Below are 72,089 nucleotides of genomic sequence, written 5' to 3'. Positions count from 1 at the left end.
CTGAGGAGGGGGGCAACACAGCCCCCTCCTAAAGAATTTTAAAAAAAGGCCATGACCCGGGGGTTGGGGTTCCCGGGGCCGATTAAGGCCTTGGGAGGGCCAAATTAATTTTTTTAAACAAAAAATATTAGGGTGCAGGCCTTGGGGGATGGGGTCCCCAGGGCCAGTAAATTAGAAAAAGAAGGGGGGGCACACAGCCCTCCTTGCAGCACTCTGCAAACGCGCCCCCTGGCGAGTTGTAAGTTGGGGAATTAACTCCCCTTCACTACTGAGGGTCCCTGAGGGCCAACTAGCCCAACAGGTATCTCCAGTATGCGTTGCAGACAGGTGTTCTGAGGCCACGCCCCTTTTTACACCTCAATGCAATGCAGCTCTGCAGCTCTGTGGCGCTTACTGGAGGTACCTAGTGGACTATTTTGCCCCTAGGGATCCTCAGGATTCAAGGGGACTTAATCTCCCAACTTAAAAAACGGCCACAGGGTGTGTTTATACAGTGGTGAAGGGAGGGGACGGGGCCTGAGGTGACGTGTTCAAACACGCCCTGTGGCGCGTTTTAAGTTGGGGAAATAATTCCCTTTCAATTCTGAGGGACCCTGGGGGCCAACTAGCCAACCAGGTGCTTCCAGTAAGTACCACTGCTCTGCGTTGCAGAGAGGTGGTGCAGGCCGTGCCCCTTTTTACACCTCTCTGCAATGGCGCTTACTGGACGTACCTAGTGGGCTATTTTGCCCCTAGGGATCCTCAGGATTCAAGGGGACTTAATCTCCCAACTTAAAAAATGGCCACAGGGTGTGTTTACACAGTGGGGAAGGGAGGGGACGGGGCCTGAGGTGACGTGTGCAAACACGCCCTATGGCGCGTTTTAAGTTGGGGAAATAACTAGTGTTCCCTAGTGTATGTAGGTGTTTTCACTGTATTCTGAGTGTCTTTTAACATAGCACTGGCTCTAGGACTGGTTAGTCAGACTCAGTTACCACCATTATCCGTTTGAAAAAGTTGAGGGTACAGGATGATTTTGCAACAAGGCTTCTTTCTGCTCTTCTGTTTTTTCTTTCTGCACGTTATCCTTCTTCCTGCACTTTTCTTTGTCTTTGAGGACTTCTGTTGCTTCTTTCTGCATTTCTTTCTGTGCATTTTCTCTTCTTTCTGCACATGTCCTATCTCCGTAGGCATAGTTAGAAATTAGCATTTAAAAAACCTTTGAAATTCACTGAAAAAACCATAGGTTTCAGGCACGTTATAGTTAGGAATTAGCGTTTAAAAAACCTTAGAAATTCACTGGAAAAAACCATAGGTTTCAGGGGCGTTATAGTTAGCTGGACTTTTTACTTGTACAAAGCCATTGAAATTCCCCCGTTATAGTTAGTTCAGCTAACTATAACTCACGGGCACGCAATGCACTGCTGATGACGTCACATATTACATCACTCATGATATGGTCAGTGACATCACTCATGACATCACTGATGACATCTCAAATGACATCACTGATGACATCATCCTTGTGATAGAGTGGCAGACCTCCTCTCCCCCTAATATAACCTTTGATACACACATTCAAAAATAGAAACTAAAATTTTCAAAACAATGGACATACCAATATCAGTTACAACAACCTATTCAGTAATTCTAAGATCCACATACACATCCACTCATTCAACAACAGTCCTATACAGTCACTCATACATGTACTCACTCATCATATGTACTCATACACCATTACATCCTGTTACACAACGCCACTCATCCATAGAGTTACTCACACACAAAGTCACTCATGCTAATAAAGAATCAAACATCCATTTACTTGCATATACAGTTATACACACACCACCACACTTACTTCTACAGAAACTTCCACATACTTAGTCTTTTAAACAATCACTTATAGAAACACATACTTATTCATACAGGAACAGTTTCAATCTCTCACTCTCACATATACTCACTTATATACACCAATAGTCACATATACTAGTTTAAAACATATGTAGTTACTCATAAAGACACTATTGAGACAGTCATTCACTCACTAACACACCCATGCACACACTCATCCACCTATACAGTCCTGCACACATGCTGTCTTCAACACATACAAACAGTGAGTCACTCATTCATGCACCTATGCACTACGTAATACCCCCCACCGAACCATACAGACACTCAGACACTCATACTGATACTCAAAACACCAACTAATAACCTATATAGACACTCATGTAGCTACTCACCAACCCATGCAGCCACTTATACACAAAGTGAGAGACTGATACAGATATTTACATATTTAAACATTACTCACTAAGCCATGTATTCACTAAGATACACTTAATCAGTCAGTTATACAATCAATTTTTGAAAAACAAATCATCCATTTAGACACTTATATACCCATTTATTCTTCCATCGACCTTGAGATATACATATATAAAACATCTGTAATTTTCAGAAAAACACACATTCACTGGATGATGTCATCAGTGATGTCATCAGTGATGTCATTTAAGATGTCATCAGTGATGTCATCAGTGATGTCACTGACCATGTCATGAGTGATGTAATATGTGACATCATCAGCAGTGCATTGCGGGCGCGCGAGTTATAGTTAGCTGAACTAACTATAACGGGGGAATTTCAATGGTTTTGTACAAGTGAAAAGTCCAGCTAACTATAACGCCCCTGAAACCTATGGTTTTTTCAGTGAATATATATATATATATATATATATATATATATATATATATATATACACATATATATATATTCACTTAAAAAACCATAGATTTCACACATGTTATAGTTAGGTGGATATTTCACTCGTAAAAAACCAATGAAATTCCCCCGTTATCGTTAGTTCAGATAACTATAACTCGCGCGCCCGCAATCCACTGCTGATGACATCACATATTACATCACTCATGACATGGTCAGTGACATCACTGATGACATCACTGATGACATCATCCTTGTGATAGAGCGGCGGTCGCGCGAGTTATAGTTATCTGAACTAACTATAACGGGGGAATTTCATTGGTTTTTTACGAGTGAAATATCCACCTAACTATAACATGTGTGAAACCTATGTTTTTTTAAGTGAATTTGCAAGGTTTTTTAAATGCTAATTCCTAACTATAACGTGTATGAAACCTATGGTTTTTTCAGTGAATTTGTACGTTTTTTTAAATGCTAAGTTATGTATGTATTATTTGTTTTTTAATATATTTATTTTTCAATAAACTACGTATTAAATTTTTTTATTTTTTGTTATTTTATTTTCTTTGGTTTTTCACCGTGTGTGCACGGTGCGCGCACCCCCACGATTTTTTTTTAAAAAAAGTATTTTTTTTTTCTGCCTTCGGGGTCCTTCAGGGACCCCCTGACAAAGGCTAGGGGGTCAGGAACTCTCTACCCTGCCCCCTTTTCACGTTCGCCACCTTCCTTTTTCACTCTCGCACTGAAAACAAACAAAATGGCGGCCAACACTTCCTGATTTCGACCAATTTGAACGTTGACTAACATGTATCCACCAATCAGAATTACGCTCGCGCGCGTTAGGGTGCTTGCACGGTGCACGCACGGTGCGCGCACGGTGCGCGCACGGTACATGCTTATAGATATTTATATGCTTTTAAATGCTATTTTCTCAGGAACTACGGAACAGATTGACACCAGACCTGCAAAAGGCACTTCCATGACCTGAGGACTACCTCTCTGCCAAATTTCAAATAATTGTGTTCAGCCGTTCGGGCTGTACCTTCGACTAAAGGTCCTATGGGAAAATGCATGGAGAAAATGTGTTTTGGTACCCCCTTTTTTCTCAGCCCCCACTTGACAAATCGCCCCGAGACTCTCAGGGTAGGAGCTGAGCGGAGCGCCCCATTAGTTTTGGAAATTTCGCGAGGATTCGTTAACCGGTGCCAAAGTTATTCAAAATAGAATTTTCAGATTTCCTATGGAAACACGGTCCTAACTATAACTATCTACTGGCGACCGCCAGTAGATAATATATATATAGATATATATCTCAATGAGCACTAATCTATTTAACGCCATAACCTTCTGTTGGTTTTTAGGCCATTTAGGAGCAAACAGTAGTTGAGTGTAGCAGCAGATTGTATAATGTAGTGTGACTATGGTGTCTAATATAGGACCAGCCAGATGTACTCATTTTGTGTGTATGGGAAATGTGTTACTATACATAGGCATTGGTTTTTTCATGTGACAATATATCGATTAGAAATAAATCATGATGTATTTATATGTGTGTGTGTGCATGGGTGAATGTGTGTGTGTATATATATATAGTCACTTAAGAAGCCAAAGGTTACAGCAGGGACATTATAGTTAGGAAATAACATTTAAAAACCATAGAAATTCACTAAAAAAACAAAGGATACTGGGACATTAGAGTTAGGAAAGAGAATTAAAAAAACCTTAGCAATTTGCTGAAAAAAACAAACATTACAGGGACGTTGTAGATAGGCTCAGGTAGCCAGTCATACATGGATAAACACAGTCACACAGCCACTCACATAATGTATGATAGAGGTAGAATCACTCATTAGTCCTTTGTAGTAGCCTAGTATGTATCTTTAAGTGTCAGAAAAGTTTACAAAACACTAACACTCACTGGATGATGTCATCAGTCATGTCATTTGAGATGTCATCAGTGATGTCACTGACCATGTCATGAGTGCTGTAATATGTGAGGTCATAAGCAGGGCATTTAGCTCAGGTAAATATAAATGCTGAATTTCAAGGATTTGTATGAGGGGAATTTGAGCCTAATTCTAATGTCCCTGTAACCTTTGTTTTTTTCTGTGACTTTTCTAAGGTTTTTTAATTCTACTTTCTATCTATAATGTCCCTGCAACCTTTGTTTTTTCAGTGAATTTCTATGAATTTTTTATGCTATGTTCTATCTATAACATCCCTTGTAACCTTTGTTTTTAAGTGAATTTCTAAAACTGTTTACATTTCTTATCCTAATGGTAACCTGTAACCTTTGAGAGTGAGTGTCTGAGTGAGTGCATAAGTGTCTCAGTGAGTGTGTGAGTGAGTGTGAGAGTGTCTGATTAGGTCTGTAAGTGGCCGTGTGAATGTCAGAGTGGGTCTGGGAGTGGTTGCACCAGTGTCTCACTGGGTATGTGAGTAGGTATGTGTGTCTCACTGGGTCTGTGAGTGGGTGTGTGAGTGTCTCACTGGGTGTTTCAGTTGGTGTGCAAGTGTCTGAGTAAGTCTTTGACTGGGTGGCAGAGTGTCTGAGTGGGTTTGTGAGTGACTCTAAAACTGTGTGAGTCAGTCTGTGAGTGGGTGCATGAGTCCCTGTGTGGGTCTGTGAGTAAATGTGTGAATGTCTGAGTGGGTCTATAAGTAGGTGTATGAGTCTCTGAGTCTGTCTGTGAGTGAGTACACAAGCATGAGTGGGTCTGTCAGTAAGTGAATGAGACTATGATTGGGTCTGTGAGTGGGTGCGTGAGTTTCTGAGTGGGACTGCAAGTGGGTGCATGAGTGTCTCAGTGGGTCAGTGATTGGGTGTGTAAATGTCTGAGTGGTCTGTGAGTGGGTGAGTGAGTCTCTGAGTGGGTCTGTGAATGGGTGCGTGAGTTTCTGAGTGGGACTGTGAGTGGGTGCATGAGTGTCTCAGTGGGACTGTGAGTGGGCGCATTATTCTCTGAGTGGGTCTGTGAGTGGGTGTGTGAGTGTCTGAGTTACATCTGTTTTGCCCTCTTCTGCTCTGTTTACCTTTTCTGCTCTTTTTACTGCCCTCAGTTTTGCCTTTGTATGTGTGTGTGTGTATACAATATATATATATAGACACACACAAACATATATATATCTAACCAGAGAATTAGCTGAGCTAACTATAACTTATGTCCCCGTAATGCACTGCTTATGACCTCACATAGTACATCACTCATGACATGGTCAGTGACATCACTGATCACATCCCCTGCATTCAAGTTTAATGTATGCCCCAGGGAGGTGTTGGTATATGGGGCTGTGGCGGGTCCATGCAGCCACCTGCATTAGTCGTAAAGCCCCAGGGAGGTGGAGGCACCCAGGCTGCGGGGGGATCGGCATGGCCCTCTGCATTATTTTCTGAATAAGCCCTGGGGAAATGGCGGTCCCCTTGGCTGGGGGTCCGAGACGCCCCCCATTGAGAAAAATAAGCAAGTCTCGGAAGATGGTGGTCCCTGTGGCAGCGGGGGAGGCCATATGAACTTCCCCCACATTTTTTTGTAATCAAGTCCCAAGGAGGTGGTAGTCCCCAGTGCATCAATGAGCCCCAGGATGGAGGGGCCGTGCACCCCCATCTTATATTATAATGCCCTCGGGACCTGGCCCACCTAGGGGCCGATTAGAACTCACAGATTCCAATGCAACTGAATAAAAATGATTTTTTGGCCCTTTCGGGTCCCTGTGGGACCCCCCCAAAAGACCTAGTGGACCTATGGGAATTAACATAGTGAAAACACGGTTTGGGAACCCCCCTTTTTTCTCCACCCCCCACTTGACGGATCACCCCATAGCTTTCCATTTACCGGGCAATTTTGGGGGGAAATTTCATCAAGATTCATCAAGCGGCACCAAAGACATAGGCACCTGAAAATGACTTCTTACTATGGAAAGTAGGTCCTAACTAACACTGCATATTGGCGACATGCAGTAGGTGATATATCTATATCTATGTATGTCATATTAAGTCTATGATATCAATTGGGAGGAAGATTACATCTTGATGACTCGGAATGTCTATTCCATCCACACAAGCATCTCCCATTCTGATGGAATAAGAGTGGTAGAATATTTTTTGAGCTCCTGGTCATTGACGTTATTCAAACATACTGAAATGCTTCTCAGTATGATTCAATGGTGTCTCCATAACAATATATATCTTTTCGGGTCGCGTCATTAGCGGCAGCTTAGAGGAACAGCCATGGGCAGCTGCTTCGCCCCCAGTTATGCAAATCTGCATCTGGGCTGGTGGCAGGAGCAGGACTAACACTTGATTTTGCCCAAGAAATGATGGAGAACGTAATCCTATGGTCACGCTATATTGATGATATTTTCTTCATATGGCGTGGCACTATGTAATCAGCAGAAAGATTTGTAGAGAGGTTAAGCATAAATGAACTGAACCTACACTTCACATCCCAAATCAGTAAAAATTAGGTGCAATTTCTGGACTTAATGGTATATGTTGAAGATGGAAGTGTACATACAAAGTTGTATTGAAAAACACAGCGGCAAATACTGTATTACATTCCCATAAGGTTCACCCCAAGAAACTGAAAAACGGAATTCCATATTCAGAGAATATCCACATGCGGAGAAACTGTAGCAATGAAGATCAACTCCATATAGCACAAAAACAACTTAGGGACAGATTTGCTATATGTGGCTACAGCCAACAAGTACTGGATGGTGCAAAGATAAAAGGGAAAAATAAATCTAGAGAACAATTGTTGTTCCCAGATAGGAAAAATAGCACAGGCAAACAGCAGGAACAGGAATTCCACTTTATTACAGTTTACAACACGCAACATCAAACAATAAGAGAAATTTTCCAGAAACATTGGCATCAACTTCGGAGTGATCCAGTGATTGCTTCGAAATTACATAGTACACCACTCATTGCATTCCGTAAGGCAAGATCAATGAGAGAAGACCCTGTACTAAGAAATCCAGAAGCACAACTACAGGAGACATGGCGTAGTGGGAGTGGAGGATTCAGAAAATACCACAAGTGCAAAGCTTTTAATTATGGAGTGAATACCACAGAAGTCCCTTTACCTGTTTTGGATAGGGTGTGGAAAATTAGGAAACCACTTAATTGTAGGAATGATTTTGCCATTTATGTCTTGAGGTGCACTTGCCTGAAGCTCTACATAGGAAGTACCATCTTGAGAGCACATCAGCGTATTTTGCAACATGTTAGAGCCATTAAGAACAAAGATAAAACCTATTTGGTGAATAGACACTTTGAAGCAAAACATGCAAGTAAAGTAAAAGACTTTAAATACTTTGTATTGGATCAAGTGCCTAACAGAATGAGGGCTGGAAAGAGGGAGAAATGTTTCAGACAACTCGAATCCAAACACATCCTCAGGTTCAATTCTCAGGTACTGAAGGGTTTAAATATAGAAGAAGATCTTCATGTCCATCTATAGAGTGTGATAATCCATTTTCATCTAATAGAGTTAATTCAGACAGCCATTTCACGTAATATAGATTTTTTTAACTATAATGGGTTTAGTGTAGGCATTTGTAGTCACTTTATGTTAGAGACTTATCATCTGATTGATACATGCAGGTGCGTGTTGATTTGAGAAATGTTAAGTCAGATATTTTATATGAACCACGAGGAGTGTGCAATGTGATGTACATGTATACATGTTTACATTTTCATTGCTTGATTTGCACAACTTGAGGAATAGCGAGGATAACGATCAATGTGTTAGGGGCACTTGCCCATAATTCCTGAATAGATACATGATGGGAGCAAAATATTCCCATTGCTGCTGGTCCCAAAAAAATCAGGAGAAATTGTGAAAATCATTGAAGTATTGATTTTTTCTATAATTTTAGATTGGTGTTGTTTTCAATCCTCAATTAATTGAATATTTTTGTACAGTTTTTTTTGCTATAGATTTCACATCCTATGAAACTTGGTCTATGAAAAAATAGCACCTTTGTGCACTATTCACTTTCATAGTGGTTATTGTAGTTTATTTCTGTGTTGCCAGAAGGGACATGCAAATTTGGGTAATAATTAAGACTCGTGGAGTCTACTCTGGCAGCCCAGATTGTTTACAAAATACTCAGATGTATTATTAATTATTTGATATGGGTTGTATGCATTGTGATATTAGCCATGTAGTACAAATGGGAGGTTTCAGACGGGTATTTTGTATTGCACTGTTTTGCTTTAACCCCTTCCCTGTGGGGGTAATTCCCCGCCGTGCGGGGGGGCCGCGGCGCTGCTGTGCTTGTGACGAGCTCAGCTCGTCATCACTCACAGTGGAGCTGTGCTCATGACGAGCTGAGCTCGTCATGAGCACGCGACGGGTTAAAGTTAGGAATGCACTGTCACTATAAATTTTTGGAACCCCAATGTGTGAATAAAATAAGTCAAAATGGCAACTTTTAATGGTTTTGAGAAAGACCGCAGAGGCATTTGAAACGCGTCACCTATAGCGACAATAAAGTTCTCATACTGAAATGAGTCAGAGTGTGCTGGAGCCTGTTTTGATGTCAAAGCGGGCAAGTTGTATATATATATTCACTGAAAAAGCCATAGGTTTCAGGGGCATTATACTTAGTTGAACATTTCACTCGTATAAAACCAGTGAAATTCGGCTGTCAAAGTTAGTTCAGCTAACTATAACTCGCGCCCCCGTAATGCACTGCTAATGACGTCACATATTACATCATTCATGACATGGTCAGTGACATCACTGATGACATCACTGATGACATCTCAAATTACACCCAGTAAGCGCCACACACCTGGATTGCTGAGAGTAGTCCGAGGCCACGACCCCTTTTTACACCACTCTACAAACGCATCTCCTGGAGCACTGCTGCTCGGGGGATGAAGTCCACTTGTGTCCTGAGGCCCTTCCCAGGGCCACTTTTGGCCTGGGGACCCCATCCCCGGTGCATGGCCTCTTTTAAAAAAAAAATATTTATAGGGAACGGAGCCGTGTGGCTTCCCTTCCCTGAACCACTATTTGCCCTGGGGACCCCATCCCCCAGGGCTTGACCATTTTATATATTTTTTTAAGGAGGGGGGCCACCCTACCCAGCCTGATTTTGGCCTCGGGGACCGAATCCCCCAGGGCCAGGCCATTTATCAATTTGAAAAAAAAGGGATGGGGCTGTGTGGTCCTCATCGCGGGCCACTTCTGGCCACGGGACACCATCCCCTGGGGCCGGCCCTCAGTTTTGGGGGCTGTTGGGGGAGCCCCAATGCCCCCACAGTACCTGCTGGCTCCCTGCCTCCTGCGGGAGTCAGCATTGCTTTTGGGCAAGGGGAGCTGCTAACATGCAGTGCCCCTTGCCCAAAAGCAATTCTGCTCTCGCTTCAATGAAGCAAAGCAGTGTTTGCTATGGCAGGGCGGGAGCCGTGCTTCCTCCCTGCCATAGCAAACAAAAATGTCCCGGGGTGGGCACCCAGACTATGCAGGAGCTGGCCCTGAGGCGTGGCTGTCTCCAGGGCCATCGATGGGTCCAGGAGGGGGGATTAGTTTATGGTCCGGGGAAGTGGTGGCCCCCGGGGAAGTGTGGGGGGGTCAGGAGCCCCACACACTTTTTTAGATTTAATTTAAGCCCTGGGAGATGGTGGTCCCTGGGGCTTGGGGCGACCGCGAGGCCCCCCACCGATAATAATAAATGCCCCTGGGAGGTGGCGGTCCCTGGGGCTGTGTGGAGGGCGTAGGAGCTCCCCCAAGCATTATTTTACAAGACCCAGGTAGGTGGTAGTCCCCAGGGCTGCAGGGGCGCTGTGTGCCCCCGCACATTATACATAAAGCCCCAGGGAGGTGGTGGTCCCCGGGGCTGCAGGGGCCCCCGCTGGTCTCCGCTATATAATCTCACATTGCCCCCTGGGGGCCGGGACCTGGCTCACCCAGGGGCTTAAGGAAAACAAAGCGAGGAAGCCTGCGCTTTGTATTTTTTTAAATTTTCTTGGCCGAATTTGCGCACCCAGCGTGAAGTTGGACGATTCTTTTTTTTTAAATGCTTTTTTGGGCCCTGGGTGTCCTTGTGGGACCCCCTAAGCAGGCCTAGGGGCTCAGGGTGTTTCTACCCTACCCCCTTTTCTTGTTTTTCATATTTTTTTACTCTTTTCTTGTGGCTCCGTTACCGAGTCACAAGATGGCTCTGAACACTTCCTGGTTTGGAGTGTTGGCAGCAAATCAGAATGAAGCTCATGCTCGGGAGGGTTCGCAAACCCTCCTCGGTGCTCAGATATCTATATATTTATTTTTAGAATTTCTCAGGTATTGTCACCATTTGAAAAAAAAGTCCCTTTCTGAACCAAGAGCTACCCTTTTGCCAAATTTGGTGTTATTTCGTTCAGCAGTTCGGGCTGTATCCTGCTCCAAAATTCCTGTGGAAATGGACATGGGGAAAACGCGTTTTGGGACCCTCCTTTTTTCTTAGCCCCCGCTTGACGAATCACTCTGAAACTTTCAGGACAGGGGCTGACCTGAGTGAACCATTCGTTTTGGAAATGTTACAAAGATTCGTCAAACGGCGCCAAAGATATTGCCAAAAGAAAAAACTCTTTTTGAATGGAAACAAGGTCCTAACTATAACTACCTACTGGTGACTGCCAGAAGGTAATATATATATATATATACCCACACACAAACATACATACATATCTACATATCTTATATATCTATCTATATATATATAGATATTTATGTGTGTGTGTGTGTATATACATATATATATTTAGTCAACTTTAAAATGAAATTTTGGGCTTTTTCATATATATATATATTTTTTATATGGCAGAGGATTTATCCCAACGCAGCCACTTTTACTCAAACATTCCATACACTACTGGATCCTTGCATAGAATCAATATACAACATATACACAAAATTCATGTTTATGTATGTTGTTTTAAATTTTAGGCATTTACGCATCCATTTTTGACAACATTTGCAATGTATGTATACATGTGAACAACTTAATTTGTCGATTGGGACTCCAACTGCATTTATGTCTATGATTGTGAACTTGCCAATCGGTTGGCAAGTAACCAGCGCTAAATGAAGGTGTTGTCTATGTCTATTATCACGTGACAGAATAGTAAAAAAATGCACTCACACAAAAAAAGCTATTTGGGTATAAAAACTGTTGGCGGACTGCACTTCCGCATGTGAACAAGGATACTCTGTTATCCGAAACGCGTCGTAAGCTGTAACTGAATAATGACCTGATTTTGCCACAAAGAAAACGGGTGTCCGTGACTCTCTCTTCGCTGTCTTGCCGGATGGGAAGCGGGAAGAGCTGGGAAAAGTGTTTTGGATTTAATAGCGGAAGTTGGCTGATTCCGCCAACGGACCCCCTCCCAGGACGAGGTAGACGCCCACAGCCACACTCGTATTTGGATCTTGTAAGGATTTTTTGGCGGCAACCCCCGATAGCAGCAATCGGACCGAAAACCGGCAGAGGTGAAGTTTGAGGCGGGGTCGGAGGACCCTTCAGCGACGCACGTACTACGGTGAGTGTCCGGTGATCCTGCATTCGGTTGGGAGGTGTGGCCAGGCAACGCCAACTCCACGAACGGAGTTGGACGTATACAACAGCTAAACATGTCAGCGGAAGCTGTTCGAATTCGGGAGGCAGCAGCAGAGGAATTATTTAATCAAGCACCCAATATCACAGTATTGGGTAACAACACGCAAAATACTAATAGTACCAAAACGGATGATACTGCAAAGACATTGTTGAAACGTCTGGAAAAGTGTATGAGATCAGAGATTACAAAATGGTGGGAGAACAAGTCACTCGCAAAATATGAAGAAGCAGGGCGGGTACCTCGGGGGCTCAGAATACTTTTGGCTCCCAGCTATGAAAGCCCGGACCCAGCAATGTTGAAGCAATGGGGCAAAAGCAATCTTGAGGCCTCAATGAATTTGGTCCGCATTCTTATTAAATATGCTGAGTCTGATCGGGTAAAAATAATGAAGGAGATCGATGATATTAATGAAATGCTGGCAAAACGTGAGCCTGATGATTATATAACTAAAACAAGACAAGAAATACAAGAACGTCTAGTAAAGCATGAAGAAAAAATTAAACAACGAAAGATATTTAAATTTGCCCGGGACCGGGCAGATTATGAACAAGGCCAGATCTACACGTTCGCAAGAAAGTATGCAACAGCCAAAAAACTCAGAACAAATCCTGTAGTGGCTAGCACAAGCCAGCAGCACCAAACAGGTCCCGCCCCGGAATCCATATCAGAGATCGACTCACTCACCAGTGATACAGGTTCGGAACATAGCAGCATGAGCACTGACAATACCAGAGATGAAAGAAGGCTAGATCTTGGGGAGGAACTTGATTTTTTAGTCGAGGACAGGCGCAATACCCTGAGACCGCGGAGACAAGCACAGCCTCAAAGAAGCGTAGAAACGCCAAAAGGAGAGACAGACGCAAAAAGAGGCAATGCAAGGCCAAAAAGAAGGTACTGGCGCAAGTAAAAAGCAACATGAATGAAAATAAAACTATCATCAACTTATCTACTATAAAACTGACTGAAAAAGAAAAGCAAGTGCTTATGTTGGGACTCTCCTTCTGTCCCCCCAATGACCTTGACTACCCTCAAGCCAGAATTGATGTTTTCAATTACATCCGGAAACTCAAATTAATGAAATTCCACACCATCAAAAGTGGAACTGCAAATAACTCCGCCCTTCCTTCCAAATTCAGACAACAAGAAGGCAACACCTTACAAGCTCTGGATGTTCCCGTCCTTTTGGCAGCTCAATCTATGTGGCGTGAATCAATTGATGGCAACGACAGCAACTCCCAAGAAACTACATCCACGCAAGAGTTGCTAGTACAAGCTGACATCTGCCAAAGAGGGGCAGGCAGTAGCCCCTACAAACAGAAATCCACATTCATCCCCCAAATGCCAAAAGACGCAATTGATATATTTCACGAAAGAGTGACGGAAGACATCAAGCAGTTACACTACCGGGTCAAACACCAACGACCTAAAAAACACAACAAGGAAGTGGAATACAATGCACTCATCAACAAATTGAGAAGAAACAACGAAGTTATAATTAAACAATCTGACAAGGGTGGCAACATCGGACTCTGGCCTCAGAATGAGTATATTAAGGAGGCGCAACGTCAACTATCCGATTCATCATGCTATCAACAAACCAGTATCAATGACTACAACAAAGCTAAAGAGTCACTGACCAAATTGCTTCATCAACTTAAACGCGACGGCATGATTTCGGCTGATGAATTTAAATTTCTATGGATTGAACATCCAGTTACTCCATCGATTTATTTCATACCGAAAACGCATAAAAACACGAGCCCAATTCCAGGACGACCGATTATCTCCGCCATCAATAGCATGAGCGAACACATTTCACAGTATGTGGATTACTTTCTGAAGGATTTAGTCAAAACTTTACCAACATATGTGAAAGACACTGGTGATTTCCTCAACAAAATCAAAGACATACAATGGGAAACCAATATGCGATTTATCACCCTGGACATTGAGTCCCTTTATACTTGCATCCAACATGACATAGGGCTAGCGGCAACCAAACATTTTTTGGACACAAGGGAAGCAGAATATTATGAACATAACAAAATCATAATCAAATGTATCTTGTGGTGTCTCAACAACAATTACTTCATGTTTGGTTCTCAAATGTACAAACAAACAAGAGGCGTAGCTATGGGATCTTGCTTCTCCCCCAGCTATGCCTGTTTAATGGTTGGTTGGTGGGAGGAGCAGATCCTCAAGAAAATTTGGGCTCAACAATATACAGGTCATGTCAGATATTGGCTGAGATACATTGACGATGTTTTTGTCGTGTGGCAAGGCAATGAGGAGGAGGCCACTTCTTTTATTGAAAATATCAACAATAATGAAGTAAACCTTAAATTTACTTCTCATGTAAATGAAAGAGAAATTGATTTCCTTGATGTCAAATTGTTTATTCATGAGGGCACAATTCACACTACCCTACACAGAAAGGAGACGGCAGGGAACTCGACGCTACATGCGTCAAGCGCCCACCCACAACACCTTATACAAAGTATCCCATATGGGGAACTCCTTAGGTTAAAAAGAATTTGCAGCACCAAGGAACAACAAGAGAAATGCACCAATGAGGCACTCATAAGATTCAAACAAAGAAGGTATGACACTCACACTCTTAAACAAGCAGTCAGTAAGGTCGCCCAGAGATCTAGGGAATCATTGTTGGAAAATAACAATCTTGAAGCTGAGCAAGCATTAGAAACCAACACCCCTAGATTGATCCTTACCTATAACCAGCAGGAACGACAAATTAGGTCCATTATTAAACGCAACTGGCCCATTGTTTTAACTGATGCTGTCATAGCCCCTGACCTCCCCAATAACCCCACCATCACTTATAGGAGAGGGATGTCCATGAGATGCCAGTTGGTCAGAAAAAGTCCGGAATTCATAGCCAAAAAATCCACCTGGCTACAACCAAGATAAGGGTTTTACAAATGCTCTTCATGCCGAGCATGTAGATTTGGAGAGACAACCACTAAATACATGACTCCTTTCAGTCCCATTGAGTACAAGATCAAAGGCAATCACAACTGCAAAACCGAGTACGCTGTGTATGTCCTGACATGCACCTGTGGCCTCAAATATGTAGGCAGCACGAAATTGCAGGTGCATGTCAGGATCCTACAACACCTACGAGCTATCGTCAACAATGATCCAGCGTACCCGGTTGCCCGACATTTTAAAATAGTCCACGGCAATGACCTTAAATGTCTGAAATATTTTGTGATTGCCGCCGTCCCAAACCTCCCAAGAGGAGGCAATCGAGAAAAACTACTCCGTCAACTTGAATCTAGAATGATAGTTGAACTCGATACCAAACATCCCAATGGGCTCAACAACACTGAAGATCTCCACAACTTTCTATAGTACTGTTCAACATTATGTTTTTATATGAAGACTTATTGTGGGAATGTTTTATAATAATTCTTTACTTCTTTTTAGGAGTCTGTATAGAGAGTTTTTATAGAAGGTTTTTACAGTGGGTTTTTATATTGTATCTTCTCAGGTCATTTTATATTTTAACATGATGTCATTTCCTTAGCTGCTAATATATGTAATCTCCCCCCCTCCCCGGTTTTTTCCTCCCCTTTTTTCCCCCTTTTTTTGCACTTTAAACTTTGTGTAACCCACAAAGTATTTTGCACTATTTGCACATATTCTCCAGCACCTTACCATTTTAGCGCCTCGCACTTTAAAACATCTAATCCAGATGTTATGATAGCCCTCAATGGGTTACATAAATATGCATTTTTGCACAATTTCGGCAGATTGCCAAATGGTTGTCTATTGCATTAACTTTCCAGTATGCATAACTTGTTTTTATGGTCTGTTTTGAGATTCAACATTCATGTTGTCAAACCATTTTAGTCAACTTTAAAATGAAATTTTGGGCTTTTATATATATATATATTTTTTATATGGCAGAGGATTTATCCCAACGCAGCCACTTTTACTCAAACATTCCATACACTACTGGATCCTTGCATAGAATCAATATACAACATATACACAAAATTCATGTTTATGTATGTTGTTTTAAATTTTAGGCATTTACGCATCCATTTTTGACAACATTTGCAATGTATGTATACATGTGAACAACTTAATTTGTCGATTGGGACTCCAACTGCATTTATGTCTATGATTGTGAACTTGCCAATCGGTTGGCAAGTAACCAGCGCTAAATGAAGGTGTTGTCTATGTCTATTATCACGTGACAGAATAGTAAAAAAATGCACTCACACAAAAAAAGCTATTTGGGTATAAAAACTGTTGGCGGACTGCACTTCCGCATGTGAACAAGGATACTCTGTTATCCGAAACGCGTCGTAAGCTGTAACTGAATAAAGACCTGATTTTGCCACAAAGAAAACGGGTGTCCGTGACTCTCTCTTCGCTGTCTTGCCGGATGGGAAGCGGGAAGAGCTGGGAAAAGTGTTTTGGATATATATTTATATATATATGAGCTTTCGCTATCCTGTTCTGCCCGGGATCCCCCAAGAAACAGGTACGGACCACAGCGTGTTTGTAGAGTTTTCAAGTGCGATTTATTGCTTCCAATTTAGCAGCATTTTCTGATAGCCTGTGCCCAGCATTACGCGTTTCGACAGTGACACATATATATATTCACTGAAAAAACCCTAGGTTTCAGAGGCGTTATAGTTAGTTGGACATTTCACTCGTACAAAACCATAGAAATTCCCCTGTTATAGTTAGTTCAGCTAACTATAACTCGTGCGCCCACAATGCACTGCTGATGATGTCACATATTACATCACTCATGACATGGTCAGTGACATCACTCATGACATCACTGATGACATCTCAAATGACATCACTGATGACGTCATCCAGTGAATGTGTGTTTTTCCTAAAATTACATATGTTTTATATACATCATCCTTGTGATAGAGTAGCAGACCTCCTCTCACCCTAATATAACCTTTGATACACACACTCAAAAATACAAACTGACATTTTCAAAACAATGAACATACCAATACAAGTTACAACACACCTGTTCAGTAATTCCAAGATCTACACACACATCCACTCATTCGCCAACAGTCCCTATACAGTCACTCATACATGTACTCACTCATCATATGTACTCATACACCTATACATCCTGTTACACACCGCCACTCATCCATAGAGTTACTCACACACAAAGTCACTCATGCTAATAAAGAATCAAACATCCATTTACTTGCATACACAGTTATACACACACTACCACACTTACTTCTACAGAAACTTACACATACTTACTCTCTTAAACAATCACTTATAGATACACCTACTTATTTGTACAGGAACTCTTCCAATCTCTCACTCTCACATATGCTCACTTATATACACCAATACTCACATATACTAGTTTAAAACATATGTAGTTACTCATAAACACACTATTGAGACAGTCATTCACTCACTAACACACCCATACACACACTCATCCACCTATACAGTCCTGCACACATGCTGTCTTCAACACATACAAACAGTGAGTCACTCATTCATGCATCTATGCACTAAGTAATACCCCCCACCATACCATACAGACATTCAGACACTCATACTGATACTCAAAAAACCAACTCATAACCCATATAGACACTCATGTAGCTACTCACCAACCCATGAGCCACTTATACACAAAGTGAGAGACTGATACAGATATTTACATATTTAAACATTGCTCACTAACCCATGTATTCACTAAGATACACTTAATCAGTCAGTTATACAATCAATTTTTCAAAAAAAATTCATCCATTTAGACACCAATTGAATAATTTGGGTCAAGGGCCCTACCACGTCCAAGACCTATCAATTCCTTTCTTGGGATCTCTCAAATACTTGGAGAAAAGGGTACATAGTTTCTCATCAATTTCAGACGTGTGTGCCACCTTTCCCTTCAGTGAGGGCCTGGGGCATTCTCCCCTCATCCTATTCCTGACCTCCCTTTCAAGGTGTTGATGAATTTTCCCCACCACATACTCTGCCACTTTGGTGCCAGGGGTCCACTCCGCCGACCTAGGATGGTAAATATGGATAGGCTTGAACATGTCCGAGTGGACCCCGTCCCCAGCCTTCCGTTTCCTCACAACAGCGTGCACCGCCCCTCAGAGACGACATGAAGCAGGAACCACGAGGAGAGAGGAACCACGAGGAGTGAGAGGTAAGAGGGATTGGGCATGGGGTGGTTTTTTTCTAGGGTTTAGGGCAGTGCAGTGGTGTTTGGGTAATGTAGGGGGTTGTGCTGGGGGTAGTGTTTTAGGGTTTAGGGTAGTGCAATGGTGTTCGGGTGGTGTAGGGGTCGTGCTGGGGTAGTGTTTTTATGGTTTAGGGTAGTGCAGTAGTGTAGGGGTCATGCTGGGGGTAGTATTTTAGGGTTTAGGGTATTGCAGTGGTGTATGGGTAGTGTAGGGGGTCATGCTGGGGTAGTGTTTTAGGGTTTAGGGTAGTGCAGTAGTGTTTGAGTAGTGTGGGGGGTCATGCTGGTGGTGGTGTTTAAGTGTTTAGTGTAGTGCAGTGGTGTTTGTGTAGTGTAGGGGGTCGTGCTGGGGGTAGTGTTTTATGGTTTAGTGTAGTGCAGTGCTGTTTGGGTAGTGTAGGGGGTCGTGCTGGGGGTAGATTTAGGATTTAGGGTAGTGCAGTGGTGTTTGGGTAGTGTAGGGAGTCATACTGGGGGTAGTGTTTTAGGGTTTAGGGTAGTGCAGTGGTGTTTCTGTAGTGTAGGGGGTTGTGCTGGGGGTAGTGTTTTAGGGTTTATGATAGTGCAGTGGTGTTTGGGTAGTGTAGCGGGTAGTGCTGGGGTAGTGTTAGGGTTTAGGGTAGTGCAGTGGTGTTTAAGTAGTGTAGTGGGTAGTGCTGGGGGTAGTGTTTTAGGGTTTAGGGTAGTACAGAGGTGTTTGTGTAGTGTAGGGGATAGTGTTTTAGGGTTTAGGGTAGTGCAGTGGTGTTTGTGTACTCTAGGGGGTCGTGCTGGTTTCTAGTGTTTTAGGGTTTAGGGTAGTGCAGTGGTGTTTGTGCAGTGTAGGGGGTCATGTTTTAGGGTTTATGGTCATGTAGTGGTGATTGGGCAGTGAAGGGGTCATGCTGGGGGTAGTGTTTTATGGTTTAGGGTAGTGCAGTTGTGTTTAGGTAGTGAAGGGGGTCATGCTGAGGGTCGTGTCTTAGGGTTTAGGGTAGTGCAGTGGTGTTTGTGTAGTGTAGGGGTCATGCTGGGGGTAGATTTAGTGTTTAGGGTAGTGCAGTGATGTTTGTGCAGTGCAGGGGGTCGTGCAGGGGTAGTGTTTTAGGGTTTAAGGCAGTGCAGTGGTGTTTGTGTAGTGAAGGGAGTTGTGCTGGGGGTAATGTTTTAGGGTTTAGGGTAGTGCAGTGGTGTTTGTGTAGTGTAGGGGGTTGAGCTGAGGGTAGATTTAGGGTTTAGGGTAGTGCAGTGGTGTTTGGGTAGTGTAGGGAGTCATGCTGGTGGTAGTGTTTTAGGGTTTAGGGTAGTGCAGTTATGTTTGGGTAGTGTAGGGTGTCATGCTGGGGTAGTGTTTTAGGGTTTAGGGTAGTACAGAGGTGTTTGTGTAGTGTAGGGGGCAGTGTTTTAGGGTTTAGGGTAGTGCGCCCAACCAGCCACAATATCCGTGGACAAAGGGGATCCTGACTCTTTTGAATGCTCCGCCAATTGAATAATTTGGGTCAAGGGCCCTACCACGTCCTAGACCTATCAATTCCTTTCTTGGGATCTCTCATATACTTTGAGAAAAGGTACATAGTTTCTCATCAATTTCAGGCGTGTGTGCCACCTTCCCCTTCAGTGAGGGCCTGGGGCATTCTCCCCTCATCCTATTCCTGACCTCCCTTTCAAGGGGTTGATGGATTTTCCCCACCACATACTCTGCCACTTTGGTGCCAGGGGTCCACTCCACCGACCTAGGATGGTAAATTTGGATAGGCTCGAACATGTCCGAGTGGACCCCGTCCCCAACCTGGGACTGAGAGGAGTGGGACTCTGGATGCTAGGGATGCCCTGAGTCCTTATCCTCATCGGAGGAGAAATTGTCTTCCGATACACCCTCTCCCTCTAAGGGAAACCCACCATTGGGTTCTACAATAGTGGTGACAGCGTCGCAATTTTCTCCGGACTCCACCTCCTCCCGGAAGGGTGTATGTTTTAGCGTTCGTGCACTCTTGAGGAAGGTCTCCGTAAGTTTATCAAATCCTTCCAAGTGCCCCGTGTTATGTTTAACAGCCCTTTTATTCCCCATCTGGAAGCTACTGGGACCCGCCACCACCAGATCTGGGTCACTGAACACCCCAGGGATACTTTTCGCCAGCTTATCAACCCGATTCCTAAAAGGAGCCAGCGCCTTAGAAATAGCCAGAGAGAGGGCTTGGTCCACTGCTAGAGGGAGAAGTAGAGAGGGCTTGGTCGACTGCTGGAGGGAGAAGTTGGGGGGCCATTCCTCCTCCACTTCCTGGTAGGAGGAGTAAAAATGGTCTTCTGGAGAAAACATGATAGCAGAGGGTGTGAGCACAGAACAAATACCCTTAAAGTCCTTAAGGCAGCTCCCTCGCCGGTGCTCCAACAGCTGGGCTTTCCCCGAAGCTGTTATAAGAATAGACTGAGGCGCAATACCTTTTAAATACAATTCTGGACACTATTTCTCTCTTCCTCTTTTCAGACTACTGTAACGCATGTGATACACACTATACTACGTCAAGCTCTCGAGACTTGTTCTATCTTTAAGAACAAATAAATTTGACTCAAGGTATGCAATGTGTTTTCTCTTTTTTTGAAAACTTAGATTTTCTCTTAAACACTTATTCTCCACTATATATCCCCCCTTTTTTCTTTCTATCGCCACTTATTCTTTGAAATATACTATCTCCATTCACGTTCTTTATACGCTGTTCATGGCTTTTTAAAAAAAGTTTCTCTTCACATATGGGATGATAGCAGATCAAATTACTAGAAGTATACCAAAAATGAGTTGGTCATAGGTCAGCTTAATTTCTGCTTATAAATGTCTATGAGGTGGACGGCCTTCCCTAATTAAGCTCCCACCCGTCATACATCTATCTGTAAATATGTACATCATGAAATTATATCTTTTGTTCGTCCATTTTATGTTATTTTAATGGTTGTTTCTCTATGTTGTCTATAAAATGTCTTTCTAGATTTTCACATTATGTGGTCATTTTATGTTTTTAGTCCTGTGCTTTTTGATTTATATGTAATATATATGTTGTTTTATCATGTTACAGCCCTGATGAAGTTCCCCTTGAGGGAAAGAAACGCATTGGCTGACCATCCTTTTATCAACCTTAATCTATTTTTAAATAAAGAGGATATTAAGATACAACATTGAGGCTTTTTGGACTATTTCATTTGTGCACCCCCATTTCTCATTTTTTCATGAGGCACAATACCAATTACCAACACCAGGTGGCGCTAGTCACTAATGAGGCCGTGTGGGGAAATCACTGCATAGCGGTGTCAAAATTAGGCAATGGTTGGTCGGGAATCAAGCGGATACTAAAGGAGTGACCGGATTCCCAAATGCGCGTAAAGACCAGCGGGAGCACTCGACGGAGCTGCCTCGCTCGTACAAGACGTGCCTGACAGGATCTCACAGTTCGCAGAGCGCACAGCTGGAGAACAGCGAGGGGGAGAACGCTCTCGGGCAAGAGCCTGCTGCGCAGGGAATATGAAACAATACCAAGGCAATAATGCTAATAACATGCACAAGAAACCGCTACACAAACAGCAACAACGTCAGATTAAGCCAAGAATGTAAGGAATGCACTTAACTGACGTGCAGTGAAGAAAGAGGAAGCGGAAGGGACGTCACGATATTATATACGATGAACTGTGATATGATTGGACTATAGTTGCCTTGGAGACTAGCCCCTAATGGTTCATGGGTTGTGTAGTCTTTTGTTTAATGATTGTTGTGTTACATTTTCTTTGAACTGCTATGCAAATAAAGTGAGGAAAGATAAGCATAATCCTCGCCTCCGTCCTGCCACAGAATTCATTAAACTTTATTCGATCTGATTTAGAAACATAGATCATAAAAGTGCACATAAAAACAGTAAATCCTCTTTCCTAATACAATACAGTGAGAATTAATTAAAACCAGTAGGTAAAAACGGGTGTTACAAAGCCCGGTTCAGAGTAACTTCAGGTTAACAGAATCGTAAAGTTCAATGTTTCACAAGATCAATCTCATGTACTTCATGCAAAATACGCAATAAGGGGTCCAAGTAAGATGTAACGCTCCAATACCTGACCAGTCTGCACTATATATGAAACTGCAGAAAAACTAAAAACAAAAAGTGTTTTGCACACTTCTGTCATTGGGCTATATGTGGGCTACATCTGACTGATACTTGTGCTATATTTGGGCTCTTTTTTCTCTGGTGGCCATCTTGGGAGACTTATTTGTTATGAAGTTTCCTAATTTCCTCATTTACTGCAGTCTCCTCAGTAGGAAATGCTTTCAGATTTTTACTTTGATTCCATTCAGATGTGTCACACATTTGCCATAAATTCAGAATGTTAGCACTCTAGTATTCATTAGATCAGTGTAGTAAAGCTACTGCTCACCAGGAAGTTAACTGGAAGTCTACTGCTGCTATTGAAAGTGATTGTTTCAGTCTGCATGTCAGAATTTTCTAATGAAATAGAAGAGGATTTGAGATCTCACTTAAAACATGCCCTAAATTTTCTTTCTGCAGCACTAACCATAATTTCTATGGCAAAATGAACCCCCTCATTTTGTTCCTTTTTAAATTAAATGTTTTAAGTGTTACCAGTTTATTCCAATCAAGATGGCTTCAGGTGTGCCATACGTTTGTCGCAAGTAAGGCTGTTAGTGCTCTAGTTGTTCTTTAGAACCCCTCTGGGAAGCTGCAGTAGAACACAATGGCATTAACTGACAGGCTGCTCCTGTTGAAATATAACAGGAAGCATTTGAGATCAGACTTGAAACATGTCCTATTTTTTCTTTCTACAGCACTAACCATAACTTCTATGACAAAATGAACTCCGTCATTTTGTTCCTTTTTAGATTAAATGTTTTAAGTTTTACCAGTTTATTCCAATCAAGATGGCTTCAGGTGTGCAATAAGTTTGTCGCAAGTAACGCTGTTAGTGCTCTAGTTGTTCTTTAGAACACTCTGGGAAGCATCAGTAGAACACAAAGGCATCAACTGACAGGCTGCTCCTGTTGAAATATAACAGGAATATATTTGAAAACTCACTTAAAACATGTCCTAATTTTTCTTTCTACGGCACTAACCATAATTTCTATGACAAAATGAACCCCCCTCACTTTGTTCCTTTTTATATTAAATGTTTTAAGAGTTACTAGTCTATTCCAATCAAGATGGCTTCAGGTGTGCCATGATTTTGTCATAAGTAAGACTGTTAGTGCTCTAATTGTTCTTTAGAACACCCTGGGAAGCTGCAGTAGAACACAAAGGCATCAACTTACAGGCTGCTCCTGTTGAAATATAACAGGAAGTTATTTGAGATCACACTTGAAACATGTCCTAATTATTCTTTCTACAGCACTAACCATAATTTCTATGACAAAAAGAACCCCATCATTTTGTTCCTTTTTAAATCAAATGTTTTAAGTGTTACCAGTTTATTCCAATCAAGATGGCTTCAGGTGTGCCATGCATTTGTCATAAGTAAGGCTGTTAGCGCTCTGGTAGTTCTTTAGAACACTCTGGGAAGCTGCAGTAGAACACAAAGGCCTCAACTGACAGGCTGCTCCCTTTAAAATATAACAGGAAGATATTTGAGATCACACTTGAAAGATGTCCTAATTTTTCTTTCTACAGCACTAACCATAATTTCTATGACAAAATAAACCCCATCATGTTGTTCCTTTTTAAGTTAAATGTTTTAAGTGTTACCAGTTTATTCCAATCAAGATGGCTTCAGGTGTGCCATACTTTTGTCATAAGTAAGGCTGTTAGTGCTCTAGTTGTTCTTTAGAACACTCTGGGAATCTGCAGTAGAACACAAAGGAAACAACTGACAGTCTCTGCCCTTGTTGGATGTACATGATTTACTGAGAATAACAGACTTCATTCTCACATGACTGAGAAAGATAATGTGAATTTACAGAAAATATGCTCTCATTTTAGCTTCAGGTTTCTCTCAAACATGATTCATGATATCCCAGCAGAAGGTTTTTCACAGGGTAAAATCACCTTAGAACACACCCCAATTCCTGAAATTAGTATGGTGCGATCAACAAATGAATCCTAATGAAACTAAAGTCTGTTATCACCCTTTATAGTTCTCCTTTTGGTAACCCTCAAAATCTTCGATTCACTACAATGCATTTCAATGGAGTACTATCATGTAAATTGGTCCCAAGATGGCTGCCAGCAATTCCAGGAACGAATTGCTGACAGCCAATCAGATCTCACGATGAGATGTGTCGTTAGGCTCCGCCCAGATATTGAAACTTTTTCTATTTCTAATTTCTCATGAACTACTGAATGGATTTACACCATTTAACAAAAAGGGATCTTTCTGAACCAAGGGATACCTTTTCGCCAAATTTAGTGTAGTTCCGTTCAGCAGTTCGGGCTGTAGCCGTGTCTAAAGTTTCCTTTGGGAATTAACATGGAGAAAACACGTTTTGGGACTCTCTTTTTTCAAGGCCCCCGCTTGCCAAATCCCCCCGAAACTTTTAAGATAGGAGCTGACCGGAGAGCCCCAAGACATTTGAAAATTTTGCGAAGATTAGTCAACTGACACCAAAGTTATTGGGAAAAGAATGTTACGAACAAAGGGCGCGTCGTCTTATCGGACCAACCCAGCAAGGTCCGTAATGAATTGCCACCAAAGTTCCTTTAGTAAGGAATGACGACGCCGTGTCTTGTGCTGCAAAATAGATTTATTCGTCAGCTGCTGGACGCATTTCGCCTGACCTGCAGGCTTGCTCACCAACAGTTTAAATAAAGTTTACTCGCCATTTTTAAATGTGCCACAACTTAAACAGAGGTCACATGATGAACCTCATACACAGTGTGCTGTATCTCTTCAATAATTTTCACTCTGTCTATTTCAGCATATTTTACGAGAATAGCTAACATTCTCGCTGAAGACTCATGAATCTTTAGAGCATAGTGTGCAGATACGAACACGCTTGGTTTAGCATATAATAATGTAATTAACATTTTTTACTTAATGACTAATTATGAGAACAAATTTATTTGAGGTGTAACTACACAATTGAGACTGACAAATTTGGATGTATTGCAAATTGTAGAAAAGAAGTTTGAATTTATTTATAATGATAGTAGACAAAAACTACGAGTCTTTTTTCCAGCACACTGTGTATGTAGTTCATCATGTGACCTCTGTTTAAGTTGTGGCACATTTAAAAATGGCGAGTAAACTTTATTTAAACTGTTGGTGAGCAAGCCTGCAGGTCAGGCGAAACGCGTCCAGCAGCTGACGAATAAATCTATTTTGCAGCACAAGAAACGGCGTCGTCATTCCTTACTAAGGAACTTTGGTGGCAATACATATATATATATATAAAAAAAAAAGATCCCCCAGGGTACCCATTTTATATCTCGTACCCAAATTGCACAAAAACAACATCAAACCTTCGGGACGCCCCATTGTATCTTCCATCGGGTGCATTACTGAGAACATCTCCAAATATGTTGATTTCTTTCTTAGGGAGTATGTGGTATCTCTGCTCAGTTACCTAAGAGACACTAAAGATTTTCTAGGTAAAATTGAGGATCTGATATGGCAACCCAGCTATCTCTTTATTGTTTTAGATGTGCAATCACTCTATACAATAATTGACCATGGTCAAGGTCTGAATGCTTGCGAATTCTTCCTCAACCAGAGACCCTTAAAATATCGTGACCACAGTCTCATGATTTTGGAGATGATAAAATATTGTCTCCAAAACAATATTTTCTCTTTCAATGGCGCCCTCTACAGGCAAGTGAACGGTACTGCAATGGGTTCTTGCTTTGCTCCCAGTTTTGCCAATCTCTTCATGGGATACTGGGAGCATATGATCTCGAGCAAGATCTCATTGCAGGAACACCTCTCCCAAGTCATCATGTGGCGGCGCTACATAGATGACCTGTTCATTGTCTGGAATGGCAAAAAAGAAGAAGCTGACACCTTTATTGACAAACTTAATGACAATGAATACAACATTGTCCTGTCTGGAAGCATTGATGCCTACAAGGCAGAGTTCCTTGACGTAAGCCTCAAAATAGAACATGGCAAAGTAGCTACCACCCTGTTCCGCAAGACCACTGCGGGTAACAGTGTTTTACATGCCCTCAGCAGCCATCCAGAGGCACTCAAGTGGAGTATACCCTATGGAGAGCTACTGAGGGCCAAACGCAACTGCAACAGCCCTGAATCTTATTTTGAGGAAAGAGATAACATCACCGCCAGGTTTCTTAATCGAGGATACCCACGTTGGGTCCTCAATAAAGCCAGAGATCGGGCAGACAAAGTTGAAGGTAAGGAAACTTTCCAGGATAACAGTGAGGAAGGTGAAAAACAAGGAGAGGCGGGGACCCGCCTCATCCTCACTTACAACAACGACTCACAAAAAATAAAACACATAGTTTCCAAACACTGGAATATTCTCAAGACAGACAACACACTAGGGGATCTCATTACAGACAGGCCCACTATCACGTACAGGAGAGATAAGAACATATGTGACTGGGTTGTGAGAAACGATATCATGAATTATCCTACCACCACTAATCATGGGCTCGTAGGATTCTTTCCATGTGGCCACTGTAAAGCCTGCAAACACAGTAAATACACAGCATCATTAGATTACAGAGGGGCAACCAAAAAGATCTTCCAATTTCTGACATGTAGCACCAATTTTGTGATCTATGCCATTGTTTGTACATGTAATCTTTGGTATATTGGTAGCACCACATGCGCAGGCAAAAAGAGGATATTGGAACATCGGAGAGCCATCATTAATAATGACTCTAAATATCCTGTGGCTCGCCACTTCTTTGATCGACACTATTCCAATACAGCAGAAATTAGTTACTTGATTTTGGAACATATTCCCAAAAACCCACGTGGGGGTGACAGGGTACTGGCCCTAAGACAGAAAGAATCTAGGTACATCATAGAGTTCCAAACCAAGATCCCCGGAGGTCTGAACATTGATGAGGAAATGTCTGTTCACCTCAAAACTGATTCATAATTTATGACTTAAATTGTTTATGACTTTGCTTCTGTTTATGTGTTGATAGCATTTGCATAACCTCCCCACCCCCCACCCCCTACCCCTTTTTTGTGCCGAATCTCAGGATTGAATTAGCAATTTGAGATACCTCCGTGATCTTGTTATACCTCCTCTCTTCAAAATGTGCATTGTCTTCTTTGTATTTCACAGTTTTAACCACGTTTTTTATCATTTCTTTTTGTTACAGGAGAGAAGGAAGGGGCCCCATCACTTGACAGCACCTGCACGGGCATCCTACCCTTTTCCCTCTGGTTTTATCTGCACTTTCCATACGTCTCTCAAACTGTATATCTTACCAGCAGTCCTTACTATCCTCTCATATGTGACATCTCCCACAATCTCTGGTGGTAGCGATGTGTGTATATAGTCATCTATTTTCCCACTTGGTGAAAATATTTGCTGTTAAAAGAGACTTCAGTAGAACACATTATTCGTGTTCTATGCCCACTTGGGCATCTCCATGGTGATCATACACTATACTATCAGCATCTTGATTACATGTGCTGTTGTAGCGTTTACATGTCCACTCTGTCCATGCACTCTAGTTCTCATTCAAGACACTCACGTGATGATATTGATTAGAGTGCACGTAGAAAACCTCACCACTATTTTCTACACACACACACCATTATGTCAGAGAATGTATATACTTGAGTATTTCACTTATATTTACAAGTATGTCACACCTTGGACTATTATGATGCCGTACACGTTCCACTTGGATCAGCCTCATGCATCTAATTGATTTATTTTGTTGCATTTGCATTATGTTAGAGACTTGTTCTCTCTCGACTGTTTTTGCATAGTCCAAGATGGCCGCCGATTGTGGTTTGCCTGTTTGTTTTGCCGAGTCAGTCCTATGTTGATTTCAACTGTAAACGACCGCGATGATATGTATGACTGCTTTTTGCATTTTCTTTCACACGTGAACAAAGCTGTGTGCTGAAACGCGTTGTGTGAATTAAACCACTTGATCTTCCACTACTTTGGGGATTTTGTTTTGCTTTACTGAGAGCATACTGGATCGTTGTGTTAAATTGGATATTTTCGCCGGCTGGCTCCGCCGGAGTGTATGCCAACCTTCAAGGGTCCCGGTAATCCAGAAGGAGCTCCCTCTTCGTTGGAAATATATATATATATAATATATATATATATATATATATATATATATATATATATATATATATATATATATATATATATATTATCTACTGGCAGTCGCCAGTAGATAGTTATAGTTAGCACCGAGTTCCCATAGGAAATCAGAAAATTCTATTTTGAATAACTTTGGCACCGGTTGACTTATCTTCGTGAAATTTTCAAAACTAATGGGGCGCTACGCTCAGCTCCAACCCTGAAAGTCTCAGGGTGATTCGTCAAGCGGGGGCTGAGAAAAAAGGGGGGTCCCAAAACGCGTTTTACCCATGCATTTTCCCATAGGACCTTTAGTCAAAGGTACAGCCCGAACGGCTGAACAGAAATACTTGAAATTTGGCAAAGAGGTAGTCCTCAGGTCAGGCATGTGCCTTTTGCATATATGGTGTCAATCTGTTCAGTAGTTCCTGAGAAAATTACAGTTAAAGGTACATAAATATCTATATGCGCGCACGGTGCGCGCTCCGTGCACGCACGGTGCGTGCACCAAATGTCTGCGAGCGTAATTCTGATTGGTGGTTAGATGTCAGTTAACATTCCAATCGGTCGAAATCAGGAAGTGTCGGAACGCCATTTTGTGTGTGACAGTGAAAAAGAAAGGTGGAGAACGTGAAAAGGGGGCAGGGTAGAGTGTTCCTGACCCCCTAGCCTTTGTCAGGGGGTCCCTGAAGGACCCCGAAGGGTGAAAAAAACATTTTATTTTTTTTTCAAAAAATCGCGGGGGGCGCGCACGGTGCGCGCACCCCCCAGCCGCCATTTTGAGTTTTAGAGGCAGAAGAGAGCTGAAAACACAAGTGGAGAACGTGAAAAGGGGGCAGGGTAGAGAGTTCCTGACCCCCTAGCCTTTGTCAGGGGGTCCCTGAAGGACCCCAAAGGGTGAAAAAAACATTTTATTTTTTTTCAAAAAATCGCGGGCTGCGCGCACGGTGTGCGCACCCCCCAGCCACCATTTTGAGTTTTAGAGGCAGAAGAGAGCTAAAATCACAAGTGGAGAACGTGAAAAGGGGGCAGGGTAGAGAGTCCCTGACCCCCCTAGACCTTCTCAGGGGTTCCCTAAAGGAGCTCGTAAATAATAAAAAAACACAATTCGCGCACCGTGAAAAACCCTTAAAAAAAAAAAAGCCATTTTAAACTGTTTATAAGTTTATAGAAGATATTAGCTATGCTGTTCAACTTTATCCAAATTTAAAAAAAAGAGCTGAGCCATTCCATATTACAGGAGACAGTCAATATATAACTATATACATAGGTAGTTTATTGTAAAATAAATATATAAAAAATATAATAATACATACATAAATTAGCATTTAAAAAACCTTACAAATTCACAAAAAAACCATAGGTTTCACACACGTTATAGTTATAGTTAGCTGGACTTTTCACTCGTACAAAACCATTGAAATTCCCCCGTTATAGTTAGTTCAGCTAACTATAACTTGCGCGCCCGCAATGCACTGCTGATGACATCACATATTACATCACTCATGACATGGTCAGTGACATCACTCATGACATCACTGATGGCAGCTCAAATGACATCACTGATGACATCATCCAGGGAATGTGTGTTTTTCCTAAAATTACATGTTTTATATATGTATATCTAAAAGGTCGATGGAAGAATAAATGGGTATATAAATGTCTAAATGGATGATTTGTTTTTTGAAAAATTGATTGTATAACTGACTGATTAAGTGTATCTTAGTGAATACACAGCTTAGTGAGTAATGTTTAAATATGTAAATATCTGTATCAGTCTCTCACTTAGTGTATAAGTGGCTGCATGGGTTGGTGAGTAGCTACATGAGTGTCTATACAGGTTATTAGTTGGTTTTTTGAGTATCAGCATGAGTGTCTGAGTGTCTGTATGATTCAGTGGGGGGTATTACGTAGTGCATAGGTGCATGAATGAGTGACTCACTGTTTGTATGTGTTGAAGACAGTATGTGTGCAGGACTGTATGGGTGCATGAGTATGTGCATGAGTGTGTTAGTGAGTGAATGACTGTCCCAATAGTGTCTTTATGAGTAACTACATATGTTTTAAACTAGTATATGTGACTATTGGTGTATATAAGTGAGTATATGTGAGAGTGAGAGATTGGAAGAGTTCCTGTATGAATAAGTATGTGTTTCTATAAGTGATTGTTTAAAAGACTTGGGGGCATATCAACAAGGGCTTTATCTCTGCTTTTTTCGCTTTAAAAGCCAAAAAAGCAGAGATAAAACTAGCACCCTATCAACAACAGGGTGCTAACATGCAAATTTGCATGTTAGCACCCTTTTACTCTACGCTTCCCCTTGCATCTCTAATGAGATGCAAAGGGGACGTTCCAGAGTAAAATAATAGGAGAAATGTCGTTAAGCGACATTTCTCCCATTATCAAGAATATCGCTAACCCTGTTAGAGACAAAAGAAAGCAGCGCTAACCGCGGTTAACGCTGCTTTTTTATGTCTGGTATTTTTCTGACTTAGCCATGATATCCTAATGAAGGAGGATATCATGGCTAAGTTTGTCTGACCCTGTCAACAAGCTAACGTGAGATTATCGCTGGGTTTCCAGCGATAATCTCACGTTAGCCACTTAGCGTGAAGATTTTTATCGCTATTGAGATAAGCGTTGCTAATAGCACGCTATCTCAGTGATAAAAATCAACGCTAGCCGGCGATAATTATCCTAGCGCTAAGTGCGCTTAGAGATAATTATCGCCGGTTGTTGTTGATATGCCCCTAAGTATGTGTAAGTTTCTGTAGAAGTAAGTGTGGTGGTGTGTGTATAACTGTATATGCAAGTAAATGGATGTTTGATTCTTTATTAGCATGAGTGACTGTGTGTGTGTGAGGAATTCTATGGATGAGTGGCGTTGTGTAACAGGATATATAGGTGTATGAGTACATATGATGAGTGAGTACATGTATGAGTGACTGTATAGGACTCATGCTGAATGAGTGGATGTGTATGTGGATCTTAGAATTACTGAATAGGTATTGGTATGTCCATTGTTTTGAAAATGTTAGTTTCTATTTTTGAATGTGTGTATCAAAGGTTATATTAGTGGGAGAGGAGGTCTGCCACTCTATCACAAGGATGATGTCACCAGTGATGTCATTTGAGATGTCATCAGTGATGTCATGAGTGATGTCACTGACCATGTAATGAGTGATGTAATATGTGACGTCATCAGCAGTGCATTGCGGGCGCGCGAGTTATAGTTAGCTGAACTTACTATAATGGGGTAATTGCAATGGTTTTGTACGAGTGAAAAGTCCAGCTAACGATAACGTCCCTGAAACCTATGGTTTTTTCAGTGAATTTCTAAGGTTTTTTAAATGCTAATTCCTAACTATAACGTGCCTGAAACCTATGGTTTTTTCAGTGAATTTCAAAGGTTTTTTAAATGCTAATTTCTAACTATGCCTACAGAGATAGAACATGTGAAGAAAGAAGAAAAAACGCACAGAAAGAAAAAAAAGAAATGCAGAAAGAAGCAACAGAAATCCTCAAAGAAAAGTACATGAAGAAGGATAACGTGCAGAAAGAAGAAACAGAAGAGCAGAAAGAAGCCTTGTTGCAAAATCATCCTGTACCCTCAACTTTTTCAGATGGATACTGGTGGTAACTGAGTCTGACTAACCAGTCCTAGAGCCAGTGCTATGTTAAAAGACACTCAGAATACAGTGAACACACCTACATACACTAGGGCACACTATGTGTCGGGGTCCCCCTGTGATTAGCATGACCTCCTCTGTAAGCCCCTAGTATATAATAGGGCAGGGGATTAAAACTACCTCTTAAAACGCGCCACAGGGCGTGTTTGCACACGTCACCGCAGGCCCCATCCCCTCCCTTCCCTACTGTGTAAACACGCCCTGTGGCCGTTTTAAGTTGGGAGATTAAGTCCCCTTGAATCCTGACTGTCCCTAGGGTCCAAGTAGACCACTAGGTACCTCCAGTAAGCGCCACAGAGCTGCGTTGCAGAGAGATGTAAAAAGGGGCACGGCCTAGACCACCTCTCTGCAACGCAGCGCAGTGGTGCTTACTGGAACTACCTGGTGGGCTAGTTGGCCCCCCGGGGCCCTCAGGATTGAAGGGGAATTAATTCCCCAACTTAAAACGCACCACAGGGCATGTTTGCACACGTCACCGCAGGCCCCATCCCCTCCCTTCCCTACTGTGTAAACACGCCCTGTGGCCGTTTTAAGTTGGGAGATTAAGTCCCCTTGAATCCTGACTGTCCCTAGGGTCCAACTAGACCACTAGGTACCTCCAGTAAGCGCCACAGAGCTGCGTTGCAGAGAGATGTAAAAAGGGGCACGGCCTAGACCACCTCTCTGCAACGCAGCGCAGTGGTGCTTACTGGAACTACCTGGTGGGCTAGTTGGCCCCCGGGTCCCTCAGGATTGAAGGGGAATTATTTACCCAACCTAAAACGCACCACAGGGCATGTTTGCACACGTCACCTCAGGCCCTGTCCCCTCCCTTCCCCACTGTGTAAGCACACCCTGTGGCCGTTTTAAGTTGGGAGATTAAGTCCCTTGAATCCTGAGGGTCCCTAGGGGCAAAATAGCCCACTAGGTACGTCCAGTAAGCGCCATTGCAGAGAGGTGTAAAAAGGGGCACAGCCTGCACCACCTCTCTGCAACACAGAACAGTGGCACTTATTGGAAGCACCTGGTGGACTAGCTGGCCCCCAGGGTCCCTCAGGATTGAAAGGGAATTATTTCCCCAACTTAAAACGCGCCACAGGGCGTGTTTGCACACGTCACCTCAGGCCCCGTCCCCTCCCTTCACCACTGTGTAAATGTGCCCTGTGGCCGTTCTAAGTTGAGAGATTAAGTCCCCTTGAATCCTAAGGGTCCCTAGGGTCAAACTAGCCCACTAGGTACCTCCAGTAAGTGCAACAGAGCTGCGTTGCATACAGCTGTAAAAAGGGGAGTGGCCTCAGAACACCTGTCTGCAACGCAGCTCCCTGGCGCATTCTGGAGATACCTGTTGGGCTAGTTGGCCCTCATGGACCTCAGTATTGAAGGGGAATTAATTCCCCAACTTACAACTGGCCAGGGGGCGCGTTTGCAGAGTGCTGCAAGGAGGGGGCGTGGCCTCCGGCGCAATGCCGGTCTTATATTTTTTTAATTTTTTTAAGAAGGAGGGCTGTGTGGCCCCCCTTCTTTTTCTAATTTATTGGCCCTGGGGACCCCATCCCCCAAGGCCTGCACCCTATTTTTTTTTGTTCAAAAAAATAAATTTGGGCTTAATCGGGACCCCAACCCCCGGGCCATGGCCTTTTTTTTTTTTATTGTTTAGGAGGGGGCTGCGTTGCCCCCCTCCTCAGGCCACTTATGGCCCCGGGGACCCCATTCCCCGGGGCCGGACTTGTTTTTTATTATTTAAAAAATAAATATATTTATAGAAACACCTAGGACATGCTGGACAAACCGTATGTACCTATCACCATGACGATTTGCGTGATATTCATTAAAAGGCGACTATGCATACAATGAATCCACGTGGAATGTATTTACACCGCTAGTGAAGCTCTGACGTGTCTGACGCCCTACCGTGCATAATCCTGGTGCCCCCGCCGGTGGGTACTCTCCAAGTAGACACCCTTGTCATTTATTTATACAAACATGGGTAGCTATTGACGGGCACATTTAATACACACGCACACCAAGCCATTCAAAGGGGATTCAACAAAAATTCGACCAAACTATGCAAGAAACCCCCCTCACAGTTAAAAAAACACACATCCACCGCCGGATGTGTAATACTTTTCATTTTAATCTCTGGAAAGGAGACGAACCTCACTTGAGAGTCACAGCGTGCTCCTGGCTGAGCCCAATGGTGTGTTACACCCACCAGTGCCCGCCGAGTGTCACACACCTCTGTGTTGTATTCCACCAGCTAGTGCGTATGCTATGACACTCTCTAGCCCATGTGCACTGTAACACCACCCCGTGAAAATGTCATGCCACACTTGCCTTCGCACGGGTTATATTGCCCCATCTAACGTGCCTTCCTTGATGCCTATGTTATAACGCACAGCGCTATGCCATACATATTACAATCTGGGATCCATATCTTTGTCACAGTGCATATGCAACGTTACACTCCCCAGCACATATTTTATATTACAACTTTAGAGACTAGTTAGGTTACACAACACTGTCCCGTGCATATTACACTCCAAGGCGCATATCGCATAGCACGTGCTAGTACCTGTGCTATCTCGTACTCTCCAATGAATCTGTCATTGCACGCAATGTGTTGCATATTATATTTCACTCCCCGGTTCATCTTATATCACACTTTTTGGTGCATAGTTTACACCATATACTATATCTAGTTTTCATTTTCAATCATGCTCTCAGGACTATGCTCTATATAACACTGCGTCCACCTACCTTTTTCACGGGCGTTACATTTTGCGATGGGGGGGTGGAGGGTCAGGGGATGTTTCTGCCAAGTGAGCCCGGAGTCACAGTCACAAACGTCCTCTTCTTCCTGAATAAAAGTGAGATTATGCTGCATACTTGTTCATATTTTAAGTAGTTCGCACAGACCCACATTTTAAAAATAATAAAGTTCCTAATACCCACCTTCTCTGAACAGTTAGCTTCCTGCCCCATCCACCTCCTCCCTATCCTCTGTTGTCTGAATCCATGGACTAGCCTCCTCCCTCCTGCCATGCATGGTCTGATGTGCTGCCACTGCCCTCCATTTAGCATGATGTACCAGTCCACTCCTCCTGCCCTCCATTGCCCAATTCTATGGCCCATAATTGACCTCCTGCTTAGCCTCTGTGCTTAGCTTGCTGCCCCTATTCTCCTTCCCCCTGCCCTCCGATGTCTTTGTGCATGCCCCTGCTCCATCCTTTTTGCCCACCATGTTCCATGGACCTGCCACTCCTATCTACTCTGAGTGTTCTGTTGAGCTGCAACTCCCCTCCCACCTGCCTAGCATTGTCAGATGACTGTAACCTGTCCCTGCCACCACCACCCTGCCTGCCACATGCCATGCCCCTATCCCCTTCCTCCTGTCCTCCATGGTCCATTTTACTGCCACACCCTTCTGCCCTCCCTGGTCTGTTGTGCTGCAACTGCTCCTCCTGCCTGCCCTGCGCGGTCTGTTGTGAGGCCCCTTCCCCTGAACTCTCTTGTCTGTGCCCAGGTCCTAACCCTCCCTTCAATCCTCCATGGTCCTTTGTGCATGCCCCTGCACCCTCCTTCTTGCCCATTATAGCCATTGTGCTGCAACTAACCCTCCCGCTTGCCATGCATGGTCTTCTGTGCTGCCATGGCCCCTCCCACCTTCCCTGTGTGGTCAGCTAGCTGCCCCTGACCCCCTCCCACCTTGCCTCCATGGTCTGTGTGTATGCCATCATAGTCTCACTGTTGCTCTCCATGGTGTGTCTTGTTTCTAGTGCCCATCCTGCCTGACCTCCATGGTCATCTTGCTGCTCCTGCCCTGCCCCCTTGCCCCCAGCCCTCTGTTTCCATGTGCAGATCCCTATTCCCTCCCTCCTGGCTTGTCTGTTCCATTGTAATGCCCCTGATCCGTCCCTCCTGCCCTTTATGGTTTGTTATGCTGCAGCTTTCTCTCCTGTCTGTCCATTATGGTCAGCTATCTACCATTGCCTCTTTCCCCTCTGTTCTCTGTTGTCCATGTGCATGGTCATGTCCCCTCCCTATTGCTTTCTATGGATTGTTGTGCTGCACTCCTGTCCTGCATGCCCTGTTTGTGTATTGTGCTGCTGCAAACCCTGAGGCTTGCCCTGTAGGGTCAGTTTGGTGCACCTCTACATTTCCCTCCTGTTCTCTGTTATCCGAGTCCATGTCCCTACCCCAATTCCTCCTGTCTACCATGATCCAATGTACCAAACTTGCGAACATTTTGAACTCGGTAAGAGGGAGATTTTGAAAAAAAACTGGGGTATTGATTTTCCCCTTTGTGTTACATTGAAAAAGAGGAGATTGTAGACAGGAGACAGATCAAATAAAGCCCATTTGAGCTTAAAAACATTGGACGTTTCCTGGCTGAAACGGGTCTGTTGGCATGTATGGTTGTTCTACCACTGCCTCTTCCTTCTGCCTTCAATGGTCTATTATATTGCCGCAGCCTCTCTTGCCAGTCCTGTATTGTTGGTTTTTTGCCCCTGCCCCCCTTTCCACTGCCCTCCATAGTCTGTTATGCTGCCACTGCCCTTCCTGCCTGCCCAGTGTGGTCAAATTGTTGCCTCTGCACTCTCCTACCTGCCTTCAATTTTCAGAGTCCGTGCCCCTGGCCTCTGCCTCTCAACAGTATCCCAATGAACAACTAGATTGCTAACATTCTATATTTATTACAAAAGTGTGGAACGCCTGATGTCATCTTGATGTAATCAAAACTGTAATACCTAGAGCATTTCCTTTAGAAATTACATATATGAGAGGGTCTTATTTGCATCAAAATTATGGTTAGTGCTCTAAAAAACTAAAATGAGGACATATTTTCTGAGTTTTCAAATAGCGACAAAGAACTTTTAAATTATTTGTAATCTTTATGTTTTTTTATCCAGTTGACCACGTGATTAAATCTTGCACTTATGGGAGAGGATGTGGTGTTGCTTCCAGAGCTGCAGACTTTGCAACTGGGGAACCAGGTTGGAGTTTCTGCTTCAGCTCAACATTCTGTAATTCTGGTCAAATCACTTAATCTCCCCATGTTTACAACCAAAATGAATTTGATCTTGTGTGATGTAACCAATGCTCATGTAAAGCACTCCAATACCTGACAAGTCTGCACTATATAAAACTGCAAATACACAAAAAATAGGTGTTTTGCACACTTCTGTCATTGGGCTACATGTGGGCTACATCTGGGTGATATTTGTGCTGCATTTGGGCTCTTTTGTCTCTGGGGCCATCTTGGGAGATTTATTTGTTATGACGTTTCCTAATATCCTCATTTACTGCAGTCTCCTCAGTAGGAAATGCTTTCAGTTTTTTACTTTGATTCCATCAAGACGGTATTCAGATATGTCACACATTTGCCATAAATTCTAAATGTTAGCACTCTAGTTGCTCATTAGATCACTGTAGTAAAGCTACTGCTCACCACGGAAGTCTGCTGCTGGTATTAAAAGTGCATGTTTCAGTCTGCATATCAGAATTTTTTAATGAAATAGAAGAGGTTTTGAGAAGTCACTCAAAATGTGCCCTCATTTTTCTTTCTTCAGCACTAATCATAATTTCTATGGCAAAATGAACCCCCTCATTGTGTTCCTTTTTAAATTAAATGTTTTAAGTGTTACCAGTTTATTCCAATCAAGATGGATTCAGGTGTGCCATACTTTTGTCATAAGTAAGACAGTAAGCGCTCTAGTTGTTCTTAAGAACACTCTGGGACATTCTGTCATTGGGCTATACTTGGGCTACATCTGGGTGATATTTGGGCTACATTTGGGCTCTTTTGTCTCTGGTGGCCATCTTGGGAGATTTATTTGTTATGAAATTTCCTAATTTCCTCATTTACTGCAGTCTCCTCAGTAGGAAATACTTTCAGTTTTTTACTTTGGTTCCATCAAGAAGGCATTCAGATGTGTCACACATTTGCCATAAATTCTGAATGTTAGCACTCTAGTTGCTCATTAGATCACTGTAGTAAAGCTACTGCTCGCCAGGGAAGTCTGCTGCTGGTATTGAAAGTGCATGTTTCAGTCTGCATGTCAGAATTTTTTAATGAAATAGAAGAGGATTTGAGAAGTCACTGAAAATGTGCCCTAATTTTTCTTTCTGCAGCACTAATCATACTTTCTATGGCAAAATGAACCCCCTCATTTTGTTCCTTTTTAAATTAAATGTTTTAAGAGTTACCACTTTATTCCAATCAAGATGGCTTCAGGTGTGCAATACGTTTGTCATAAGTAGGACTGTTAGCGCTCTAGTTGTTCTTTAGAACACTCTGGCAAGCGCCAGTAGAACACAAAGGAATCAGCTGACAGTCTCTGCCCTTGTTGGATGTACATGTTTTACTGAGAATGTCAGACTTCATTCTCACATGACTGAGAAAGATAATGTGAATTTACAGAAAATATGCTCTCAGTTTAGCTTATAGATCACCTTCCAAACCTCTGTGGGAAAAGCATGAGAAAATAGTTTTCTCTCAAACATGATTCATGATATCACAGCAGAAGGCTTTTTCACATGGTAAAATCACCTTAGAACACACCACAATTCCAAAAATGAGTATAGTACCATCAACAAATGATTTATAATGTAACTAAAGCCTTAAAACCTTCTATTAACTGCAATGCTTTTTAATGAGAGGCTATCATGTATATTGGTCCCAAGATGGCTGCCAACACTTCTTGGATGAAGTACTGAGAGCCAATCAGATCTCATGATGAGATGTGTAGTTAGGCTCCGCCCAGATATATCTATCTTTTTAACTCTAATTTTCTCAGGAACTACTGAACGGATTTACACCATTTGAGTAAAAGGCACGAGTCTGAACTGAGGGCTACCTCTTTGCCAAATTTGGTGTAATTCCGTTCCGCAGTTCGGGCTTTAGCTGCGTCAACAGGTCCTATGGGAAAATGCATGGGGAAAACATGTTTTGGGACCCACCTTTTTTCTCGGCCTCCGCTTGACAAATCACCGTGAAATTTTCAGGATAGGAGCGGACCGGAGCTGCACAAAAGTTTGGAAAATTTCGCGAAGATTCGTCAATCGGCACCAACGTTATTCCAATAGAATGTAGCGGATTTCCTATGGAAAATAGGTCCTAACTATAACTACCTACTAGCGACTGCCAGTAGGTAATATGTATATATATATCAAAAACAAGGAGTTCATGATACTCCCAAGGTCCGGTGCACTCACGGGGTATGTGTCGGCTATAAAACATCCGCAGACGCGTTTCTGGCTCTTGCCGTCTTCAGTGCGGAAAAGCCGTCAATAAAACAACACAGTCATTTAAACGGTTCTGCCATATGGTTGGTTGATCCTTGGCCAATGAAGGGCCAGAAATGGGGCGTCATCGTTTCCATTATTTATTGCTTAATGCAATGTCTATGGCACGCCTGCCACACTCTTGCTTTGAATAAGCCACAACATGAATAGGTCAACAGAGTCCGTTAGCGGCGGTTCAGCATCCCAAATTGAATCCAAAACATATATATATATTCACTGAAAAAAACATAGGTTTCAGGGATGTTATAGTTAGTTGGACATTTGACTCATATAAAACCAGAGAAATGTGCCTGTTATAGTTAGTTGAGCTAACTATAACTCACGTACCCGCAATGCACTGGTGATGATGTCACATATTACATCACTCATTACATGGTGAGTGACATCACTGATGACATCACTGATGACATCTCAAATGACATCACTGATTACATCATCCACGTGATAATCTGATGCACATACTGATGGCCTAATATAAACTTTGATACACGCACTCTAAAATACAGACTACTATTTTTGAAACCATACACACAACAATGCCAGGTACTACATACCACCCACTATTTCCTAGGTCTACACTCACATCCACTCACTTATACATGCAGTTACTCATCAACACAGTGTGCAGTAGGCTAACGCTCTTTCTCCTCCTCCCTCTGTTCTTTTGACTCTCCCTCCCCTTCTCCCTTCCACCCACTCGCTCTCTGTCCCATTCTCACTTTCTTCCTTTCATTCTGACTACCTTTCTTTTTAGGTGTCACCTGCACAGTGTGCATGCACTGCATAGGAGACCTTTAGTCGTCGTGCAGCTCTTTTTACAAAGCACACACTCGTGCTTGTGGCGGCATATGGCTTGTGGGAGTGCACAGCCATGCGCCACAAGCACGAGTATGTGCTTTGAAAATGAGCAGGATGCGCGATCACGCACCCGCTCATCGCCAGCGCACTCACTCAAGCGTCTCTGAGCCCCACTCGCGTGCTTTTTTCAATTTTCTTTTAGCACGCGCACACACAACTCCCAGGCTTGCTATTTCATTGTATTTATTTTGACGTTTTTAGAGAGCCTAAGTGGCGCCTTACGAGACCTTCAGGGCACGTGCTGGTATTGCCTCTTTTCTGATGCCAGCTCCTGAGCGCGGCTTAAGGCTGCCTCTGGTCTCATGCGTTGAGCCAATGGTGGTGAGTTCTAGGGATCGGAACCTATTACTGTGAGCAGGAGCCAGTGTCACTGGGCAGGGTGCCTTGGCTCAAAGGGCAAGGAGCCTTTAGTATCGTGCAGAGGGCGCTTGCTTGAAATGTACAGTGCACAGGGTTTTAAGTGGGCCGGGTCCCTCCTGGTCGTAGACATGCCAGCAATTAACAAGCATTTGCAATGCAATAGGTCTCGCATTTACGTGAGATTGAGCTATTAACAATGCAAATAACAATGCCTTTTATTTTTGTATTAGTTTTTAAAACATCAATAAAAGGCATTGTCATTTACAAAGCCAATAGCTTAAACTCGCGCTAATGTGAGACCTATTGCACTGGAAATGCTTGTTCTCTTGGACATGGCACACATACTTATGTTTCTTTTTTCTCTTGCAGGTTTTCTACACTGCTTCTGGAGGAGTCCCACCCACTTCTTTTATGTTTTACTGTTGTTCGAATAAAGTTACATTTCCTTTTATTTGTGTTGGTTTAATAAAAGTTATTTTTGTTCCCAATAAATAAGTGAGTGTATGGGTCTTCTTTTTCTGACAACACTTGTCTGTAGTTTATTGTGAAAATTGGCGGTTGATAGTAGGTTATGAGGGAAACATTTTTAATTTCGCGGTGCACCTATCAAATATAAACCAACAGACTATTACATAAATGAAGCCTGGGTAATTCTACAACGGCAAGGGTTCTATGAGTGTGTCACTTTAAACACCATGAGTACTGTCCGTGTGATTTCAGAACCAATAAGGCACTGCCTAGGGCCACCGAGGCTTCAAGGACTGGCGCTGCCCACCCTGCATATTTAAGTAAATCCCTGGAGGTTGCCGATCCTTGGACTTGAGTTGGCCTTGAAGCCCCCCAAACAATTCGTAAACAATACCCGGGGAGGTGTCGATCCTTTAGTCTGTGAAACGTCTCTGTGCCCTCCCGTGCCTAATTTACATGTGAGATTAAGGTTCCAGTGCTGCAGAGACCCCGCAATATAATAATAGGATTGGCCCCGGAACATTACCCACCAGTGGCCTCATGTAAATGAACGGATGAGACCCTGCTTCATTTTTTTTTCTCCATTTTTACCATCCGGATCCGCTTTATTGAAGCGATACGAGGTTTTCCTTCTCTCGCTTCAACGAGGCAAACAAGAATTTACTATCACAGGGTGGAAGCAATGCTCCCGCCCTGTAATAGCAAACATAAATGTCCCGTGGATGCACACCCCAGGACATTGTATGAGCTGCACCTGGGAGGTGACGCTCCATAGGGCCATGATGCATTGGTTAATGCATAACTACAGAATTAGTATAAACGCATACTAACACTACTTTCACACATGTAGTACAGCAATCAGAGTGTAGTGAAGAGGCAGAGGAAGCCCAAAATCAAAAAATATAAATCCTACCATAGGTAGGATCACATAGTTCGATCAACTGGCAACCCTAGAGTAGAAACAGCTTCACCAAGAAAACGGGTCTTCATCCGAACGCAAGCAAGCTCAAAATCTTGGTGAGTGCTGCCTTCTTTTTACCTTCTCACGCTCGTCGCCAAATTTATGTAGGGAAGAGGACTACAGTAGTGGATCCGATAAGTAGATTTATTGCAGGAAAAGAAGATAGCATAAACAGCCACCAACAGGACAGCAAGGCAACCGTCTTCTCCAGCACCGTGTACAAACTCCCCAAGATTCCCCTCATGACAGCCCTACATTCTAACATTACATACTTACTTTATAGTAGCAATACATACTAACATTCTACTATGACTTACTTTGGAATACTACACAGAGCACATGACTTTACAGCAATGAGCTCATGGTTTCATCCACCAGTCTTGAGACCGGTAGGGGCGAGTAGTTCGCTTCCCACTCCCTGTATTGTATAAGCTAGGCCTGGGCTAAAATTTTGTTCCGTTCGCAGAAATTGCGATAATTTGACATTTTCGCGTTCCGCGGAAAGCGCGAAAATGTCAAAATTTCCGCATTCCGCAGCTTAGCGATAATTTGGTTCTTGCTTGCGCTGTAAAATAATACATTCTCGCGCGCGCGCGATCGTCTTACCTGAATCCCTGCGTTCGCCAACAAGTTTTCTTGATCCGGTCGCGTTCTCCATGAGATGTTGTATTGTTTTTAGCCATTTGCGCTGTCTCACGACAGTTCGCGCCCGCAGTGACGTCATGCGTCGCGTGATCACGTCTTTCTTCTCACGATCATGCACCGCGAGACAACTGAAAACAAGATGGCCGCGCCCGCGAGCAACCACATGGGTACGTTGGCGAGCCGCAACCATGCAGAAAATCTCACGAACATGCGGGAAAAAAACTTCTGCATCTTCGTGATATTTCCGCATGTTTGCGATAATTTTTAACATTTTCGCGATAATTTGCGAAAGTGGATTTCGCAAATTCCGCCCACCCCTAGTATAAGCGCAAACTAACACTACTTCCACAGGTATGCTACAGCACCCATAGCACATCACTTTACAGCAATGAGCTCATGGTTTAATCCCCGAGTCTTCAGACCAGTATGGGTGAATAGTTTGCTTCCCACTCCCTGTATAGTATAAACGCATTCTAACACTACTTACACAGTTATACCACAGCGGCCAGTATGCTACAGCGCCCAGAGCCCATCACTTTATGGCAATCAGCTTGGTTTGATCCTGGAGTCTTCACACCGGTGGGTGTGAGTACTTAGCTTCCCACTTTTGGTATAGTATAAACACACTGTAGGGGTCAGTAGTTTGCTTCCAACTCTCATTATGGTATAAACACCTACTAACACTACTTCCACAGGTATGCTACAAACACCAGAGGACATCACTTTACAGCAATGACCTCACGGTTTAGGCTCTTGGTTTCATACCCGAGTGTAGCAGCATCTCACTCAGCAACATGTCACTCTGAGCAACACCGCACTTTCAGTCTGGTAGGAGTGACTACTTTGTTTCGCACTCCCCCACAGAGGTTACAGTGCTCCTATCCTCCTGCTTCCTACTCTTTTTGCCCTTTTTCCCCCTTACTCATTTCAACAGAATCACAAAATGGCTGCCAACGCTTCCTAGTTGCAACTGCTCGCACCGCTCACAGCCAATAAGCAGCAAGCTCGTGCTCGTAACGCCTCAGCCAATCAGAAGGCAGAATTCCCAAAAATCGATATCTGTAAACTTTGATATTTCTCCAAAACTAATGAACGGATTTACACCAAATAAACAAAAGCATGCTTTCTAGACCAAGAGCCTACTCCCTGCCAAATTTGGGGTAATTCCTTGTCTAAAGTTTTCTAGGGAAATTAACATGGAGAAAACACGTTTTGGGACTCCCCATTTTTCTTGGTCCCCCCCCTTGACGAATCACCCCCAACTTTGAACATAGGAGCTGATATGAACAAAGAATTAGTTTGGAAAATTTCATGAAGATTCATCAAACGACGCCAAGGTTATAAGCAAAACAAAAAATGCTCTTCCTATGAAAACTTGGTCCTAACAATAACTACCTAAAAAAAAAATATATATATATATATATATATATATATATATATATATACTTATATACATATACATATGTATATATATATATGTATATATATATATATATATATATATATATATATTCGCTGAAAAAACCATAGGTTTCACACATGTTATAGTTAGCGGAAATTTTACTGATAAAAAACCAATGAAATTCCCCCGTTATAGTTAGTGCAGGAAACTATAACTCACGCGACCGCAATCCTCTGCTGATGCTAATACTGTATTTAGACACTTATTTGCCCATGTCTTCTTCCATAAATTTTTAGCTATACATATATTACAAATATTTTTTTTTCATAAAGACACATATGTCATCAGCAGAAGATTGCGGTCGCGTGAGTTATAGTTTCCTGCACTAACTATAACGGGGGAATTTCATTGGTTTTTTATCAGTAAAATTTCCGCTAACTATAACATGTGTGAAACCTATGGTTTTTTCAGTGAATTTGCAAGGTTTTTTAAATGCTAATTCCTAACTATAACGTGTGTGAAGCCTATGGTTTTTTCAGTGAATTTGTACGTTTTTTTAAATGCTAAGTTACTTTACGCCATTCGTGGCGTGCGCGCCCACTTAACGCAGTTCGTTCCGTGCTTGCACGGTGCGCTTCGCGCACCGTGCGCGCACAGTGAGCACGCGGTGCGCTTCGCACACCGCGCGCCCACTTTACGCAGTTAGTGCCGTGCATGCACGGTGGGCACGCGGTGCGCTACGCGCACCGCGTGCCCACGTTACGCTAGATGGGCCATGTACGCACGATGCGCTTCGCGCACCGTGCGCACATGGAGGACATATTATGCGCTTCCTTGTGATAGGTAATCTGTTGAAATTTTTTGGGGAAATGCTGTGCTCTTATGTGCCATGCACAAATGGTGGCCTTCGGCCACCATTTGCACACGGGGTGGAGAGAGTGGGGTTTTTTTTTTTTAATAATTATTTACCGTACGCGCACGGTAAGCGTACGGTAAGCGTAATCGGCAAAATTTGCGAAAAATAAAAAATTACCGTTTTTTGCCTTGGGGGATCTTTGAAGACTCAACTAACATGGTTATGTGCATGGGCGCTGTCTAAACAGCCCCTTTATATGTTTTTGGCATTTGTTTATCAGCTCCCCCCTCAGAGTGCGAGAGAGAAAATGGCGGCCGCCGCTTCCTGGTTTCGACCGATTCGAATGTTTACTAAGATCTAAGGGCCAATCAGAATCGCGCTCGCGCACGCCACCGTACGCGTACGGTAAGCGCACCGTAAGCGCACCGTAAGCTGGCTCAGATATATATATTGATTTAAAGGCTATTTTCTCAGAATCTACTGAACAGATTTACACCAAACCTACAAAAGGCACTTCCTTGACCTGAGGACTACCTCTCTGCCAAATTTCAAGTAATTCTGTTCAGCCGTTCGGGCTGTAGCTGTGTCTAAAGGTCCTATGGAAAAATGCATGGGAAAAACGCGTTTTGGGACCCCCCTTTTATCTCAGCCCCCGCTTGACGAATCCCCCCGAGACTTTCAGGGTAGGAGCGGAGTGTAGCGCCCCACCTATTTTGAAAAAATTCGCGAGGATTCGTCAACCGGCGCCAAAGTTATTCAAAATAGAATGTTGCGGATTTCCTATGGAAACGTGGTCCTAACTATAACTACCTACTGGCGACCGCCAGTAGGTAATATATATACATATATATATATATATAATGGCAACTCTTTCCAGCACTTCCTTGCGGCGAACATGGAAAACAACGACCACCAGGGAAACTTGCAAATAACAGGAAGATTTATTGCTCACTCCTCACATGACGCGTTTCGGGCATCAAGTGCCCTTGATCACATAGCGAAATAGCGGTACGTCATTAAAGTTATATTCACTCATTTTTTTCACTCTTTTTTTGCTGTTACACCACGTGATAACAAACAGTGAAGAAACACTTATGACATGGTGCTCTTTTTTACAAATGGTTAAAAACAGAATACATGTCTATTTGTTCAAATACAATGCCCAGCTTGTCTTGCACATACGTTTCTCCAGCAATTTGCGCTTAGTTATATTACTCTGTACATCTTGAATAACATGATTTTATGAATTGCGCACTGAATGCCAATAATAAGGCGATGACGTCAAAGTCATTCCCTGAATGAGTCATACATAACTTAATATATACTCAATATACGGGCAAATGTGAAAATTCCAGCATAAGTGCAAATCATTGTGCAAAATACGCCACTAACATGTGCAAATTACGCAATGTAAACAAATAATAACCTTGAATTTCCAAGGACATCAATCGTCTAACACAAGCCTCTTGTATAATGTCCAAAATATGCAAATATATATGCGCGTCTATATGCGCCACTTCCCGCTTAAATGCGGAATTCCTGTGCAAAACAACGCAAATTGTGTTCAATTTATTGTATGATATAGCAAAATATAACTAAATGGGCATAAATAAGATGAAAAGTACAAATCACATGTATTAAAAACCATTATTTATGTAATCTATAGTAATTCAATTTGAAAATGTATGTATGTATATCTAAAGCCACCCATGACACAAGTTCTTTACATAGATAATTCTATTCTGAATTTGTCATTAACTATAAAGTGCCTAGTGCAGAAATGTGTATGACCCTTCCAAAAAGTGTATCAAATTCATTTTATAAAGTGATGAAAAAGATTTTTATAAAGTGATTAAAAATTTGGGGCAAGCTGGACAAATGTTGTGATGTTAATTGTATTGGTCACAGCGGTCCTTTTCATGGTAGAATATAAACCCTATGCCACATAAGGGCCTATATATGGTAATATATCTTTGTACATATCTCACATATGTCATCTCCTTACTGTCTTAGTTCAATCATGTATTATTACAGATGTAAAGGCCTTACATTCTATAAGAAGGTGTGCATGTTTTCTGTGTTGTTGAGGCCATTCGGGAATCTACTATCCAGTTCTAAAATATATTTGGTTTCCCGCTGTCTAAGTGCTCTTTCTCTATTGCCTCCTCTCTGTGGAGCTAGAACTGAGTCGATAACAAAATAGGATAGGCAATTAATGTCCTTGTTATGGACTTCTTTAAAATGGCGTGCGACAGGATATGCCGGATCGCTATTGATAATAGCCCGAAGATGTTGCAAAATCCACACGTGCACCTGGAGCTTGGTACTTCCCACATACCTAAGTCCACAGGTGCACATGAGTACATATATCGCAAAATCACTGCGGCAGTTGTAGTTGCCTCTGATGTCCAACTCATTCTCTCTAAATGGAGTACTATATTTAGTGGTGTTTATTCCAAATTTACAAGCACGACAGGTTGTGCATTTGAAAAAACCTTTTCTAGGTTTCAACCATACTTCCCTATGTTCTAGCTCTGGAAAATTTCTTGAGAGTTGCCCTCCCAGCGATTGAGCTTTCCTGAATGTAAGCAAAGGTTTCTCTGGCAGTCTACTACTCAGAACATTATCAGAATGATAGGCCAGTTCTTATTAATTATGGCTCTGATTTTCTTTTCTTGACGACTGTATGTTGTAATGAGTCTGGGTGGGTCTTCTGATGCATTTTCTAGCCCTTCTTCTTCTGTCTCCTGCACTAGGAGCGATGCCCTGGTTCTCTTGCTGGCTTTAAATACTGCATCTGTTAATGTCTTATTAGTGTAGCCTCTTTTCCTTAATCTGGATAGGGCCTCATCCTGGCAACTCTCAAAATATTCTGATGTGCTGCAGATGCGTTTTAATCTTAAAATTTCCCCACAAGGGATGCTGCTAATGAGGTGTTTGGGGTGTGCACTGGTTGCGTGAAGTGTTGCATTGCCTGCTGTGGGCTTTCTAAAAGCCGTAGTGGCTATCTCGTTATTATTCACATAAATGCAAACATCTAAGAATTCTATTTTAGTTTGGCTAATGCATGATGTAAAATGTAAATTAAAACCATTAACATTGATAGTTTCAATAAAATCTTTTGCACTCTTAGTATCTCCATTCCAAACAATAAAAACATCATCGATAAAACGCAACCAATGCACGATTCTATTTTCAAAAATGTCTTTGTATTGCATTCTGAGGACCTGCTCTTCCCAATAGCCCACATGTAACCATTGCGTAGCTAGGCGAGAAGCAGGCCCCCATCGCAACACCCTGTATTTGCCTGTATATGTCCTTGCCAAATATATATATACAATACTGCTCCCAGCACTTCCTTTCAGCAAACTGCAAGAAAACGGAACACTAGGACAATGGAATGGCAGTATTCTTTATTTCTCACTCCTCAATCTCCATGATGCATTTCGGGCATCAAGAGTGTATGTGTATATATACGGTCGCCAGTAGGTAGTTATAGTTACAACCTAGTTTCCATAAGAAAAGCATTTGCTAATAACTTTGGCGTCGGTTGATGAATCTGCACGAAATTCTCCCCAAGAATTGTCTATCCAGGTCAGCTTCTATCCTGAAAGTTAGGGGGTGATTCATCAGGCAGGGGCTGAGAAAAAAGGGGGTCCCAAAAAGCGTTTTCCTCATGTTAATTTGCTTTTTTTTTTTAAACAATTCTTTATTAAATCATTTGAATTATTTTACATAACCTCACCCCCCCCCCTCCACCACCCATCAGCTTACAGGCATTACAATTTATTTGTAGAAATATACATTTTACAGAAAACAAAGAAAAATTATATCATAGCTTCATTTAATCTTGGTTATTCAATACCTTCTATCCAAACTCTAAGTGGATCCCAAATAGCTAGACCTTTCTTTTTCTTATTCAAACCCTTGCCTCTATATATATCTATTTCAAAACTATAAGTTGCAAGTAAGCGTGCCCGCCATTGTTGAAATGAAGGTGGTTGTGGGTCTAACCAAGCCGACGCTAAACAAATTCTCAATATTGACATTGCAACAAATATAAATCCCCTTATTTGAGTTAATCGAGAATCCCCTTCCAGGCCCAAAACTATTTTTGCAGTTGTTATTTCGATATCTTTTTTAAGAATTTTAGAAAGAAAGATCGAAATTTCCCGTCTAATGGTGTAAAGTTATTTACAAGTGGCAAACATATGTATTAAGTCCACTTCAGGAAGTGCACATCTTAGACATTTCATCCCCTTGCCCTTGCTCCATTTTGAGATCTTTTTGGGGGTGTAATATAACTGAAAAAAGGTCTTGTAAAATTGTGCTTGTAATTTAGTTGATAATAAAATAGATTGCGAGAAGTTAAAGGCAGTTTGAATGGAGTTTTCGGAAATTTCTAATTTATCCTGCCATATCTGAAAGTGTTTATCAAGATCATCAGGTAAATTAGTAATTAAATTATTGTAAATTTCACCAATTTTAATAGTATTATTCTTTATAATCATGTCTATTAACTGTATTGTATGAAAAGCTATGTTACCACCCCCTTTTTTCAACAGAAAGTCTCTTATTTGCAGATACTTGTAAAAATCGCGATGTTCTAGTAAAAATGTATTCTTTAATGATTCAAATGTTTTAAGCCCAGATAAATTGAAAAATAAGCCAAGTTTTGTGATTCCTGACATAACCCAGCATTTCATACATGAATCTGAAAAAATTGCGGGGAGATTCTGATTACCATAGATAGTCGTATAATATGAAAATCTACCAATCCCCAATATTTTGCGTACATTACCCCAAACGTGATAAATTCCTTTAAGAGTTTTAAGCCGGACCTTTTTAAAATGACAGTCATAAGTCAAACACCAAAGATGATCTCCCGTTGCGACCCCAAGAATAAGTTCTTGTGGGGTTGGAACCCTACCTACAGGATTTAAAGTGGGATTTGGGATTAGAAGCATTCTACTATAATTAAGTGTACTAGCCCACCAGTATGCTTTAGAATAGGGTAGGGCAAGTCCACCTCTATCTTTGGGTAAGTTAATGAATTTCATAGCTCTTCGCTGTCTACAGTACCCCCAGATGAAACGAGAAAAGATATGATCCAGTTCTATAAATATATGCTGATCAAAAATCAAACAAATGCTTCTAAAAAAGTATAAGAATTTAGGAAAAAATATCATTTTTATTAAGTTGGTCCTTCCAAAAATTGTTAAATGTAAATTATGTAGTCTCCTCAGTAATAAGCTCGTTTGTTTCAAAAGTGGGTTCATGTTTAAGCGGACTAAGTTATTAAGATTAGCGGTGATATTTACCCCTAGGTAAGTCGCATTTTCAACAATCCTGCCATCAACACAATTAATTTGATTATTAATAACTATTTGAGTTTTGTTTTGGTTTACTTTATAACCTGAAACTTCACCAAAGTGGTTAGCCTCTATTTCAACTAAATTTATAGCGTCACTAGGGTTGGTTATGGTTAGAGCGATGTCATCAGCGTAGGCTAATGTTTTGGTGTCTCCATGAGGGGTCCTCACTGGTATTATTGCTAAGTTTAATTCTAGTCTCCGAATAAAAGGATCTATGTAAATAGCGAAAAGCAGTGGGGAGCAGGGACAACCCTGCCTCGTACCTCTCGTCACTTTAACATTTTCGGATATATCCCCATTTATCACCACTGCTGCTTCTGGGTTAAGGTACATCATACGGGTTGCTTTGATGAAATTTTCCCCAATTCCACTTTTTGACATGGCTGTCCATAGGTATTGCCAGGAGACCCTATCAAACGCTTTTTCGGCATCTAGTAATATCAGTGCCATAGGGTCTCCTGCCACCTCGGTCATGTCAAAGAGTGTGATGACTCTCTGTATGTGATCGATGGTAGATCTGCCAGGAACAAATCCATGTTGCCGAACCGATATAATTTTATGTATTAGTGGGGCAATCCGACTAGCAAGTATTTTGGAGTAGATTTTGGAATCATTGTTAATTAGGGTGATTGGACGATAAGCCCCTACCTCAGTTGGATCTTTATTTTTCTTTGGAAACACGATTATTTTTGCTAGTGCCCAGGATCCTGGTGGCTGTCCACCATCCATTAAAGACCTGGGTCATCAACATTATAAGTATCTTTTTTAGCTGTTTACTGAATCTGGCATAAAATTCAGAGGGAATTCCATCAAGCCCACTTGCTTTACCCGAGGGAAGACTGTTAATGGATAGTAATATTTCAATCCATTGCGGAGCCTCAGCCAAGCTATCTCTGTCGGTTTGGGAAAGTTGAGTCCATATAACCGTATCCAAGTAGTCATCAATTTGAGATTGATTTTTTATAAGTTTCGGTGTAAAGATCCGAATAATATCTTTTAAAACAATCTCTAATTTCTTTGGAATCTTGGGTGAGGCCTTTAATAGGATCATTAATTTCTTTAATAGTACTATCCGTATATTCCTGTCTGGCCCGAATTGCAAGATGATGGCCAATATTTTCCCCAAACTCATAAATTTTTTGTTTATTCTGGGTAGCTTTACTGATTGCTTTATTGGAGAACACTTCTACAATTCGATTTTTTGTAATGGCAACATCTCTGATTGCCTCTTCAATGTTAATATTATCCCGAATTGCCATAATAAGCTCTTCCTCTTTTTTAGCTAGTTCGTTTTGTAAGTTTTTTAATTTTAATTTTTGCTCTTGATTGTTTCTAATAGAAAATCTCAGGGTTTCTCCTCTGATTCCCGCCTTAAGGGTATCCCAAACAATTTCCAGCGATGCACTGCCACGATTATTTTCTAAAAATTCGGGGATCCAATTCTCTATAACCTTACAATATTCTTCATTCAACAGAAGAGCCCTTTCGAAAGTCCATCTATTGTGTTTTGATTCTATTTTACCAGTATCAAGACATATGGTTAGAGGGTAATGGTCGGACAGTATCTTAGGTAGTCGATCTATGGAGCTATGTATGGCTATATTGTGGGATGCAAATATATAATCCAACCTTGCAAACTTAAGATGTGGGTTTGAAAAAAAAGTGTATCCTGGGTTGTTTGGGTACATCAATTGCCAGCAATCAGATAATCCATGTGTGTAACATAATTCTTCGAGGGCTCTGAAAACTTTCGGTTTTCGACCTAGATACTTAAATTTATTGTGCCCCAGTGCCCAATTTGAAGGAAGATTTAAGTTAAAATCACCACACATAATCAATGGTAGTGGCCAATGGGCCAGTTCATTAGATAGAAATTCTAAGGGACCTGGGTCATCATCAACACACCCATATACTGAGCGGATAGTTCATTTTTTCCCCACACCATAATTGCATTCGGTAATTGACCATCGACCAGATTTATCTGCAATTGATTTGCCAAATTGAAGACCCCCACTGCGAGCTAAAATTGCAACTCCCCTTGTTTTGGTGCTCTGAGTTCTGGCCATAATCACTTTATATCCAAGAGTTTTTAAGACTGCAATTTGGGACCTTTCAACATGAGTTTCCTGGAGACAGACGATGTCTGCCCCTATTAAGTTGAGACCTACAGCAGTTCTCTGTCTTTTATTTGGATCATTTAGGCCACATATGTTAATGGCTAGAATTTTAATTTTACTCATTTTGAAGCCTTACGGGTACCAATTACCTAGCCAAATCATTACGCTTGTAAGCCCTCCCCATCTCGCTGCCCCCCCAAACCCTTTAAAACAAATTAGGATTGAGTGTGTAAATGTAGAAAAAAAAACCTGTGTCCCCTTCCCCACCCCCCATTCCCACCCCCCAATTCCCCTAAGGAAGGCTACCTGGTTCAGATTGAACCAGATTGTGGGCATCATTGCGGTCAGAGGGCAACAGACGGCGGCTGACCTGACATATATCTTTATTTCCCTTTTTTCTTTGCCTCTTTTTTTTCCCCCTTTTTTCCCCCTTGATATCCCTGTATATATTTATGTACTCCCCTCCCTCTTTGTCATTTATGTCTGGCATGTATTAACAATCCCATTATATCTAATTAAATGTAAATTAGATAATTTTTAGAAGATTACGGTTGTTTTTTGGATTTGTTTTTGTCGGGAATTGTAAATTCTCTTAGATAAGCTTTAGCTTGAATCTCACTGGTAAAGCTTCTTGTATTGCCATTAAAGGTAATCTTTAACCGTGCAGGATTCTGTAAATAAACAGAGGCGCCGATGCGTTCAAACGGTGTAAATAATTGTCTCATCCTCCACCTTCTTTCAACAGTAGCATGGGCAAAATCTGGTCTACATAAGAACACAAAGTCTTTAAATTCTCTTTTTTTTGTCGGGCGTGCAAGATCAAAAATAGCTTCACGTAACAAAAAATTGCCAAAGTTAACAAGAAACGCTCGAGGATATTGTGTTGAAGGCTGCATTCGCTTGGAGGGTATCAAGGGAAAGCGATGGGCCCGATGAATTTCCTTGTTAAAATCCCACATGTGTAGCTCCGGAAACGATTCTTTTAATAGTGTGATTATAAAACCCCTTGGATCATGTCCCTCAGAGTTCTCCGGAATCCCGAGAAAACGTAAATTATTTCGTCTGGCTCTGTTTTCTTGATCTTCAACCTTCACCATTAGGTCTTTAATTATGCCATCCTGTTCTTTCCCAAGTGTTTGTAGATTGCAGACATCTTTTTCCAGATTTTCCGTGCGTGTCTCCACAGAAGCCATTCTGTCCGAAATCTCTAGACAGGTTTGTCCAACTTTTTGTATTGCGCCTTGAAGTTTCTGGATGGCTACATGGTTTTTCTTATTATCATGTTTGACATCTTAATGAAAGTTCTTGATTGATTTCATGATATCGCAGAGGAAAAGTTCTGATTGATCTCGATTATCGTCACTTTTCTCGGTTTGCATATTTTTAGATGTCTTGGGTTTTCGCAAAGCCTTCCCCATGGGGCTTAGGTTTGTATCAAGCTCTTGTGGTTTATTTGTTCAGAATTGCTCCCTTGATCTGTGGTGTCTTCAAGCATTAGTTTAGTTTGTCTCCTTTGTCTCTTTTGTCTATCCCTTTTTCTTTCCTGTTTCTTCTTTGTAGAGCTGCCTCTGAAGGAGGTATTCTGTTTCTTTGCATCGAGTTCTAGTAATTCCGGGTCTGACATAATAGATTCGGAACTTGTCTGTTCCAATTTCTGTTGCAAGCTTGAGGTTGAAATTGAGGCACCAGTTTCGTAGATTTCAGAACCCAAACTTGAATCAGGATCGGGTTCTTGTAACACAGGGTGAAGTTTATTCTGCTCTTGATCCCGAACGGGGTTTTGAGGCAAGTTGGTATATTTCAAGCCTTGAGTGGTCTTGATATGGGAACAGTCAGAGCGGTCGGAACGGAGACTTATGCCAGTACTCGGTTTTTTAAGCGTTGCGATGGCCATGGCTATTGGTATTTCTATTTCTTGCGCCCCAGTATGTACAGGTATGGTCTTATACAGCTTGTCAAGTTCATTTGTTCCATTCGATTCATGTGCTTCATTTAATGCCATTTGTGCAATACTCAGCGCTTCTCTCACACCAGGCAGACTCTCTGTGCACACACTAGTTAGGGGGTTAGTACCCTCTGCCCCTAGCTTTGTGTTACTATATTTCAAATTGGGACTAGGTTTGCTGTACCCCTCTACAGGGCCGGAAGATTTTTTGGCAACAGTATTAAAGATGTTTGATATTCGAGGTTGAGCAAAATCTGATTGTCCACTACTTCTTGCAGCAATTTTTAGATTTTTAATTGTTTGCAGCCGCTTCGCTTTTTTCTCAAGCAAATCAGTTGTATCTCTAATTTCAAGAACGTCGCCGACCTTAACCATGTCCTCGTTCTTGTCTTTATCCTTATCCTTATCCTTATCCTTATCCTTATCTTTCTCTTTACCTTTCAATTTTGCTGTGACTTTGATTTTGGCTTTCTCCTTCTCCATTTCAGTATCTTTCTCCCTTTCTCTCCCCAACTTGACCTTTAACCCTCTTGTTTCTGGGCCGGTATGACCACTGTAAGTCTCCTGAGTAAGCTGAGCAGGCTGAGTCGGGTGAGTAGGGTGAATAGGGGCATCTTGACACCCCAGTAGATCCCCTTCCATATTGGTATCGTTTTTCTGCTCTGGGTCGGTCCTTTGCTCCTTTTGCTCCCGGCCCTGCTCCATATTTCTAGGTAATTTTGTATATGAATAAGTGATTACCGTCCTAAGCGTTACCCCTCTTTCTTGTTCACTTTTATTCGTGCACTCACCTCCAAGCGGATTACGTAGTAGTCTGAGTTTCTGCCACCTCCTCTCGCCAAGCAGCACTGTCCCAGCGAGCCGCGTATGCCCTAGGAGGCAGGAAAAGCGAAAGCCGAGACGCCGCATCAACCAGCGTCAGCCGCCAGTCGTTTGGAGTGCTCACTAACGTTGCGTAGCAGCGAAGCGCAGGACACCGTAGGATTACCGAAGGCCAGGTGCAGCAAGGCAGGTACAATTGCCAGAGCCGGCCCCGCCACCGCCACTACTGCCGCCACTGCCACGAACAGATCCGACAGATCAGGCAGACATGCAGACAGGTTAGACTCCGGGATTTTTTCCTTTAATTTACCGCAAAACACAAACACAGCTCAGTCGATATTGAGAGATGTTGTACTTTATCGCAGGTCTTTGATGGTCTCGATGCTCGATGTACCTTATGTTGATGATTGATTGAGCGGGTTTTTCCACCGCTGTGTATCTCCCTGTGTCTCCCGGTAACCGCTGTAATGGTAGCAATAGTAGCAATCACAGAAAACGCTGTAAACACTGTAGACTGTAGACTGCAGACGCTGTAGATATCCGATATCCGCTATCTAGCAGGTAATGTAGCTTATCCTCGTTAAGTGCTTAGTCAGCTTAGACTCACAAAAGTCACTAGAGGTTTTTCCCAAAAGTTTGTGAAGTTCGTAGGAATACATGAGCGTGTTCATATTTTCAAAGCCGATACGCCATCAATACATGAGAGAGGAGCTCTCAGGTCAGCCTGTGCCGGCTCATACTCAGATCACAATGACGCCATCTTGCCTCCCCATGTTAATTTCCATAGGAAATTTTGCGACGAGCTACAGCCCGAACTGCTTAACGAAATTTAGCAGAAAGGTAGAGCTTGGGACAGAAAGTGACCTTTTTTTAAATGGTGTAAATTCGATCAGTAGTTTTTGAGAAATGAAAAAAATTTGAGTCAAAAAATTAATTTCCCATAGGAAACTTTGTGCAAGGCTACAGCCAAAACTACTGAACGGAATTACCCCAAATTTGGCAAAAAGGTAGTGCTTTGATCAGAAAGGGACCCTTTTTTTAAATGGTGTAAATCCCTTCAGTAGTTGCTGAGAAATTAGAAAAATATTAGTTTCGATATCTGGGCGGAGCCTAAGTCCCATGCACGAGCTTCACTGTGATTGGCTGCTGACACTAAAAACCAGGAAGTGTTGGCAGCCATCTTGTGGCTCGGTAGAAGCGAGTCACTAGAAAACAGAGAAACGAAGGTATAAAACAAGATAAGGGGGAAGGGTAGAAACGCCCTGACCCCCTAAGCCTGCTCAGGGGGTCGCACAAGGACTGCAGGGCCAAAAAAAGCATTTTTTTTTTTTTTTAATCGGCACAATTTGCGCTCGGGTCACGGGTTCATGCCTTTTATTTTAATAAGGCCCCCGTATGGGCTAGGTCCCGGGGGCATTTCTTAACAAATATTAGCGGGGATTCACAGGGGCTGTGCTCATGTTGGAAGGGGGTTGCGCGGCCCCTCTCCTGGAGCCCTCCATGTGCTTATAACTTTGGCGTCGTTTTACGAATCTTTACCAAATTTTCCAAAAGGTTTCTCTATTTCAATCAGCTCCTATCTTGAAAGTTGGGGAGTTATTGGTCAATGGGGGGCTGAGAAAAGAGGGAAGTCCCAAAATGTGTTTTCTCAATGCATAGGAAACTTTAGAGAAGGCTACAGGTCAAACTGCTGAACGTAATAACGCCAAATTTGGCAGGGAGAAAGGTTGTGGTTCAGATAGCGCGCTTTTGTTGAAATGGTGTACATCCGTTCAGTAATTTTTGAGAAATATTACATTTTACAGATATCGATATTTGAGAATTCTGACATCTGATTGGCTGATGGGTTACGAGCACGAGCTTGCGGCTCATTGGCTGTGAACAGTTGAAACTAGGAAGTGTTGGCAGGCATTTTGTGACTTAGTTCGTCAGCTCACATCTCTCCGTGTAGAAGCCATCAGGTGTGCAGTTTTACCTCTGCGAGGCAACACTGGCATCTGTGTCTGTGTGAAATACCCGTTTCACGCTGCCTCTACCGACTTCACCAGGTCGCGGCTAGGCTTTTAGAAGCCAGTCAGTTGGCTCGGAGCTCTGTGAGTCAGTCTGTCGGCATGACCCTCTACACTACCCAAACATCACTGCACTACCTAACTAAACACTAAACCACTACTGCCAGCATGACCCCCTACACTACAGAAACACCACTGCACTACCTTAAACCCTAAAATACTACCTCCAGCATGACCGCCTACACTACACAAACACCACTGCACAACCCTAAACCCTAAAACACTACCCCAGCACAACCCCCTACACTACCCAAACACCACTGCACTACTCTAAAACCTAAAACACTACCCTCAGCATGACCTCCCACACTACTGAAACACCACTGCGCTACCCTAAACCCTAAAACACTACCTTCAGCACAACCCCCTACAGTACAAAAACACCACTGCACTACCCTAAACCCTAAAACACTACCCCCAGCATGACTCCCTACACTACCCAAACATCACTACACTATCGTAAACCCTAAATCTACTCCCAGCACGACCCCCTACACTACCCAAACACCACTGCACTACCCTAAACCCTACAACACTACCGCCAGCACGACTCCCTACACTACCCAAACACCACTGCACTACCCTAAACTCTATAACACTACCCCAGCACGACCCCCTACACTACCCAAACACCACTGCACTACCCTAAACCCTACAACACTACCCTCAGCATGACCCATACATAACCCAAACACCACTGCACTACCCTAAACCCTAAAACATGACCCCTACACTACACAAACACCACTGCACTACCCTAAACTCTAAATCGACACCCAGCATGACTCCCTACACTACCCAAATATCACTACACTATCGTAAACCCTAAATCTACCCGCAGCACGACCCCCTATACTATCCAAACACCACTGCACTACCCTACACCCTAAAACACTACTGCCAGCACAACTCCCTACAGTACCAAAACACCACTGCACTACCCTAATCCCTAAAACACTACCCCAGCACGACCCCCTGCACTACTCAAACACCACTGCACTACCATAAACCATAAAACGCTACCCCAGCACAACCCCTTACACTACCCAAACAGCACTGTACTACCCTAAACCATAAAACACTACCAGTTCGTTGTCTTACAGCTCGCGTTTGCTAGACCAGCCCGTAGCTGTCTCTGTGAGAGCCGAGCCCACAGGCCGCAGATCTCCCTCTGTGAGGCTGCTCGATGGCCCGCAGGTCTTCGCTAGCCGGATCGCAGCTGTCACTCTGCGAACCGATATTGGGAATATAAGGCGGCACTAAAAAGAGCCTTTGTGTTTATTAGTTGGAGTTACATATAAGTGCGGATGCACAGCTTCAGGTTATTCAGAAAAACTCGATTTCCCTGATCTGTGAAGTGTACTCCATCACTTCTGTAGATATCAGCCATATCAAAACGTATGTTGTTGTTGTAGATCGACCCCATTCTATGGTCTCTGAGGTATGCGGATACAGCTTTGATGACATTTGTCCTAGATTTTTCATTGGTTTGACCATTTCCACTTCTGTCTTTGGCATATATATTGGAATATACAAAGACAGTTTGATGCAAAAGCAATATCAATTGTCTAAAGATGTCGTTCATTAGCATTTCCAAAACTACCCCAGTCAATGTGCCTAGGTCGTTACCACCACAGTGCACAATCATGAGGTCAGGGTGTTGGAGATGCAAACAGGTTTTACCAAAGGGAGCAATTGGTGCCACTTCAATCATCTCTGTCCAAACCATTTAATGTCCACATTTTGTAAACCTAGGTCTAAGTCAATACGTCTCTGTTCTGCATACCTCTTGCACCAGAAAACATAGCTATTTCCTACGATCCACACTAACATTTTGAAGGTATAGCTGGAAGATATGGATAGATGTCTGTAGCTCATGCAGCCCGTTCGTAGAATAAGAGATATGTTTAAAGATGGGAAACTACTTTTTTTCTCATACAAAACAATAACTGATTGGGAGATGAAAGGCATTGTTTACTTAAAAGTAGGGTGCATATTAGTTTGTCGAAAAGCATCTTTGTCATTGGTTAATAAAAAGCAGTTTGAACGTGGAGGATATATGATAGGATAAAATTTGCTCAGTTCAACCACATCCGCTACTTGCATTTGGAAGGCACTGTTCAAACTTAAAAAAATATCAACTTTTAACCTGCACGTGTCGTAGAATGTTCTAGAAAGTGTGTTGATAGAATATGTTGAATTTCTCACCTGTATGTGTTCTTAAATTTAAAAAAAAATGTTTAAATGGAAAGTCAAAAAAGAAACCAATAGAGAGAGGTTTTGCAATTTGAAAAAATAAAGGAACTATTCTGATTTGTTTTTTTACATGTTTTCATGTGTGATGTGTGGAGCAACAGGGAAATTATGCCATTACTGGTTCCAATCTTGACGAGAGCAGTGCATTACATGTACTGTGTGACAAAGAAAGAATTGCATGCGTTTGTGACATTTGGAATCTGCATACCAACTACGAACGTAAGTTAAATTATGCTTAGTGTGGAAATAGTGGGGAAGGGGTCAAAGTAGAAAATTCATGTGTTATTAACTGAACAGAGATGGAACATAATCCAGAAATGTTGTGTGGACAATTTGTGGTATTTTTTATAGTGAGAGGTAGATTTCAATATCAGTCAACACTGGTGTGTTACTGGGAGGCTTTGCATTTTGGTGTTGTTATCAAATGGAAGTTGTTGGGGAGCGTTTCTTCAGAAGACATTTAATATAAATATGTGAGAGATAAAAAATAAATGAAAATGTTCTGTGTATATTTTCTGTACGATTTTGTTCACAGTGCTAAAGAAAATGTTATTATTAGTGAAGGTAATTGTCAGAGTGTTTTTGTCTGCTGAATATATGCAGGCCTTTAAGTGGTCCGGGTCTTGTTAGTACTGAGCTCCGCCACCCGTTTAAGACAGTTGCCACATTTTTCATTCCACTTAAAGCTGCTAATATATGTATTAGGCCTGGGCTAAAAATCTGTTCCGCTCGCGGAAATTGCGATAATTTGACATTTTCGCGTTCCGCGGAGAGCGCGGAAATGTCAAAATTTCCGCAATCCGCATTTTACCGGAAATTTTTTGCTTGCCTGCGCTGTAAAATAATACATTCTCGAGTGCGTGCGATCACCTTACCTGAATCCCCGCGTTCGCCGACAAGTTTTCCTGATCCGGTCGCGTTCTCCACGAGATGTTGGATTGTCTCGCGACAGATTGCGCCGGCAGTAACGTCATTCGTCGCGCGATCACGTCTTTCTTCTCGCGATCATGCACCGCGAGACAAGTGAAAACAAGATGGCCGCATCCGTGAGCAACTGCATGGGTAAGTTGGCGAGCCGCGACCACGCAGAAAATACCGCGAACGGGTGGGGAAAAAACTTCCGCATCTTCGCGATATATCCGCGTTTTTGCGGAGATTTGTAACATTTTCGCGATAATTTGCGAAAGTTAATTTCGCAAATTTCGCCCACCCCTAATATGTATAGTAAAGAGACGATACATAAAAAGTTTTGGAATTACACCTTTATTTACTCAGTCCAGCTCTCACCACCATTTTGTGCCCCCAGCAGTACTATTTATAAAAATAATCTAATACAGCTCTTTGTATTAAAAAAATAGCACTCCTAAGTTTATTGGCAGGGTGTGTACTATATAGAGAATGGTGCAATCAGTTTAATTGGTATAAAACTGCACTGTGTTATGTTGGAAATATTACATATGCATTGGTTGTGATGTTATATTTTAGACTGTGAGGTATATTTGAATATAAGTGAAGACAGGTGTTATACTGTGAACCTGTTGAAAATGTGCACAGATTACATGGAGAGTAAATGGACAAAGTAAACGTACATGTTGCTTTCTGTATGTATGCATGGTTAGAATCATTTGATGATGTTTTAAGATATAATGTAAATAGTGTTTGTGCTTTACAATTGGGTATACTGCACCGTGTTACTAGTTAGTGACTAGATGCTGCTAAAGGGATTATTATTGCGCAATACTTTATCAATGTGTGAGAGATAAAAAAGATAAAAATGTTTTAGTAAATTTTCTGTATGATTTTTTCACACTAGTAAAGTAACTGTTATTATAAGTGAGGAAAATTGTTAGGTTGTGTCTGTGTGCTGAATATGAGCAGGCCTTTAAGTGGGCCGTATCTTACCGGTGCTGAAGCCTGCTACTGCTTTTACACAACCGTCATTTTTTTATCCCACTGAAACCCTAGAATATACGTATATTAAAGAAATGGTGTATTTAAAGTTTAGGAATTACACCTCCGTTTACTCTCCTCATCTGATATTCTTTATTTTGTGCACCCTATAGTAGTCTTTATAAAACTTAGTAATAGAGCTTTATCTAGTATGAAATAACACTTATACTTTTTTTGGCATGTTCGTGGGATCTGTAGTGTATAGAGAAGGTGGTTATCAGTTTCAATGGTAGAAATCTGACGTGACATATGTTTGAAAGATTACATGGTTTTAGGAATAAGCTCTCGCTCTGCGAGTTTTTGGGCCCGCAGTTGTACCTCTGCAAGCCAACACTAGAAATATACTGGAGCTCTCTCTCTGCGAGATACCCCATTCACGCTCCTTCTGCCTACACAACCGTCCCGCAGCTATCCCTTTGCAAGTCGACGGTCCGCAGCTCTCCCTATACAACTCAACCCGCAGCTGTTCTTCTGTGAGCAGGCTGCAGCTCTCCCTCTACGAGCCAGCCGGTCGGCTGGCAGGTCTTCCTCTATGATCCAGCCCCCTGGCCCACAACTGTTCCTCTGTGAGGCGGCCCGTAGCTCTCTCTCTATGAGCCAGCCAGTCGGCTCACAGGTCTTCCTCTATGAGCCAGCCCGCTGGCTCGCAGCTCTCCCTCTGCAAACCACTGTTGGGCTTGCAGCTCTTTGTCTGCGAGGCTGTATCTCTGCAAACCAACACTGGAAATATACTGCAGTTGTCTCTGTACGAGATACCCCCTTCATGCTCTCTCTCTGCACATCATTGTCGCGCACCTATGAGTAGCAAGCCGATGGCCCCCACCTTTCCCTATCGAAGTTGGCCCGCCACTGCTGCTGTGCGAGCCGGCCCGCAGCTCTCCTTCTACGAGCCCACGGGCCGCAGCTGTTCATCTACGAGGCAGTCAGTCGGCTTACAGCTCTTCCTCTATGAGCCAGCCCGCCGGCCCGCACCTCTCCCTCTGCAAACTATCAGTTGACTCGCAGCTCTTCCTCTGATTGCTAGCTTGCAGTTGTACTTCTGCAAGCCACACTGGAAATATACTGCAGTTCTCTCTGTATGGGATACCCCCTTCACTCTCCCTCTCCCCACATCACCGTCCCACACCTATGCCTTTGCAAGCCGACGGCCCGCACCATTCCCTATTGGAGTCGGCCCAGGGCTGTTACTGTGCGAGCCGACCCACAGCTCTCACTCTTCGAGCCGACGGGCCGCAGCTGTTCCTCTATGAGCCAGCCAGTCGGCTGCAGGTCTTCCTCTATGAGCCAGCCCGCTGGTCATTAGGTCTCTCCCTGCAAACCACTGGTGGGCTCGCAGCTCTTTCTCTGTGAGACAGTCTGCAGTTGTACATGTGCAAGACAACACTGGAAATATACCGCAGCTGTCACTGTATGAGGTAGCCCCTTTACATTCCCTCTCTCCAGATTAGTGTCCTGCACGTGTGCCTTTGCAAGCCGATGGCCCGCATCTTTCCTTATAGCAGTCGGCCCGCAGCTGTTCCTGTGTGAGCCGGCCTCAGCTCTTCCTCTTCGAGCCGACGGGCCGCAGCTCTTCCTCTATGAGCCAGCTAGTGGCTCAAAGCTCTTCCTCTACTTGCCAGCCCGCCGGCCTGCAGCTCTCCCTCTGCAAACCATTGTTCATCTCAAAGCTCTTCCTTTGCGAGCCAACCCGCAGTTGTACCTCTGCAAGCCAGCACTGGAAAAATACCGCAGCTCTGTCTCTCTGTGAGATACCCCCTTCACGGTCCCTTTCTCTGCATCACCGTCCCACAGCTATCCCTATACCAGTTAGATGGCAGCTGTTCCTTACGATCCACCCCGCAGCTCTCCCTCTGTGAGCGGACGAGCCATAGTTCTCCCTATATGAGTCAGTCGGTCAGCTTGTATCTTTTTCTCTACGAGCCAGCCCGCTGTCCCGCAGCTCTCTGTCTGCGAACCATTGGTGGGCTTGCAGCTCTTCCTGTACAAGCCAGCCCGCTGGCTCGCAACTCTTCCTCTGTGAACCACTAGTCGGCTCGCAGCTTTTCATCTGTGAGTCATTGGGTCCACAGTTGTAGCTCTGCAAGCAAACACTGGAAATATACCGCAGGTCTCTGTCTACGAGATACCCCCTTCAAGCTTCCTCTCCCCACATCACCGTCCCGCACCTATGATTTGCAAGCCAACGGCCTGCAACTTTTCCTATAGCTGTTGGCCCACAGCTCTTCCTGTGTGAGACGGCCCGCAGCACTCCTTCTGCGAGCCCACGGGCTGCAGCTCTCCCTCTATGAGCCAGTCAGTTGGCTCGCAGGTCTTCCTCTATGACCCAGCCCGCCAGCTCGCACCTCTCCCTCTGCAAACCATTGTTCGTCTCGCAGCTCTTCGTCTGCGAGCCGCCGGGCCCGCAGTTGTACCTCTGCAAGCCAACACTGGAAATATACGGCACTTTTCTCTGCGAGATATCCCCTTCATGCTCCCTCTTCCGATATTACCGGTCATAGATATCTCTTTGCAAGGCGACGGCTTGTAGGTTTTACTATAGTATTTGGCCCGCAGCTGTTCCTCTGCTAGCCAACCCTCAGGTGTCCCTCTGCGTGCCATGTAGTTTGGCAATCCTGCTGTCAGTGTCATGCACTTCTCCAATCATCCATCCAGCACTATCTACTTACCCTATTACTTATACATTCACAATGCACTCTGTTTGCAGCACTGTGATCATTCCAGTTACTAGTTATGTACTTATGGAATGGCCTAGCCACTTTCACTAACTACAATATTCTATGCACTATCCATGCAGACCTTTAACCAGCTACATTGTATTGGTACACTTCTCTAAATATCCAGTTAATACCTATGCAGTGTAGGAATCCTCCTGTGATTCCTATGCACTTCTCCAATTACCCATCCAGCAATATCTACTTATCCTATCACTCAACCAATACCTAAGCACTTATAAATGCACTCAGGCACTCTCCTTGTAGTATTGTAATATTTTAGTCACTAGCCATGTATTCATGGAATGATACAGGTTGTAACCATGCAGTTCTACAGTTAGATGTGTACTACTAATGCTGTGCTCTAGTATCTTTCACACTACTCATACACTACTACAATTATGTAGGTAGCACTGTTCCATTGCTGAAATTATTGATCTAGTTTCTTTGTATATATTTTTATAGATATACATGTGAATATTTATATATAATTATTTTAATTATATTAAATTGTTTTCAAAACTTACAGATATTTTGCATAATTATTAAGAAAGAGTAAAAATGACAAGAAAAGAGCAAAGAAAAAGAGAACAAAGAAAAGAGGTTTATTTAAAAAAAAAAAGGAAAAGAGGAACTAAATCAACGACAACATGGATCTTTAAAGAAAAAGTGTTCTGGTAAGAGAAGTAAAGATTTTTTTTAAAACTTGCAAAAACAGTTTCCAATTTAAAAAACTAAAGAACAGACAGCTACAACAAGGACAGTGAAACAAAAGGAATCGAAAAATTGGATTATCAGAAAAAGAATTATGTTGGAAGCAGGAAGAAACAATTTTCAGAAATTCAAAAAAGAATCTATAAAAGTAGAGTACTCCAAAATGTACTAAAAAAAAGTAAAATGTATAAAAGGAGATCAGCATTTTACAGACAAAAAAGGAGATTCTAAGTGTAATTGAAAAAGCATTTGAATTGAAAAGAAAATTGTTTATCTTAATTTTAAAAAGATTGAAGACTTTAAATACAATAATGCAGTGTATGAAGGACAAATGTAAAAGAAAAAGAATTGTAAAGAGAACTAATTTTTGTAAAATATTTTCCGGGGAATGGAAGCGTACTTATAGTACAGAACCTTTTTAATTGTAGAAAGTTATTTTCAACAAAATAGATCACTGCATGCAGTTGATACCTGTGGTTGTTGTTATGAAGTGAAAAATGGTTGTTCAATTGAAAAAGAAAAGATAGTCCCTACAAATGTTGAACAAGTCATAGCTGACGAAGTTCAAGGGAGACGTACCCAGGCTCCAGTGTTTAAATGGGATTGTAGTAGTATTTGTAGTATAGGTCAACAAACTATTGATATTTTACTAAATTTCTTAAGAGAATATGGAAGAAAAACTGTGAAACAGAAGATTAAGATATTACAAGGACTGGATCCTTGCAAAGTGAGAAAAAATACCGGGTTGCAAGGTCATTCTCTGGCTTGTCTTTCTAGGAAAGTGTGTCAAAGTCGTTTTCATCATTTAAGAATGTTAGCAGTACATCATTCCAAAATGCGGAAGTTAGTTAGAAGATTATACTACGTGAAAAGTCCTGCATTATGTCTAAATGAAATGAATACAGCTATTTTGCATGGCTCAGTGTTGGATGTAAAAATAAATTGTGATGATATAGAGTTACGTTTCTTTGCTGATCAAGAGGAGTGTAGAGAAAGTGAGAGTTTTGATAAGTGTAGGTGTTGAACAAGAGATGGAAGATAGTACTGATGTGAAGTTTGAAAAATAAATAACAAAGTTTAAAGTAGTTTCTGGTGAAAATCCCAACTATGTTTGGATTTGTTGTAGACGTACTCATTATAAAATTCAAACTAGGAATGTAGATGTGTTTCTAAAAAGTAAAAACGAAAACAATGATAAAGGGAAAGAATTTGCTGCTTATCTGCTTGTTGAAGATCATTTTGAGTTAGGTACTGCACAATGCATTTGTAAATATTGTTACAACAAATTAGAAGAAAACAAAATACCAACTAGAGCTATCCATAATGACTTAGAATTAGTAGCTATACCTCCTGAACTTAAAGATTTAAATACATATGAGGCCACCTTATACAATCTGTGCACCCTTTTCAGGCTATAATTCGTATGGAGCCTAAAACAGGTAAGCTGCCTCCAACAGATCTACAAAGAGGTTTAAAAGGAAGAGATGTGTATTTACCTTTTGATTTTAAGAAAAATGTTGAAACTGTTGGTAAATATGGCAAGAGTTAGCAAATGTCAAGAAAGTCCAAAAGGCTACATTATATCTGGTGCAAAACAATATTTACTATAAAAGTGTAAATGTAGAAGAAGAAGAAATGACTTTAGAAGATGAAACACATATTTCAAGTGGACAAATAGAAAAAGTGGAGAATTCCAGAAAAGACTAAATGTATGACCATTATACTAATACACTCTCTACATTCAAAAGAACTGAGAGGAGATACTATTGAATTGTTCCAGATGAAAAAAATCAAAAGGAACTCCCATGAGTGTGTGGGAAAAAAACTGTGGAAGCTCGTTGTTTTCCTCAGCTGTTCCCTACTAGAAAGGGTGGACGATATGATGAACGACCAGTTCAGATTCCAGCTTCAGAATGTCCTACTTTATGACTGTACTCAGAAGAACCAAGATTTCGTCAGTATATTCCATAATTGTTTAATCTTTTATTTAAGAGTGATCTGTCTGCACTTTCATATGCAGTCAACCATATATTAAAAACTGGAACGCATCTTTCACATGTTTCTGCAAAGGAATTTATGGACAAAGTTGAAGAAAGAGACGAACATTTAGAATCACAGTTAAATAATTGGATGGCATGTCAACGTGGCACTAACGAATATTGGTATCAACGTCATGGGGAACTCAAATGTATGTTGAGAAATTTAGGAACCCCTATGTGGTTTGTTACACTTATCTGTGCTGAGTACGCATGGGATGATTTACCGGATTTTCTACGAGAAGCAAATTCAAATATAGAAAATATTGAATTGAAGACACCTGGAGAACTGTGTTCCCTAGATCCTGTAAATGTCTGCAGATATTTTAATCATAGTTTTGAAACTATGATGTCTTTCATCTGTAATAAAAAAAATCCACCTATTGGTGAAGTTATTGTTTTTTTTTCGAGAAAAGAATACCAAGCTAGAGGTGCTCCTCATATACATATGGTTTTATGGATCAAAATTGCACCCAAATTTGGAACTGATTCGGATGAGACTGTTTTATCTTTTATTGAAGAGTATGTTACCTGTGCAATTCCGAAAACAGGAGGAGAAAATATCTTAAGACAGCAAGTTTTATGGTTTCAGAGTCATCGATGTGGAAAATATTGCAGACGGAAATATAAGTCAAAGGATACATTTTACACAAAATGTCAATTTGGCTTTCCACGTCCAGTAATTTCCAAAGGAAGAGTGAACAGTTTTATGTCAGCAGTGAGGCATACTATCACTCGAAAATCACCCAAAAATACTTATAATATAAAAAGAACAGAAGAAAAGAAGTACATTAATGATTACAATCCGGTGATTTTGAAGATTTGGAATGCAAATATGGACATACAATATGTTGCAGATAACTAAATTGCTGTTGCTCGCTATGTCACGTCATATATTACCAAGTCCGAGAAAACAGAATTGAAAGAAATGTGGGAGGAAAGTTCACAGGAGAAGACACTTAGCAAAAAAATGTACAGCTTCAGCTTGAAGATGCTTTCACATCAAGAAATTGGATCCTACAAATGTTCGGATCGATTGACATCTGCAAATTTATATTCAAAGTCAAGAGGAATCATCTGGATAAGTTTAGGCCTTGCTACAGCACGAAATTGAGTTTTGAAATCTGTACAAGAAATTGAATATTTGGCACTGAATGAACCAGAAAGTACAGATATTCTGAAATCAAATATGTTGGATACATACTATCCAAATAGAAGTCCATACCTGGAAAACATATGTCTATATGAAATACTACAACATTATAGTTAAAAAAAAAAATGTTACAGAAAAAATAAATGAAGGAAAATGCTCTGTAATTGGATCTGAAGGATGTTTGGTACAGCATGACAAAGGAAATTTGATTAATCACAGGAAATTAAGTTGTGATACTCCAGATAAAAGAGAGTTTTTCTATTTAGCTCTTCTGCAACTCTTCAAACCTTGGCGGACTGAAATGGAATTACTTGGAGATTTTGACTGCTATGAAGATTCTTTTAATGCATGTAAAGATAGCATTGAATGTACAATTTCCCCAAATGTATCTACAAATGTTAAACAAAGAAATTAATCAAGAAAGAACTATTGATGCTGAAGTTGCTAGAGATAGTTCTCAAGATAGTCAGAGTTCTGCTCCACAAAGTCAAGATCCACTAGGAGAGCCATACTTGAAAATGAAGCGGCAATAGCAATGAGTGAAGTGGAAACGGTGATGCAGCAAGCACAACAGGAGAATATTGATTTGGAAAATTTGGAGGAACGTTTGAATACTGAACAGAAAGAAATATATCACCAAGTTACACAACAGATACAACATGGATTACTGCATGAAAAGAATGATTGCCAATGTACATCATTTAGACTTATTCTTATGTACATCAGTGGACAAGCTGGAATGGGGAAAGGTTTCTTGATTAAATGTTTGTCAAGTTATCTACAGAAAACAACGGATTCACATTTATCTTGTGTTGTAACTGCTCCAACTGGGTTAGCAGCATACAGCATTAAAGTGATTACATTACATCGTCTACTTATGTTACCAGTAGAACATGAAAATAAGTTGGAATACCACAAGCTATCTGGAGAAGCTTGATTTGAAGTTTTAAGAGTACTGAAGAAAATGAAACTTCTGGTAATTGATGAAGTAAGCATGGTCTCAAACTTAATGCTTGCATTTGTACATTTGAGGATGCAGCAGATTTAAAAAACAAATTACAATGGTTTATTTGGAGGAAAACATGTAATTGTATTTGGTGATCTACTACAACTCACACATGTGAAAGGCCAACCAGTTTTTAAAACCCTTCTTCATGAAGAAACTAAAAAATCTTTGGGAAGTATTGGAAATATGAACATTTGGAGTTATTTTGAATATAAGGAACTTATCAAGAACATGCGACAAGCAAATGATGAAGATTATGGAAATATTCTTCAAAATATTAGAATTGGTGTCTTAACAAAGGATGGAAAAAATGCTTTAGAAAGTTGGCTACTTAGAAACTTGTTTCTAAAAGAAAGTATTGCAGCTGAAACAATCTACCAAAGAATTGCAGAAAAGAAATCTATAATTTGCCTTATGCCAACACTGAAAGAATGCTCTACATTCAATGAAGAACTATTGAAACTGGAGAATGAACCGATAATGAAAAGGGTAGCTATTGATAAAATAGAACATGAAGAAGTAACTATTGTTTTGTCAGAGAAATTGCAGTTAAAATTAGACTCTTTTGAAAAATCAATATCTAAGACTGCTGGTTTGGAAAAGACATATGTATCTCTAAAGTGCCGGGTAATATTACAGCGTAATTTAGAAGTTGAGAAAGGATTAGTAAATGGAGCAATGGGGAAAGTTGTTGACTTTTTTAGTTATGCAAATAGAGATGGAATTGAATTTTTGAAGATTAAATTTGATCAGATTGAAGAGGTGAAACAGATTGGATGCTGTTCTGTTCATTTCTTGCTTGTAAAAGATTTGTATGTTCATAAAAAACAGTTTCCTGTTTGTTTAGCATATGCAGTGACTATTCATAAATCTCAAGGTTTAAGTGTAGACAGTGCTTTGGTAAATATTGGAAGTTCTGTGTTTAAGGAGGGTATGGCATATGTTGCATTATCTCGAGTAAGAATGTTATCCGGATTGTATTTGATTGATTTTGAAGAAAAGATTAGTGCAGATGTAAATTATGTAAAAGAGTACAATAGGTTAAGAAGACTCTATGCTCCTAGCTTAGGTGAACATCCTATCTATGAAAAACGTTTAATACATCCAAAACAAAAATATGATAAAAATGTTGCTGAGGTTGGAAAGAAAAAAAGAATTGAAAAGAACGATGAGTCTGGAAAGAAAATAGAAGGGAACACGGTTGCTAATATTGTAGGATATCAGTTTGAAAATGTTTCAGGAATCAACTGCTATGCTAATGTAGTCATCAACGTTGTGTATTTTTTAGAAAATCAACAGCATGCAATTATGGAAAATCGTGAAAAAAGATTTTGTTCTTTGTTACATTATAGTTTTGAAAAGTTGAAAACTGATAAAATGAAAATCCGTACTGCTTCTGATGTGCGGAATCTTCTGGATATATGTTCTGGATCCTCACAATTTACACAGAATGTACGGCAAGATGCTCAGGAATTTCTTATGTTTATGCTTGCAGTATTAGAAGATGAAGGTATACAAATTGAAAATCTGTTTGGACTACGTTACAGATTGGTTCATACATGTGACAGCTGTGAACAATTCATATATTTGACAATGCCATATTTGAAAACAGTGTCTTTTAACGATTTAGTATAATCAGCTAATCAACATATGGAATGCACTCAGTGCAAGTCAGAAATGTTGTCAACATTATTTATACAAATATGTGGACAATATATTATTTTAATGCTGCAACGCTGTAGAGCAGAGGGAACAAAATTGGAAACCAAAATTAGAAATTTGTGGCAGGTCAAGTTTCAATTTCAGGAAGAACTTTTAAAACAGTGGCTATTGTTTTCCATGATGGAACTACTTCAAGATCTGGACACTATACTGTATATTTAAAATGCAATAAAGGATGGAAACTGTGTAATGATGCGCATTTAGAGTATAAATGTTGGTTGCCTAATGAATTACTGAATTCATATTTAATAGTTTTGATGCCAAAATTCTGAGAAGATATCAACATGAATTATTGACTATATTTTGGATATTTCCACTACAAATGATTTTAGATACATCATTCACCCTATTGGAAGCATGTGAATATGATTTTAGAAGCCTTACTTGGATAGCCTCATTACAAATGTTTTCAGAAACATAATTTGGCCTATTGGGAAGGTGTGTATATGAATTCAAAAATGTACTTTCGATATACTTAATGGAAATATTTTCAGAAACATAATTCGGCCAGTTGGGAAGATGGTGGTATTAACGGATTCAATTATTGATTCTGTTCTTTCATATTGCATTTGGAAAATTTTGTTCGAAAGAAGGTGGTCATATATTTGATCTTTGTATTATAAACTATGTTATTAAGGATGTTCATTTGTGAAAATGTAAATACCAAGTTGTGTTTGTTGTAGATATTTTGAAGAGAAATATTGTTTTTTTTAACAATCTTATTGAATGTATATTTTTGCCCGTTGTCATCTGATGATTAACATTTAAATCACAGTTTATGGTGAAATTCAATACAATCTGAAGACAGCAAAAAAAGTCAAATTGAATATGTGATGTAATTGTATGCGTATGTTGTGTTCCAAAAACTATAACATTATTTGTCATAACAGAATGTTTTTCTTCTCTTTTACAGACCTTATTACTAAAGTTTAAA

This window comes from Triturus cristatus, chromosome 11, assembly GCF_964204655.1.
Source record: "Triturus cristatus chromosome 11, aTriCri1.1, whole genome shotgun sequence".
Classification (NCBI taxonomy): Eukaryota; Metazoa; Chordata; class Amphibia; order Caudata; family Salamandridae; genus Triturus; species Triturus cristatus.
The sequence above is the reverse complement of the archived record's forward strand: the minus strand, read 5'-3'. Positions refer to the sequence as shown.